A 59,488-nucleotide genomic window follows, 5' to 3' on the forward strand; every position below is an offset into this window, starting at 1 on the left:
TAGAAAGTGCATATACAGATCCCCTCCCCCTACACGCACACACACACAACTGATCTATGTCTGTGTTAGAAAGTGCATATACAGATCCCCTCCCCCTACACACACACACACACACACACACACACAACTGATCTATGTCTGTGTTAGAAAGTGCATATACAGATCCCCTCCCCCTACACACACACACACACAACTGATCTATGTCTGTTAGAAAGTGCATATACAGATCCCCCCCCCCCCCCACCTGATCTATGTCTGTTAGAAAGTGCATACATCCCCCCCCCCATACACACACACAACTGATCTATGTCTGTGTTAGAAAGTGCATATACAGATCCCCCCCCCACACACACACACAACTGATCTATGTCTGTGTTAGAAAGTGCATATACAGATCCCCCCCCCCCACACACACACACACAACTGATCTATGTCTGTTAGAAAGTGCATATACAGATCCCCCCCCCCCCATACACACACACAACTGATCTATGTCTGTGTTAGAAAGTGCATATACAGATCCCCCCCCCCCCACACACACACAACTGATCTATGTCTGTGTTAGAAAGTGCATATACAGATCCCCTCCCCCTACACACACACACACACACAACTGATCTATGTCTGTGTTAGAAAGTGCATATACAGATCCCCTCCCCCTACACACACACAACTGATCTATGTCTGTGTTAGAAAGTGCATATACAGATCCCCTCCCCCTACACACACACACACACAACTGATCTATGTCTGTGTTAGAAAGTGCATATACAGATCCCCTCCCCCTACACACACACACACACACACACACAACTGATCTATGTCTGTGTTAGAAAGTGCATATACAGATCCCCTCCCCCTACACACACACACACACACACACACAACTGATCTATGTCTGTGTTAGAAAGTGCATATACAGATCCCCTCCCCCTACACACACACACACACACACACACACAACTGATCTATGTCTGTGTTAGAAAGTGCATATACAGATCCCCTCCCCCTACACACACACACACACACAACTGATCTATGTCTGTGTTAGAAAGTGCATATACAGATCCCCTGCCCCTACACGCACACACACACAACTGATCTATGTCTGTGTTAGAAAGTGCATATACAGATCTCTTCCTCCTTTTTGGTAAGAGTAGCTCTTATGGTAGCAGCAATAAATTTGGGGTTGGATCATCATGACTGAGATAACGTCACTGCACATTATCCATGAGCGGGGCACGGGACATTGCAATCGACAACATACAACTAATCGTCCAGCCGTTTGCACGTCGTATTGGTCGACGACTTTTCCTCGCCATTGTCAGGTGGTTTCTGCCTACTTACAAATAGCAGAACTTGTCCACACTGCCATGGCCAGCAATAAACCCTGCTCTTTTCCACCACTGAGCAGGTCTGAGAAATCTTCGGAAAATGTGGATGTCATAGTTTAAAGTCATCATCAGCATTGGCTATTTCTCGTTCCAGCCAGTGCAGCACGATTGGTATATCAAAGGCCGTGGTATGTACTACCCTGTCTGTGAGATGGTGCATATTAAATTCCCTTGCTACTAATAGAAAAATGTAGCGGGTTTCCTCTTTATGACTGTGTCAAAATTACTATATTTTTGACATCCAATAGCCGATTATTAATAAATCAGTGTGCTCTAGTGGTGTCGTTAAACAAAACAAACTATTTCATCAGCATTAGACAAACTGCACACAACGCTGCTGGAGGAATGGAACAGATAGATCAAGTAATTACTGGATGTTTAACTTGGAGCGAAAAAAAGGCTTGTTTTGTTTAACGATACCACTAGAGCACATTGGTTAATTAGTCATCGGCTACTGGATGTCAAACATTTGGTAATTCTGACACGTAGTCATCAGAGCAAACCTGCTACATTCTTCCTAATGCAGCAAGGGATCTGTTATATGCACTTTCCCACAAACAGGAAAGCACATACCAGTTGTGGTGCACTGGTTGGAACAAGAAAAAAAAAACCCAATCAGTTGAATGGATCCACCGAGATGGTTCGATTCTGCGAGGCAAGCACCTTATTTAATCCGCAACGTGTATTTCTGCAAATGCAACCTTGTTGACTAGTTTAAAAATGACAATATAGTCCAGTAAAAATATGACTGAACCTAGAACAAATTGCAATAGAAGTTTTTTTTGGGTTTTTTTTTTATTATTATTTAGATGACCCCACTGAACATTATATCCAAAATCTACCCAAATCTGACACCGGAAAAGGTACTAATTAGCATAAATCCAATATGGCCGCCAACACAAACTTTGAAGTCGTATATCTCCTAAATGGTTGATTTTAGACCTCATAAATGTATTATAAGTTGATAGAAATATGATACCAAAGAATCAAAATATCTTGTTAAAAATATAGTGCGACGCACCTATGACGTCATGACGCAAATATGACGTCATATGGCGTCATCAAGACTCAAAATGGTTCATATTTAAGATAAAAACGTAAAATGTACCCATGTATTTACTAATGCTTAATCCTTAATGATGTAACATCACAAATGATAGGCAGGAAGATAACATGTTCAGACATAATGTCTCGGAGGAGAAACAAATGTCTAAAATAATGCCACAAATTTCATATATTCCCTGATGTGCTACCTACAATAATATCAGACAATTTGTGTTGTATTCGATCAACAAAGCAATTCAAATCATTATAATTACACAACTGGTTCCAGGTGATCTAGTTTTCTAGCATCTACCAAAATAGTTTGGCTACTGATACGTTTGGAATCAAGGGACGGGGCGTAGCCCAGTGGTAAAGCGTTCGCTCAACGCGCGGTCGGTATGGGATCAATTCCAGTCGGTGGGCCCATTGGGCTATTTCTCGTTCCAGCCAGTGCACTACGACTGGTATATCAAAGGCCGTGGTATGTACTACCCTGTCTGTGGGATGGTGTATATAAAAGATCCCTTGCTGCTAATCGAAAAGAGTCGACCATGAAGTGGTGACAGCGGGTTTCCTCTCTCAGTATCTGTGTGGTACTTAACCATATGTCTGACGCCATATAATCGTAAATAAAATGCGTTGAGTGCGTCGTTAAATAAAACATTTCTTTCTTTCATTTGGAATCACCACATACATACCTCTGCAATTGACCTTCTTCACTCACATCTCATACCTATAGCTTGTGAAGACTTCATTGTTTATCTTCAAAATTCTATTTTATTTTTGTTCAAGTTCAAGTTCTTTATTGCGTTAAGTTTTCCAACTTATCAGCATTATAACAATGAAATACAATATTATGTACAATAGTGCGGAACAATGGTGGAGAATGACTTACAGAAATACATACACATATACCGATAAAACAATCCATCTATATCTATATACAAACAATCGGCAATATGGGTTACACAAATATAGATATATTAAGTTGTTTGTAGTAATAGCATATCCCTCATTTTGTTCGCCTGTAGTAAGTATTTGCCAAGGTTATTTATCTCCTTATTGTTTGTAGTTGACAATAGCTGTATTAGTTTAAAAGCACTGGGGTTCTTGGAGTAGTATTTCTTAATAAATCTATTTCTTAAAGTTTCGTATCGTGGACACTGAAGAATAAAATGAAACTCATCCTCAATCTCATTAATATTACATAATGTACATACTCTTTGTGTTCTCTCGATATTTTAGTACCTACCAGCTTCAATATTTAGCCTGTGTGCACAAATTCTCATTTTCGTTATTTCTATTATATTACGTGAATCAATTGGCTTCGTCAGATATGTTTGTAATTGATATTCCTTTATTAAGTGTTTATATAGTGATCCTTTTGGCGACGCTGTTATTAAACTGTAGGATTTTTGTTTAAATAGATCAAATATTCTTTCTTTAATTATGTAATAAAAGCTGATATAGGTATGGGTCGATTTCCACATATAACTTAGCCCAAGCGTATCCAATTCCTGCTTAATATTCGTTAGCCAAATATCTCCATACTCATACATTTCCTCGTACACAGCTTTTAGAATGCAATTACTGGTACTACCAAGTTTATCCAATATTTAAACATTCTCAGCTTTCTTATATTAACTAGTGGAAATCGTCCCATTTCTCTATAAACAAAGTACATGTAATTACAAGTTCTATTATGTACACCCAATGAACGTTTACAAAATTGTATATGCACTTTCTCAATGTCGTGTGCTGAGTGAAAACCCCAGACTTCTGATCCATAATTAAGAACACTATTTACATAGGTATCAAATACCGCTAACTTCGTTTCAATATTAAAATAGTTCTTATTACAAATATTCATGATCCAGTATTGTGCTTTACGTCCTTGTTCTGCCAGTCTTTTCTGTGCCCGATTAAATTTACCATTATAACTTAGTAACAGTCCAAGATAGTTAAATTCGTCTACTACCTCCAACATGTGACCCTCATAATCCCATTTCTCGTTATCTTTAAGTGTACCCCCATTTCTAAAGAATACTATTTTCGTTTTATTTGTATTAACGGTTAGATCCCATTTTATGGTGTAATAGTTGCTAGTCATCTCCAGTTTCTAGCTTCAGACCATTATCTTTTCACACCCAGACTAGCACCTGATAGTATAGCTGATAATTATGACACCTGCGTGGCTGCTTCACACAAAAAAAAAACCCTCTTAAGTATTGCACTTTTCATATTGCAGACAGACAGACAAATTGTTTATTAAAGTCTCACCTCAGTTTTAAAAAGCATACATCAATAAAACAATAATATATATAATAGCACTGAGCCACTCCATATGGAGTTACGAGAGACTATAAAGAATCGACATATAAAATATACAAATATTACATTAAAAACATATTAAAAACATCTAACACGAACATAAAACATGCTATTATATTCAGTCCAATTATAAACAGTCTATATTTTAAAAAACATACATCAATAAAACAATAATATATATAATAGCACTGAGCCACTCCATATGGAGTTACGAGAGACTATAAAGAATCGACATATAAAATATACAAATATTACATTAAAAACATATTAAAAACATCTAACACGAACATAAAACATGCTATTATATTCAGTCCAATTATAAACAGTCTATATTTTAAAATAATATAAAACTAAAACACATTTAAGACATTTAATAAAATATTATCATCCCCTGTTAATATTCAATCAAGTAACAGATATAATTATAGTATCTTATTTAAAACGCTTTCGGTTGTACTAATAAAATATCTACACCCATTCAATTAACGTATAAAGCATGCCTCCTTTTTTCTAAAATTAATTTGCAGGTTTTGGCACTTAATCTACATACGGTATGGTTGGATAAAATCTATGATAACTTTTCAACATCTGTAGCAGTTATAAAACCATCCCATAATTCCAAGCACTTATTAAATAAAATATCTCTCAGCTCTTTATACACGGGGCAATAAAGTAGAACATGTTGCTGATCTTCTACACAATTGCGACAATTAAAACAAACTCGTTCATCCACTGGGGTGTTATTAAAACGACCGGTTTCTATATGTATAGGATTAACTCCACATCGAAACATAGCTAACGCTCTTCAGTAAGATCTAATCATACCTTCTTGTATAAATAGTTCAACTCCAAACTCCTTTTTGAACATGTTGTATACACGGAGCTTGTTACCACCTGTTCCTCTAACACTTTGCGTCCGTGATATTGAAACTTTCCAGTTTTTTATGAAGCTTTCGAACACTGTTTTTCTGACTGTTTAATCAAATGCCCATTTGTGATAATAATAAAGTGATCTAAACCAAGACTACGCAACTTAAACCGTACTCTTATGTGCCGTGCCAGTTGTTTTGCCCACCGATAAATTTGATAGGTTATTCTGTTGTTATTTAGGCAGTTAAGTTTCGTGTACACTCTAACAACACTCCCCCACTGCTTCACAACAGGTGGGGTCCAACCCATATCACCAATTATAGCACTATTGGGAGCAAACTTCCTAAGGCCCATATAGAATCTCATAGCTCTGTTCTGAACAGTGTTTATAGCTGATTTGGTATATGTTCCCCATATTGCTGAACCATACTCTATTGTGGACCACACCATCGTATCAAAAAGTTTCGTATAGGTTTTGTAGTTCATCCCACCTATGACTTTAAACTTTGAAATCAACAGTCCTAGGGCTCTACTAGCCGAACTAGCAACGGCATTTCCCATACGTGTGTAATCAAAGTGTTCTGTCAAAAGTAGATCTAGATATTTATAACTGTTTACCACTTCTAGAAGTTTATCACCACAAATGAACTGGGTCTTTGTCACAGGCATACATATATTTCTAAAATGGACTACTTTTGTTTTGTCTGTGTTTACCTTCATCTTATTCCTGAGACACCACATATGTAAATATTCAAGCATACAGTTCAAATCAGCTTCGTTTTCTGAGATAAGTACTATGTCGTCGGCATAGGCTAAAATACACACTTTTTCGTCATTAACTTCCACTCCTAAACCAAGTTCCTTGATGGTATTAAACAGATCATTAATGTACATATTAAACAACAGAGGGGACAATAAACAACCCTGTTTTAAACCGCCGTATACACTGAACCACTGTGTGATGTTTCCGTTTAATCTAACATAACATTTAACATTCTTGTACAGAGACGTTAATGCGTTAAACATTCGTCCACATATGCCACAATCTAAACGTTTATTGCAAATAATATTGAGGATATATGGCAATTACAAATTTCCTGTATTGTTTAATTTCAGTGAAATAGCAGCTCCAGCCATTACTAACAGAAAGTTAGTGCCTTAATCTGCATTACCCTTCGTGTTCCATTTGCTGCCACGAAGCACTGTCAGGTGTTTTGTTCATAGGTTTACTGCGACTTCCTAGAACAACACACGTACCTTCCTGAACTGTCTTGAAGGAGGACTGCCCCTCTCAAGACTGGTACGAGAAATTAAAATTTGCACAAAACAGAACTCCCTGGATTTATTTACATACAGCTCTGATGGTATGTACTCTTCATGTACTGTTATACACTAGCCCGAGTACTCTGACCGTAAGAGAGCTAGACGGACATTTGGACATAAATACGCTCTCATTACAGTCAGAGACCAACCTATGTATATTTTTGGCAATTCCTGACTACCAAACGGTAGGCAAAGATTCCCGCTCTAATACCACAACAATCCTATGTTTGACGTCAAATACCTTTACATCGATCATTTTCGAGTTAACTGATACAAAAAAATCCACATATTAATCACTAATACACATACTACAGAAAGAAATCCGACAGCACCCATATTCAGCTACGCTTCGTGACAATCCGTCGCCATAATTACAAAGCTCGACCATCTATTTCGAGACGTAGAATCACGTGATCGCACACTGGGCGATTCTGCCTTGTGCAGCAGTTACAGGGGCCGTCTCATACCAAGCGACGTTACAACATGGAAGATTTGGATAATGCCGTGTACAAATTCCTGTTCTACGCAGCCGTCCACTTTTATCCTCGAAACGTTCTTTACAGCATGCACATTCCATCGCAGAAACACAAAAAGAAACTAATCCATGTTGTAACGTCGCTTGGTATGAGACGGCCCCTGTATCTGCTGCACAAGGCGGAATCGCCCAGTGGCGATCACGTGATCTACGTCTCGAAATAGATCGCCGAGCTTTGTAATTGTTGCGACGGAGTGTCACTAAGCGTAGCTGAATGTGGGTGCTGTCGGGTTTCTTTCTGTAGTATGTGTATTAGTGATTAATATGTGGATATCCTCCCACAACTGTGACACCCAGCATAATAAGCATATCCTTCAGTTGTCACATCTATTGTTTTCATCTTAATAATAACAACGTACAAGAAATCGTATAGAGATCTTTAATTTTTCTCTCCGTCTCTCTTAACGATGAAATGATGCAGATGTAACAAAACGTTAGAAACTATACATAGAATGCATAGAATATTTAACAATAATATATAATAAATGTTTATTGCAATTACATGACATTAACAGTCGGCAAAGTAGGCCTAATCAAGATATAAAATATGATTACAACTGATGTCCGTGTTATATTGATATATTGTGAAGTCTAGTTCTATTGATACAGTATGTATACTAAATATCTAGATATAACATTTTCTAAGGCGCGGATCTAAAGGCTAGTTCTAGAAGTGTGCATCCCTCTCCGAACCTCGATGTGCCCAAAAAAATCCTGTTTTTAACAGATGCATATTGTCTTTATTAGCGTGGGAGATTAGTATTATAATCAGCTGGGTGTAAAGATTACCTATATATAATCAAGCACACGTAGGCGTGGGTTTTGGGAGTTGAACTCCCTCCTTCGCGCTAAAGCAGATTTTCTTCTTTTTGTTTTGTTTCAGTATATTTTCCGGGGGAACATGACTCGACCCCCCCCCCCCCCCCCCCCCCCCCCCCCCCCCCGCTAAAATTTCTGTACACGCGTCTGATAATGCACTTTAGTGTACATAGGATTTTTTTATTTTAATTTCGCCTTCTCTCTAGAAAAACACTTGTTCTGGGACCGTGCTTATAAAAGTTCAGTGTTATGATTTATGGTGAATTAGTTAGATACTCACTGTCTATTAGTGTTAAAGTTAGAATGATTACATACTGGGCAAATGTTGTTAATAGTAGAAAATCTAAATTGTCTGGTATATTATACATGTTGGTATCATATAACCATAACATTAATGCTATACCATGTACTTGGTTATCCTTTATAAAAGGTATATTAGATGAATGTGGTTTAGTAATATATATTCATGTACACAGGTGGATATTTTGTGGTTAAAACATGCAGTTAAACGAATACTATGTAACCAGTACTTACAAAAATGGAATAGTGATAAATTTGACTCATCAAAATGTATTAACTACAGAATGTTCAAGCATGAATTTAACTTTGAAAATTATTTGTTGAAACTATCAAAAACAAAATGCTAGAATTCTTTGTAAATTTAGAACTGGTAATGTCAGACTTCCTATTGAAACCGGTAGATGGTTTAATATTGAGAGAGAAAACAGAATATGTCACTTGTGCAACACTGATGTTGGTGATGAGTTTCACTATATTTTTAAATGTACGTCTTTATCTTCTGATCGAAATGTGTATAAACCTAGTTACTATACCAATAGAGCAAATGCAATTACCTTTTACCAGTTATTTTCTACAACTAAAAAATCACTTTTGTGTAAACTATGTAAATATTTGCAAATTGTCGTTGAGAGGGTCAGTCTTCCGGGTTAATATTACTTAAATATTATGTCCAATACCACTACAGAAAACACTTTGTAACTTATTTTGTTTATATTTTCTCCATACTGCACTCGGTCTTGTCTTGTTTTGTCTTGTCTTGTCTTGACACAAATCTTTAATGACGTGACACCTGCACTTTGTGTAGCTTTGCCATGACGTTAAAATCTCAGACTGTAAAAGTTTGATTCTATACTCTAAGGATTTTGATGCGCGGTCGATTATTGGGCTATTTCTCGTCCCAGCCGTGGTACTATGTGCTACCTTGTCTGTGGGATAGTGCATATAAAAGACTTCTTTCTACTAATGGAAAAATGTAGCGTGTTTCCGCTTTAAGATTTTGTGTTTAAAATTACCAAATATTTGACATTCAATAGCCGATTATTAATAAATCAATGTACTCTATTGGTGACGTTAAACAAACTAGCTGCTTTATTTCTACTAGCAAAACACAAAAAAATGCAGACGATATGCAATGCTATGTTGTCTGCTAATGCCAGATTACATGACCCGTCAGAGCAGATTTATATGCAAGCAGCGGCATTACCAGAAACGGTTACATACCACTGGAAAATTGCCGAGCACGTCAACGTTCTTGCACAACAGTGATTTTCCCTGGACCAGAATACATCTACTTGTCTTACACGTAAGTGATACCAAGCCCAAATAACAAAGCAAATAAATCTAAGAACATGTAGGCGTCAGGAAATGGAAGTAATACGGAATTTGACACTGCTCCCCCCCCCCCCCCTCTCTCTCTCTCTCTCTCTCTCTCTCTCTCTCTCTCTCTCTCTCTCTCTCTCACACACACTCTCTCTCTCTCTCTCACACACATACACTCACAATCACTCTCTCTCTCTCTCTCTCTCTCTCTCTCTCTCTCTCTCTCTCGTCTGTCCTCTCTCTCTCTCTCTCTCCTCTCTCTCTCTCTCTCTCTCTCTCTCTCTCTCTCTCTCTCTCTCTCTCTCTCTCTCTCTCTCTCTCTGTCTGTCTGTCTCTCTCCCTCTCTCTCTCTCTTCAGAGAAAATGAGAAAGTTTCCGACGCTTAAGGAAATATGATTGTTGGTGAAAGGTCATAAATGCATCTACACACATACTCAAACACAATAATCAGATTGTAAATTGACAGAAAATTTATTATTTTAACTTACTGTGGCACATACTGTACAGCATTTTAAAACTGTAGCGCATGTTTATAATATAATGTGCTCTAAAACATAATCCGTATACGAAAGCCACCATGCATAGAGTGATGGAATACGTACACGCGTACCGGGGAGACATACATGTAATTTACTCAACACGTTTGCCTGGGGCGGGACGTAGACCAGTGATAAAGCGCTCGCTTGATGCGTGGTCGGTCTGGGGTCGATCCCCGTCGGTGGGCCCATTGGGCTATTTCTCGTTCTAGCCAGTGTACCAAGACTGGTATATCAAAGGCCGTGGTATGGTGGGGTGGTGCATATAAAAGATCCCTTGCTACTAATGGAAAACTTTGGCGGGTTTCCTCTCTAAGACTATATGTCGAAATTACCAAATGTTTGACATCCAATAGTCGATTATTAATAAATCAATGTGCTCTAGTGGTGTCGTTAAACAAAACAAATCTTTAACTTTAGAAAGAGATTAATGCGGATTATGCATTACGGAAATATTCATGCGGTTTACGGGAAAATGAATATGAGGATTATATTTAACTACAGCTCAGTGGTACAGTAGTATCGGTCTGTTCAGAACTTTAAAATACACGACCATTTGAAAACGTGTGATACATCTGTTTTGCTTAGAATATTAATTTCTGTACAAGGAAGGAAGGAAATGGATTATTTAACGACGCACTCAACACATTTTATTTACGGTTATATGGCGCCGGACATATGGTTAAGGACCACACCGATAATGAGGGAGGAAACCCGCTGTCGCCACTTCATGGGCTACTCTTTTCGCTTAGTAGCAAGGGTTCTTTTATATGCACCATCCCATATACAGGATAGCACATACCACGGCCTTTGATGTACCAGTCGTGGTCAAGCGAGTGCTTTACCACTGGGTCCAAAAGTTGGATGATGCAGGATGTTTGTCAATTCTGAACACTACGAGTGATTGTGAACACGTGTCTAAATAAGATTTTTAAAATTATAGTTGTTCAAACGTTAGGTATGTTAACCCGTGGTTAACTGAAAATTTTAAACCCATGGATTGAATCAATACAAATAAATAATTAAAAGCATAATGTTAAAAATGGATTTAGAATAACTAAAGGTATCCATACACAGTCAGATCTAAAGTTTATTTTGTATCTGTGCAAAACTAATTTAAAGGAAAATAATAAACTAACCCAGGGTTAATTTAACTATGCCTTGAACAACTATTGCCGGACGAATTTATACACTTGGTAATAAATTCCACATGACTAAATATGTAAAATTATTATTTCTTGAAAGTTAAAAAAAATAAAATAATAATAATAATTAAGAAATATCAAAGAATGTTGTAAGAGTACCTTTAAATGAAAATGTTTCGCGTGCGTTCAGGGAAATGCCAGTCCAAGCCTAGTTGATTGAATTACGCTCGCCGAGTGCAAATAGAGGGTAAGTACAGAAGAGTAACATTAGCGGTTCCGATAACCGCCAGCTAACAGCCTGCAAGGCAAACTTAGCCATGATGATACTTTGACTCTATGCTTCATTACACCAAGGGGCGGGGCGTAGCCCAGTGGTAAACAGCGCTTACTTGATGCGCGGTCGGTTTGGGATTGATCCCCGTCGGTGAGCCCACTGGGCTATTTTTATGTTCCAGCCAGTACACCTCTCTCTCTCTCTCTCTCTCTCTCTCTCTCTCTCTCTCTCTCTCTCTCTCTCTCACATACACACACGCGCGCGCGCGCATAAAGGAGATGTCATTTGATTTTGTTGCACAATAACCCTCGCCTCCCTCCCTCGCCCCCCCCCCCCCCCTCCGCTACCTACACACACTTTGGCTTTTGTGGTTTTGCCCGACAGCAGGAGACATTTAATTTATCCCTAGTACATATAATAAATAATAAACACAACCACGTATATAACGTTTGTGAACAAGAAGTAACGTTGAGCAAACCGAAAGGCAAGGTGTCAATTAAAAGGATAGCGAGTAAACGACGTTTTCATATTGCTCAGATCAACCTAATGTAAATGTGACCGAACTCCTCGTAAAATGTCACCAAGCTTATCTGAACACAAGTAAACTAATTTTTCTCTTATTACAAATACTGCTTAATAATCTTTCAAACGTTTTTCATCGATACTATACATTCTTTAAATCCACATGGGCAACGCTGAGCACTGCCATTACGCAAGCCAGATAATTTCAAAGAAGTGAGACAAAATCTAATTGTGAACTTGTAGCGATTATTAGTCTTTTAAAGTTGATACTGTCAAAAGAAACCTTTAAAGTGACAGAGTGTTCGAAACCCTAGTGGTATATGAGCATGTTAAACCTGTAGTTACCTACCTACCTTAAAGTGACAGACCCTAATTTCTAAAAACGCACGTTTGTCTTAGAACTAATGGTTATAAAGACAAGCTCAAGTTATTTTGAAACGGAATTTCCCTGTTTAAGTATTACAGACTTTAGTTTCTCTCCATTATTAAGTTACCCAAATGTGTGTTGCAGGTTTGTAGATCAACTAAACTTAGTGTCCATTTTCATGGGATGAAACTAGGGTATGCGCCTTTAAGAAAACTCGAACTAAACTACTTGCTTATTAAATAGAAAAGTGGACTTGTGCAGTATCAAGTGTATATATGCTGATTTCTATGGGTGTCATTGCATTCACGGAATAAATTGCGTGAAAATTTTAAAAATTAATATTTTTATTTTATAAAGTTTTTATTAGAAATGCGCTTCAAAAATTTAATTATAATTTTCCCCATATATCTTTTGGACTTAAATTTCAAAACTGTCCTGGTAATTATTCTGTCCCGGGTCAAGTCCCTGGCTATCCAGAGACAGGTTCCGGGATAGACATGCTCGAAACCTTAGTGGTATATGAGCATGTTAAAATTATCCGCTCCGCTTCGCATTCACAGAAATTTGGGTATCTCTCCATTTTTAAAGATTAAAGGTTTTCTTTCGATATATCTGTTTTTCAAATATATAAACGTATGAATAAAGTAACACGTTTTAATGCACAGTAGATATATTAGAAATTTTAATATATACAGCTAATCACTAAATAATATTAGTATGTCTGACATTTAGGCTATTGTTTTGTATTTCAATTTCAATTTCAAAAAATAAAATTATCATGCTACAATAAAACACTTCTTTTGTTCCTTTTGATAACACATACTAGTAACACATACACGTGTAATAACAATTTAGACATACGACTGGCTGCTCCTAGGTGACTTAGCGATCTTAGCCCAGTGGTGGAGTAAATTTTCAAATTCGGGCAAGAACGATACAGTAGAGATATTCGATCAAAACGAGCAGGTTTCAAAAACAAATTCAGCATGTATTGACATAATTCTGTACACACAATATTAGTTGTAATCCTTGTAAAAATGCGTGGTGTTTTGTTTGCCAACCATACATAGCTGTTTGATAGCAATGTTAATATGAATAAATGATGTAATCCAGATTCGGCGGGGTTTTCTTCAATTCGGGCAAAAATCGGCCTCCTCCCCTACAAAAATGGGAGCCCGTACGCCTATAGATGGGTGACTTTAGCACTAAGTTCGCTTCGTGAAACAGGTCTAAGACCCCGTTTTATGAAGAAATCTTAGCGCTAGGATAACCTTAAGTATAACTACTTTATGCACTTAAAGTGATATTAGCGCTAAGATCACTTCGTAAAACGGAGCTCACGCAGAGCCGATTTATCATAGTAGCACATGAAGCACGTGCTACGGCCCCCCCGCGTTTCAGTGGGCACCGCGGTGATGTATACACTTATTTTGCCCAGGTCATTTTTTCCCCCTCTCCCGTGGATCCTTAAACCGGCTCTGGGCTCACGTCGCCAATGCCATACCATCTAATGAAAAAAAAAGCATGATCAAAATCGAGGAACAAGTTAACCTGAAATTAACTTGTCTGTTAACTACAAGCGTTAGGGCTGTAAATAGGTCTAAGTTGGAATAGGTGTTTAAATATATTTTAAAACTGTCTGTTTAAGATTATGTAAGAAACAGAATACTACATTCGTGTCCGTTACGCTAGGTTCAGACTACCAACTGTCACGACAAAGTTGGACAACTCGACGTTTACGTTGTAATTTCCCAACTCCCGACTTACGACGGGTGCGCTCAGATTAACAACTGATCGGTCGTAGGATTTGCATACGACGAGAATCCAGTTGTAAGAGCGCTCAGACTAGCAACTGGACAGTCGTAGAAGTCGTGAGATAGAAGAGTTGGTCAACTTCGTTGTAACAGTTGGTAGTCTGAACCTAGCAAACGGACACGAATATAGTATTCTCTATTTATATATATATATATGTTTTAAATATTGTCAACATTCTTTTTGGATTAGTATCCACATTATATACACTGTTAGGCCGCTGGTTATTATAAATCCTCAGGAACACCACAGAATAAGTCGTTGCATTAATTAATACATAGAAAAGTCATGTATCTTCTATACATTTCCATGCAGCATGTTTCGCTTAAAACAAACTGTATCAGAAATCAAGTATAGTTTAACTCCCTCAGAATTAATTGAATCCTGATTGAAAGTTTGTTAAGAGACAAACAATCCATACTGGCGGTCCATTGGCCATAATGGATTTTGTATGGTAATGACCAGCGAATGGGGTGTGTTATGGTTGAGAATCTGTCCGCAGCTGCACTGAACGACTGCGATATGTGTGGGTTTGTCAGCCTCTTCCGGCATCGCACAGTGTCAACGCTTGGATTATAGTCGGATCCTCTTTAGATCCTTCGAGAAATTCGTCAAACGTCAGTTTGTCATCTCGATTCTAAAACAAAAGATTAAAAACTCTTAGGTCTTCAGTTAACAGCTATTTCGTTCCAAAACAACCACCTGAAACCTGTGTCACGTTATTCATTAACCAGAGATGGCACTATGCCATGACTACAAAATCTAATAAAAATAGTTGCATACACTTTAAAACAGTGATTACTCATGGTGGTATAAGAGGGATGAAACATCCTGATTTCGACACTTATATTTTGCATTTACCATAGTTTGACACCCAATAGCCGATGTATTTTTCCTGCTGGGGTGTCGTTAAACATCTATTCTATTCTATTCTATTCTATTCTGGTCTATTCTATTCTGGTCTATTCTATTCTATTCCTGTTACGTATTTCCTAGGGGAGTGGCGGTCCTCCTAAGGACGAGCACCTGATAGTGGATCATGAAGCAATAACGTCGTCCTTTCGACTCAGAAAACAGTTTTGTCGTTCAGTAAACTGAAAATGGTAAAGGTGTCTACCTACCTTGTCCATCACTTCGAATATTCTGTTTACTCTTTTCTCTGGAGTATTTTCCTCCTCTGGTAGTTTCACCATACCACCCTAAAATAATTTGAATTTTACTTTATTCATTTACATCCTGTGCATTTAAATCTGGCAAAACAACACTTAATTAATTAATTAAAATATTTAAAATCAAGATGAAAGTTAATAGTGGTTGGCTGGACAATGTGGTTTAATACTGTTGTGAAACAAACCTTATCATTTTGACTTGACCCGTGAAATTGAGAACCTACGAAGCAGTCTTCCCAAATCCAAGGGTCCTCCCAAATCCCAGAGTTCAGGGTCCTCACAATCCCAGAGTCCAGGGTCCTCACAAATCTTAGGATCCAGGGTCCTCCCAAATTCCAGAATCCAGTGTCCTTCTAAATCTCAGGGTCCAGGGTCCTCCCAAAGTCCAGGGTCCATGGCCTTCCCAAATACCAAGGTCCTCCCAAATACCAAGGTTGTCCCAACTTCCAGGGCCCTCTCAACTCTAGCAGAGTTCAGAGTCCTCCCAAAGTCCAGGGTCCATGGCCTTCCCAAATACTAAGGTCCTCCCAAATACCAAGGTTGTCCCAACTTCCAGGGCCCTCTCAACTCTAGCAGAGTTCAGAGTCCTCCCAAATCCCAGGGTCCATGGCCTTCTCAAATACTAAGGTCCTCCCAAATACCAGGGTTGACCAAACTTCCTGGGTCCTCCCAAACTCCAAGAGTTCAGGGTCCCAAATCCCAGGGTCCATGGCCTTCTCAAATACTAAGGTCCTCCCAAATACCAGGGTTGACCAAACTTCCTGGGTCCTCCCAAACTCCAAGAGTTCAGGGTCCTCCCAACTCCAAGAGTTCAGGGTCCTCTCAAATCCCAGGTTCCACGGCCTTCCCAAATACCAAGATCCTCCCAAATTCCAGGGTTCTTCCAAATCCCAGGGTTGTCCCAAATTCCTGGGTCCTCCCAACTCCAAGAGCTCAGTGTCCTCCCAAATCCCAGGGTTCAAGAACCTCATTGCCAGCCTACTGATACTTACCACCATCTTGTATATCGCGTCCACTATATCCAGTAACTCGGTTCTTGTGATGAAACCATCACTGTCTAGATCATACAGTTTAAACGCCCCTGAAACAATATGACATTGTCATAATATCATTTCACGCTTTATATTTAGAAAAATCAAACACATGCAAGTTGAGCATATTGCCCTACGGCTATCCCACAAAAACATAACTAGGATGAGGATGTAGTATAAACAATAAGTAGGACACGATAATATAGGATATTCTCTCTGGCTAGACAAAAAGCAAACTTCGAAACTTAAAAAAAGCCTCGCTCCTTTCTAATTACGGCCATGCTATGTCATAAGTAAAAGGTTGAGAGGGGGAATATTCCACAATATCAGACGTTTTGACAACCACTTTCAAAGTCATAGAGTTATTGGGAAGTTTCATGTTACACACCTCTCTAGTTCCTCAACACCAGACCATCCATTTTTCAACTATGGAGAAAATACATTCTTGTAACATTCGTTGAACATAGCTGACAACACTTGTCTCAAAAAAAAAAAAAAAGTAAAAAAAAAAAAAGTGAAGAAAACTAAAATATGTATTCGACAAAACCCCCAATCCAACCCCGATAAACATCAACACGAACTAGTCCCAAGCAAACCAAACATCGGCATACATGGACGTAGACTACCTCCGCTTTCGATCTTTTTGCCGTGTCTGTGCTTATGGATATTAAAGGAGAAATCTTACACTTTAATTTCTCTTCCACATTGCCTCGAGACGTCACAGATAAAGCTTGCAAGAATTCGTGAAATTCAATAAACCCATCCTGCAAAATAATGATACGATATCATAAATTAAGACATTTCTAATGCAATAACTCTCCTGTGAAGTATTATCGTAGTATATGATAGGTGCGTAAATAAAAACAGTAAAAACACGTAGGCCTACCTACTGTAGTAGCCTTTTTTGGTTGTTTTGTAAAATTTGTTATTACCCCCAAAATATATTGGTAACGTTAGGATTGGGGACTCCTAATTCACCACCTTACAAAATAAGTGATCGAAAACCATATTTATATATTTAACTAATAAAGACATGTTGAAAACAATATTCTGTACAAGAATTTGAAAACAATATTTGTTACTATAAAAACACGCACTCATGTACGATTACGTCATTAGATGTTAAGCTTAATTTGTGTAAATATATTGTGAGATGTATATTGGGAGCAAGTAATACAGTAGGATTTATAATATACTATTGGAATTCCAGAAACCCCCCTTCCCCCCCCCCCCAAAAAAAAAAAAAAACCCAAACAAAACAACAGCATATTGGTTCTGTTGAACGTATTTAGAAGCCATTAAGCATTGATGTACTGAAAGAAGCGCCAGCCATCACAGCTGATAAACGATTTCAAGCACTGTTACATCATCACAAGTAAACTCGAGAATGTGTAAATGGCCATAGCAGAACCGTAGGTGTTACAGAGAAGTTAAAAGAAAAGAAAATAAACCCACTCCATCGACATATATACACAAGAGGTTATTGAAGGATAAACGGAGAGATAAACAAACAACTGAGACTGCACCCAAATCATAACTACACAATTTCCTTGGCTGGGGACAATTCTATTTTTAGACAGATTTGTGTGGAAGAACAGGACAGGTGGTTGTAATACCACCCGAGGATGATGGTGAGTGAAATCTCTCCAGCCCCACCCTATCAATAAAGCAGTAACCACATTTGCGGTAACTAAAGAGCAGTGGCGTAAAGAGGGGGTGGCACGGGAGCCATGCCCCCCCCCCCCCCCCCCATCATTTTTTTTTTTTTACTGTATTAAAGCTTATAAAATCATAAATACATACATAGTATGGGTTGGATCCCCAACCCAATAGGAGGTTGCCCCCCACCCCACCCCCCTCCATCTCAAATCTCAGTGCTAAAGATGTACCCAAATTAAGTAGAAAATTTATTTTAGTAACTTGTAGCAAACTAAAAGCAGTTTATTTCCCAAGCTCTAAGTGGTTCCAACTTTAAAATTTCAATATCAAAGTTGAAATAATGGCGGTTCCAGCCAAAAATAATTTTTGCTTCGAATCATAAAGTGTATACCTTCATCTATATGCCTATAACTAAACTGCAACAAAATAATTCCATTTACTAGTAGAGATTTTGTTATTTTGGGGGTGAATCTTGAGAGCGTGTCATACGCGTTAATTCAATTATATTGTGATACACACTACAATACAGGTTTGCTGTCTTACAATATATCGAAATACAGTTTTAATCGTATTGTTTCAGCCTTATAGTAACGATAGTAGCAGTAATATTATCTGTAGTAGTATGTAGTGGTAGTAGTAGTAGTAGTAGTAGTAGTAGTAGTAGTAGTAGTAGTAGTAGTAGTAGTAGTAGTAGTAGTAGTTGTTGTTGTAGTAGTAGTAGTAGTTGTAGTAGTAGTAGTAGTAGTGGTAGTCGTAGTCGTAGTGGTGGTAGTAGTAGTTCACTAGCCATGGGATCAGTTATTAAAAAAAATTACTAGCCATGATAAAAAATTCACTAACCCTACTTTACTCTAAGTTAATACACTTTTACTAAATAACAGTAATAATCAGATGTGTCACCAAAAGAGGGAGATAGAGCTTAAAAACACTAACACTGTGGCGTTGGGGTGGGAGCAGGATATTCATATCTACAAAGCAGACTTAACTGCAACATTTTACCCAAAACATTTCACTAGCCGTCGGGCATGGTAATAGTAGTTATTTTCTAGCCCAACACTGAATATCACTAGCCATGGGAGTGGGGCTACCATAATCTAGAAGCCCTGACTAGTAGTAGTAGTAGTGGTAGTAGTAGTAGTCGTAGTCGTAGTAGTAATCGTAGTAGTAGTAGTAGTAGTAGTAGTAGTAGTAGTAGTAGTAGTAGTAGTAGTAGTAGTAGTAGTAGTAGTAGTAGTAGTAGTCGTAGTAGTAGTAGTAGTATATGCCTTTCACCCTTGCAGTTCAAGCAGACTAATAATAAACGGCTTGGTGCGGGTGTGTAGTAATCCAATATACAGCAAAAAGGTATGGCCATTTGCAGCAATTTGCTTTCCATTAATCTTGCTTCTTTGCAATGGAGAATTAATGTTCTCAATTAAGTCGTCTCAGGAGAGTCTAACACTAGTCATTCTAAATTGTCTCGACCAGCGAGAAGCAGTCTTCAAATGAAAGCAATCTAGCTGTGGCTGTTGGGTTTGGGAGAACGGAATTAGGTAGCCATTAATGTGGAAAGGAATATAACATCTCAGCATATTTTGAACTACAACTATATCATAATTTGGTGTCTAACAATATATGGTTATTACGACATTTTGGTCTATTTCTCGTTCTAGCCAGTGCATCACGACACGACTGGTATATCAAAGGCCGTGGTATGTGCTATTCTGACTGTGGGGTGGTGTATATAAAAGATCCCTTGCTACTAATGGAAAAATGTAGCGGGTTTCCTCTCTAAGACTGTAATATATGTCAAAATTACCAAATGTTTGACATCCAACTGAACATATAAAAGTTCTTGTACTGGCTTTTAACGGCGCAGACCCTAGTTTTAACCCGTAAAAAATGGACACTAAATTTAGTTAATTTACAAACCTGTAACTCATTTGGATAAAGTTACAATAGAGTGAAAGAAGAGACTGTAACGTTAAAATAGGAAATATCTTAAAAAATAGACTAGAACTCGAATCAACAAACCGCTGATTCTCAGACGCACGTGCGTTTATAAAAATATGAATAATACAAATTTTGGTACTACAAACACCAGGATTACCAGAAACACTTCGGTTCTACGGAAATAGATAATCTAAAGAATAAAATATAAGTAATGTTTGATTTCAGTGATCATAAACGGCTCTAACAGTAAAAAAAAAAAAATCTGTACTGTTTAAAAACTAGGGTCTGTCCCTTTAAAACGTCACGCCTTTGTATTAATTTTTCGAACCACCTCGGTGGATCCATTCAGCCGATTGGGTTTTTTTCATTCCAACTAGTGCACCACAACTGGACAAAGGCCGTGGTATGTGTTTTCCTGTCTGTGAAAAAGATCCCTTGCTGCATTGGGGAATTTTTTTAGCGGGTTTCCTCTGATGACTACGAGTTATAATTACCAAATGTTTGACATCCAATAGCTGATGATTAATTAATCAATGTGCTCTAGTGATGTCGTTAAATAAAACAAACTTTAAAACAAAACAAACTTTATGTACATTTTATCTGGACTCTACACTGAACAGAAATACTATTTTAACTACTTTATCTTTATTCTTTTCCGATTGACCAGATACTTAGCAAAAACACCCCACAAACTCTTTATGGCGGATAACTGCCGCTTTCCTCACCTACCTCAAATAATGTTTATGGAACTTTTCAAAGTTTAGAAGTTTGCTTCAAGCCGTATCGTGAATGTATGAATGAATGTTTAACGACACCCCAGCACGAAAAATACATCGGCTATTGGGTGTCAAACTATGATAATGCAAACAAACAAGGTGATGATCAACATCAATATAAAAATTCAAGATTTAAATAAAAACAGTGTAAAGAACTGTGCAAAAATACAAATATCACAGATAGATACTGACGTTTACTCAAAATTTCAATTTGTGCTGTATTGGCCATTCTCAAAGAGAATGTTACACCCCTGCACCACGGTGAGGTTACAGCACGCGTATCGTTGATAAGAAGAGTAGTTGTATTATTTGTTCACCGTATCTATCTCAAATCTCATGTTAGATCAACTCTAAGAAATTGCTGGAAGAGAAATATTTGCCAAACATTCCTGCGATTAGGCGGGGAGGTGATATTTTATGTTTGCTGTTTGTTGTTGTTTGGGGTTTTTTTGCACATGCATGAACGTCTGCCTTTCAAAAACTCCGCCCAGTACGTAATAACTTTGCAGTATAACCCTGCTAGTTAAAATCACCTACTCTTGTTCCTTGGGTATTCTAGATTTTCCGTTTGACATAAAACACGTTTTTATCAACTGCAAACACTAAGACATCGGATTTGCCAAAAGTGATAATTTAAAGGGACTATCCCGAGTTTTCGGCGATTGTTAAAATGATGTCGACCAAATAGAGACTTTTTAATGACTGTAATTACATATTAAATATGTGTTTTAAAATAAAAGATCAGTGGCTGTATATTAAATGTGTTTCTGATCATCCTAGGTCCAACTTCATTTTATTTCCTTTTTTTTTTTTTTTTTTCATACATGCGAAATTATTGGGATACCAAATCCAGTTTGCGCTACTTGCAAATATTAGAACGGTGAAAAACGCCTTGAATATACAGACACTGGTATTCTAAACAAGAAAATATATTTAATAAGTAACACTAATTGTTAAAAAAAGAAGAAGAAGTCGAAAACAGCTTACAATGCAGTAAACTCGAGAGAGTCTCTTTATGCAAATAATTGTTAGTAATATGTGATTTACAAGTTTTAATATTTGCCTGGGGAGTAGTCAGAGAGGTAAAAACGCCGAGAAAAACTTATACCTGTAAAATAAATATCAGTGCCATGGAAAAAATAAAATAAATCTGGGGAAATTCTAGATGAGACAAGCGCCTCGTCTGCCTCATGCTGGCTACGCCATTGTTTGTAATAGCCGAAATTATTATTATTATTTTACACTATTCTATAACTAGAGTTAGTATCTTTAATTGCAGTCTCTGCAAGTATTGTTCTGTTGACAGATAAATCCGTGTTTCTTACCTTGTTTTCGTCAAACACGTTGAAGACGAAAGAGGCAAATTTGCTGGGGTCGCCGCATGGAAAGAACTGTTGGTAGATTTTCGTAAAACCCTAAACATAAAAATAAAATCGATAATAAATTGATTATAGTTGCTGTTGTATTGGCTCATCCCATTCGACTTGCGTGTGAAATTCCCTTTTGCCTTTCACAGTAATGATTTTAACAGTCGAATTTTGGAAAAACCTAAATCAGCAGTCGGCAACACATACTCGATTTCATACATATAGCGTCGGTGGGCCCACTGGGCTATTCCTCGCTCCATCCAGTGCACCACGACTGGTATATCAAAGGCATTGGTATGTGTTATCCTTATGTCTGTGGGATGGTGCATATAAAATACCCCTTGCTGCTAATCGAAAAGAGTAGCCCATGAAGTGGCGACAGCGGGTTTCCTCTCAATATCTGTGTGGTCCTTAACCATATGTCTGACGCCATATAACCGTAAATAAAATGAGTTGAGTGCGTCGTTAAATAAAACATTTCTTTCTTTTTTCAAAGATCCCTTATTGTAACATGGATTTCTGTTATGGTATGCCAGTGCGTCGAGGAGTCATCGATATTGCTATCATGTCCCTAAACGGCAATGCGTGAATTTTCTATTAGCCGACTACTCAAGTCTGCAGCAGAAGGTGTTATAACTAAGTACAATAGACCATCGACACGGGTCCACTTTAAAATGGAATTTAAGAATGGAAGATACATGGTTCGCATCCTGTTACTGGAATCCGGAGTGGGTTTTTTAAATGGATTCAACGGTGGGGTAAAAGCCGATTACTGACTTGTCGCTCGGTAACCATTAACCCACGGCCATATATTGGACAAACATTTCAGATAGCTGAGATATGTACCCAAAGATATCATGTTTGAACCTTAATTGGATATAAACATGAAAATAAATTAAAATGGAATGAATGAATGCATGAATGAATGAATGAATGAAAGAGTGAATGAATGAATGAATGAATGAATGAATGAATGCATGAATGCATGAATGAATGAAAGAGTGAATGAATGAATGAATGAATGAATGAAAGAGTGAATGAATGAAAGAGTGAACGAATAAATGAATCCAACATCGATCTGAGGGAAAGAAAAGTTAAATGTGGTCAAAAAATAACGTAAACAGATTTAAAATAAATTTTAACTTTATTACAAAAAAAATAAAATAAAAATAAAAATAAAATAAAAAATAAAAAATAAAAAACTGAGTGTTTTGGGGAAAATGTGTCTTAACATTCATCGTACCGAGTGTTCTTGCTCCCCTGTAACAAAAGTAGTTTGTGTCCTATGAATCACTGTGGGAAACTCAGATGAAATCATAGACTTGGCACAAAGACAAATATCATTTATCATCAAGTGCGTTTGGTGAAAGTGAGGGAATTCCAACGAGAAAACTGTGTCTAGAACGCGATTCTGTCTGGCACGAGTGTTTATCGATGTACAGAATATGAAACACAATTACAGAAAAACGTTTATGAAAACACAACCAATCTTCCGAGTGTTGCGACTAAACGACGTTATGTACGGCTGCGATATCCCCTTCTCTTGGACTTGCACTCGCCAAAATAAAATGAAAGAGATGTTGACATCTTTTTGAACACAAAAGAAACAGCAATATTTTCAACTTTAACTCTTTTTTATTATCCTACCATCATTGTATTTATTGGCAGAATATGCTGAATAAATCAAATGTATCTTTTGTTAAATATTACAGTATAAAATCCGCCAAACGCATGTCCAGCGATTTATGCAGAAGGGTTCTAGACTGTGGCGAGGGAAGTTTCTAGGGTATCGAGTCATGCTCCCCCGGAATATAATTTTAAGTTGCTATGAACAGGGGGAGGGGGTCGACTGTCTACACACACACACACACACACACACACACACACACACACACACACACTCTCTCTCTCTCTCTCTCTCTCTCTCTCTCTCTCTCTCTCTCTCTCTCTCACACACACACACACACACGCAATCACACACACAGTCTTACACACACACACACACACAGTCAACACTCTCTCTCACACACACACACACACACACACACACACACACACTAACACACACACACACACACACACACATCATCATCATCATCATCATCATCATCATCATCATCACCATCACCACCACCACCACCACCACCCTGCATAAGCGCCTCTAGCAATATCACTGCGTGTCTACAACAGGTGGGGTTTTTTTTTTTACAGTGTTGTGATGCCAACAATGATCCACACCCTCGCATGACTGGCCTCGACGGCGCCATGGTGATGTCATCCGATTAGGACTGGTGTCTATATAGCTATTATAGCTACTGCGTCGGCGCCATAATGATGTCATCCGATCAGGACTGGTGTCTATATAGCTATTATAGCTACTGCGTCGGCGCCATGGTGATGTCACCCGATCAGGACTGGTGTCTATATAGCTATTATAGCTACTGCGTCGTATGAGACCACCACTAATGAATGAGACCACCACTAGAGTTAGTCATGAGGTAGGTATCGACCACATACACACCAACAACTGCTTTACGACTAGTCTAGCAAAGACCTCATCTTGGTATTAATTGGGGTGGGACGTAGCCCGGTGGTAAAGCGCTCGATTGATGCGCGGTCGGTCTAGGATCGATCCCCGTCGGTGGGCCCATTGGGCTATTTCTCGTTCCAGCCAGTGCACCACGACTGGTATATCAAAGTCCTGTCTATGGGATGGCGCATATAAAAGATCCCTTGCTACTAAGGTTTCCTCTCTTAGATTATATGTCAAAATTACATAAATGATTGATATCCAATAGCCGATGATTAAACATCAATGTGCTCTAGTAGTGTCGTTAAACAAAACAAACGTTTGGTATTAATCTGTAAACAGAATTTCATATACACCCGTGTAAGAGATGACCCGTTGTAGATAAATATCGTCTCCAACATATATTGGAAATAGGTTTCGGGACTTGTGACCGATTGTTCCACGGTGATTACTCAGCCCTAAGTTCAGCCAGAAAACGTTTCGCTGACGTTCGCGAACTATTTGATTGATTCCTGACGTGGTCATTTGGTTTAACATGAGGCGCCTAAACCAGTCTAGCGGACGTTTTTCCGCTTGGTCTGTTTGAACGCAGATCCGGTCACCAGAGCCATAATATCCACTGAACTAAGGACGTCCAAAATTGATTGTTCTGTGACGTGTAAGGTAACGTGAAACTGATTACTGTGTGACGCGTAAATTAACTACTGCGCGAGTGGTGTAAATACGTTTTAGTTATAGAAAGACGTTTAAATCTATTTTAAACCTGCTTTTTGAAGATGTGTAAGAAATAGAATACTAAATTCGTGTCAGTTAGATATCATTTATCTTACAACACGTTGTTTAAAAACATATTATCCAACCAGCTTTCGCTCGTTGGATACGTTTTTAAAAAACACGTTATAAGATAAATGATATCTAACGGCCACTCTTGTACTATTCTCCACCTATGTGTCATCAGCAAGTCTCTCTTTGTCTCTCTCTCTCTCTCTCTCTCTCTCTCTCTCTCTCTCTCTCTCTCTCTCTCTCTCTCTTTCTGACTATCTTTCTTTTTATCGGTCTTTCTTTTTCTTAATGTTAGTGCTTTTTTTAATTAGGTATTGGAATCAAATAGAAGGCTATACGAAAAGTTATTTCCACTTTTTAGAATGACACTTTTACGGACGGTTGTATGCAGAATAATTTTTATTTCATTTCAAAATTTGGTCATGAAGTAACAGTCGTGAAACACGTTTCATTTATTATCTACATGGTTTTAAAATAAAATAACCCATGTCGCTAAAAAAAAAAAAAAAGAAGATAAAAATACAACACCCATAAATCATATTGCTTCCAATGAATTTTCAGTTAATTATTTAGACTATATGTCACAAGTATTAATTTATAACCAAAAGTTTAAATGATGTCGCAATCATCATGTTTGTAGCTGAATTGCCAAAATTTACTCGTGCCAGCCAGTGCTTCACAACTGGTGTAACATAGGCAGTAGTATGCATGTATTATCCTGACTATGGGATGATCCATATACAAGTTCCCTTGCTGTTAATCGAACATAATAGCCCATGGAGAGGCGACAGCGGGTTTCCTCTCTCGTTATCAGTGTGATCCTTAACCATATATTACCATATGTAGTTCGTCATATAGCCTAACCGAATATAAAACATGTTGAATGCATGCGTCATTAAATAAAACATTTCTTTCTTTCTTTCTTTCTTTGCCCCAATTTAAACAATATGATGTAACCTCTTTTTCCTTTCTTTTTATTATTATTATTATTATTTTTTTTTTTTTTTTTTTTTTTTTTTTTGCGTGCTCGGCGATTTTTTTTCACTGACAATGTCAGACTGACTGAATCCGTTTTGGGACGATTTCGATGGGTTTATGTTTGGCACATTCTATTATTCCGGACGGCACGCTATCGCAATATCGACGTTTTCGTTCTCCATGTTTATAACCTAATGATCTACATGCAAGACACTCTGGAGCATGCACATGTCAGAGAAGGCCATTGTCGGTGATCTAGAGATAACTCAAATAACTTGTGCTTCTAGTGTGTAGTAGGAAAAATAATGCAAGCCTAAGGTAATTATAGCAGTCAGAGGCGAATCTAAGGGGGGGGGGGCAGGGGCCCGGGCCCCCCTAATTTTAACACACAACAAATTGACATTGATTTTCAAAGTTTAATAAAAAAAATAAAAAATAATGGCAGACATGAGAAGGGGATTACTCTGTACATGTCCGAAACAGTATCTCTGGGAATCCACCTGAAACATGTACATAGAGGTTGGCAAAATGTCAGTATCGGTTATGACCACCACGAGCCCTGATGACAACTTGACAACGGCGACGCATGGAAGCAATCAAACGTTGCACAACACGTTGTGGAATGTTATGCCACTCATGCTACAGTGCCGTAAGAAGTGGTGGAAGTGTCTGGGGTGGTGTATTCCTCCGGCGCACACGCTGATTAAGTGCATCTGATAGATGTTCTTTTGGGTTTAAATCTGGCGAACGGGAAGGGCAAGGTATGTCTGGACGTTGTGGCGCTGCAGAAACACCTGACTAACACGTGCAACATGTGGTCTGGCATTGTCATGCGGATACATTCCACCGTTGACGTTCATGTGCGGAATGACGTGATGCTGCAGGATCTCGTCTCGATATCTGATGCCCCTCAGTGCACCTGCCACATACACAAGAGCCTTCCTACCATCATGATGGATTCCTGCTCACACCATGACACTGCCACCACCAAAACGGTAGACTTGTTGCACGCAGGTTGGAGCATAATGTTCCCCTCGACGTCTATGGACACGTGTGCGTTCATCAGCACGTGACAGGAGAAAACGAGACTCATCTGAGAACAAAACATTCCTCCACCTGGCACGTGTCCATCTCACCCTCTGCTGGCACTACTGCAGATGCTCTGCTAAGTGACGTGGGGTCAAAACGTTACGTCGCACTGGTCTTCTGGGGAAAATTCCTGCCTCCCTCAGCCGATTTCGAACTGTCTGGTCAGAAATTCTACGTAGTCTAGGGATTTATGTCGCTGTGGTTGTTGCTGTTGTGGTTTGATTTTGAAAATGACGCAACAGGATGTATCGATCTTGAGCGGCATTGGTTACTCTGCGGACGACCATTAACACTTTGAGTGGTGTTGTACCGTGCCCATAAAATAGAGATGGTATATCTGGGGACGCCAAAGTGCCACAGCTTGTTGAGTTGTCCCTGCTTGCAATCTCCCAATGGCATTATTGCGTTGAGCTGACGTCAATCTTGGCATTATTGCGTTACCTACAGCGTCGTTATGGGTCTGTTTGAATCACTGTTGATGTGACTTTTTATGCCCCACCAACGGAAGGTTCGGCATACAGAGTTACAGAACTTCACGATGCACGTGCTTCTCTGAGGATTGCGTTTTTGCGTTTTAGTACAAACATTCACTATGGTTACGTTTATGCGAATCGAACGTGTTATATAGTCTTTTTGCATCACCATTCGCTCACTGACTTGATTGTCTTTACGATGTCTTTGGTTCTGTAAAAATAATCTCATACTGTTATTTTTACCAATGCCAATTTTTTTTTTTGTAAGAGAAATTTCCAAAACATTGATTTCAGTTTGGTTTGACGTAACGTCAAACCAAACTGAAATCATTTACAAAAAAAAAAACCCATCTTTATAGGAGGATGGGACGGACTATAAGTTATTTGAAGCAGTAAAACAAGCATAAGTTACACGAAGGAGACATACTTATTACAAGCCTAAGTCATTTGTAGAAGGAATACAAACCTATGTTACTTGTAATAGTCGTAATGCAAGCCTATGTTACTTGTAATAGTCGTAATGCAAGCCTATGTTACTTGTAATAGTCGTAATGCAAGCCTATGTTACTTGCTTTAGTAATGCATTAGTAAATTGCATAAAGCATAGTGACAAGTCGCTTGTAGCAGTTAACGCGAGCTTAAATTACTTGTAGAAGTAATGCAAGTCTATGTTACCAGTATAGCAGTATAGCAGTAACACAAGCCAGTTAAACATCTAATATGTGCCTATCTGATTAGTAACGCTAACACGCACGTGCACGAGTTTATATATATACGTAAACGTACACATCTCTCTCTCTCTCTCTCTCTCTCTCTCTCTCTCTCTCTCTCTCTCTCTCTCTCCCCACACACAACCACACACACAGTACAACAGAACACAACACAACACAACACACCACAACACAAATTGAAAACAAATTGTAGCATAAACTAATCTAATTAAAATTAGCTCCACTATTACATGTGGATCTAACAGCAGCCAGTTGGAGCTCATGTCCACCAATCAAAACCTTACTTGCAGAATCATGCCAGTGATTTAAAAATAATTTGAAAACATTCCGAATTATCCTGAGGGTATACGACATGTTTCGTGTGAATTACGAATGCCTTAAAACATGTTTTATTTTATAAAATAAATAATTTGTAATGTAAAACTGAAGACTGATTTAGTTAGTTTTTTTAAAATAAATAAATAATTTTTAATGTAAAATTGAAGACTGATAACCCATCCCGTACGTATTGGTATGTTTCGCTGTACTGCGGCCACTAAAATAGACTCGCCCGATATTTTTAGAATTTGTATGCTCCCAAATAACGTTATAAAAGGCGAAGTGTGATTGGTCAATATTTAAATTATTATTTACAGACGAAATGTTACCTCTACATTGGAGACTACGCAGTGTTGTTAGCAATCTGATTAAAATTAGTTCTACTGGTCTAAATAAGGCATTCGTAATTCACATGAAACATATCGTATACCCTCAGAATAATTCGGAATGTTTTCAAATTATTTTTAAATCACTGGCATGATTCTGCAAGTAAGGTTTTGATTGGTGGACATGAGCTCCAACTGGCTGCTGTTAGATCCACATGTAATAGTGGAGCTAATTTTAATTAGATTGTCCATAAACGAGGCTTTTTGGCGAGCTAAAAGGGTCAACTTACTTATATAGTGGCACTAAAGGCTAAATATTCTCAGCTGTGGCAAATTAGTTTTATAGGGCTAGATTTTCACAGCTGGTGCAAATTAATTTTATAGACTATCAGATGACTGGAGAAGAAAGCACCAACTGTTAGTTCCAGACAGATCAGCCAAAGGCATGTTGAGTACTTTTTCAAATACTCTTCCCGAAGCCAACGCGATCACTTGTTTTTATCAGCCTCCTTTTAGTTTGTTGTCTTTGGTTATTTACATAGCAATGTTTTCGCTGGGTCTACTATATATAAACCTGTCGAAACTGTAATGGTTTGGAAAAAAATCACCCTAGAAGCATGCAGTTCAGGTTCAGGTTAACAACAGGTTGTGTTGTGTTGATCCACGTGTACGTAAACAATATATTAAGGCGTGTTTACATGTTTAATTAGCATTATCTGTAATTATATTATTTATATAAAGGTCAACAGGTCAGGTCAGGTCATAGGGTTTTACGTGCACATTCAGAACAAGCTGTTGTAGCGCACGCCTGTCGTGGGCACAGGAGCCGGCCTTGACAGGAAAGGTGGGGGGGGGGGGCAAGGAGGGACCGCCTGCGCTGGCAGGTGCAAGGGAGCACCAGCGGGAGGGGTGGTGGTGGTGCTATGGAATTTCAATCTAATTAAAATTAGCTCCACTATTACATGTGGATCTAAAGACAGCCAGTTGGAGCTCATGTCCACCAATCAAAACCTTACTTGCAGAATCCTGCCAGTGATTTAAAAATAATTTGAAAACATTCCGAATTATCCTGAGGGTATACGACATGTTTCGTGTGAATTACAAATGCCTTAAAACATGTTTTATTTTATAAAATAAATAATTTGTAATGTAAAACTGAAGACTGATTTAGTTTTTTTTAATTTTATAAATAAATTAATACTTTTTAATGTAAAATTGAAGACTGATAACCCACCCCATACGTATTGGTATGGTTCGCTGTACTGCGGTCACTAAAATAGACTCGCCCGATATTTTTAGAATTTGTATGCTCCCAAATAACGTTATAAAAGGCGAAGTGTGATTGGTCAATATTTAAATTATTATTTACAGACGAAATGTTACCTGGACATTGGGGACTACGCAGTGTTGTTAGTTTTAAATCACTGGCAGGATTCTGCAAGTAAGGTTTTGATTGGTGGACATGAGCTCCAACTGGCTGTCTTTAGATCCACATGTAATAGTGGAGCTAATTTTAATTAGATTGATGGAATTTGAATGGAGCTGTTAATGCCAAAGAGAAAGTGGTGCGCATTTTGCTGAGGAAATTTGGCGCAATTTTGAACGGTCGGTCGAAAGGTAAATATGCGAGCTAGTGTAGGTTTTGAATCGAGAATAGCTCGTTAGTGGGTCGAGAGTAGCTCGTTAATTATAGACCTTCGTGTTGCTGGTTATCTCCCTAGGTTGTCCGTAGGGTCCTTATAAGGACCTGACCTCTTCTGGTCGTGGCATGACAACCAGGTCAACAGTGGATCCAGGTTGTCTTAAACAAGCGCGTAGGGGTGGAATAGTGGGGGTGGGGTGGGAGGGGGGTGCTCAAGTTCAGCAAAAACAGGCGGCAATGAAGATTTCTTGAATTTCTGAAATCATATAACCCTAAAATTAATCAATAATTTTAATTGTATAAAAAACAGATGAGAATTTGTCTCTACAGAATCTGCCATAGAAACTTCGAGCAGATATAACGATCTATAATACTTTTCTTTCTTCTTTTTTTTTTTTTTTTTTTTTTTTTTTTTTTTTTTTTCTGAGTGACAAGCAGACTGTACCATGTCAAACAGAATCCCATAGGCAACAATGTTAACGCATGTGTCTAAAATATATGAACGGTATATATGGAAGCATGTATTAAGTACAACACTTTTTTCAAGTGAAAGAATGTGGAACCTTTCATGGCACATTTTGGATATAACAGGATATTATTAAACCACCCTTAGTTCTGCAGTGTTTAGCTTCACAGTTGTCTCAAACATGTTACGAGGGCACTTGGCAGAGTGGAACTGGATGAAATAAAATTCAATTATTGCATGGATTTATTGGTCAGATGAAACGTTTCTGTTCCATCCAATGCGTCAGAACTAATGTATTATACAGGTTTCAATGCACCAAATCAATTCCTATTGCCGATAATGTTAACGTTACTGATAAAACTGATATAAACAGGCGGTACACCAATTTTAAAAAAAGAAAAGACGTAAAACCTCACATTTAATCTACCTGTAAGCAAATACAGGGTCACATTCCTTTTAAGAGCTTTTTGGTACCATGCAACCTGATGACACACTATGTTTAACCTCTTGGATGACCTTGACCGTCTTACTCTGTGATCGAATTTAAATAATACATGTATCTGCCTGTACAACTTTTGTTGTTGTTTGTTTGGGTGTGTGGGGGGGGGGGGGGGGGGAGGAGAGAGACTGAGTGTGTGTGTGTGTGTGTGCGTGCGTGCGTGTGTGTTGTTATTGTTGTTGTTTGCACATTAGACAAGGTTACGTATTAGTTAATCCATGTTTGTTATGTTTAAGTATAGAAAAGCATGAAACCTTTTCAACAAAAAACAAATAAAAGAAAAACAACATTGTAAAAGAAGAGGTAGAAGAAGGAGAAGACGGGAGGAAGGAAGGAAGTTTTTATTTTACATTTTAATTTTGGTTATATGGCCTCGGACCACACAGATAATGAGAGGGGAAACCCCTACCGCCACGCAAAGGGTTACTGTTTTCGATTAGCAACAAGGGATTTTTTTTATATGCAGCAAGGAATCTTTTTATATGCAACATCCCACAGACAGGATAGTACATATCACGGCCTTTGTTACACCAGCTGTGTGGAATGAGAAAGTAGAAGAAGAAGAAGGAGAGGAAGAAGAAGAAGACGAAGAAGATTAAGACGAAGAAGATTCTTGTTGATAACCAAGTTGATAAGATCATCGATTGCTCCACGACTTATATATCACATGTTGTGGTATGTGCTATCTTACCCGTGGTAAAACACACACACATGGTCCTACACTGCTCGCTAGTAACAACAGTAGTCTACATAGGCGGCAGTGAGCTGCCTCTTTCACACTAACCCATTGACCTCTGACCTGGGCAGGAGAGATGCTGGGCCAGGACAGCGTGCTTGGACTCTCTTCTATTTACGCATACGTGTAAATAAGTTACCCTTATAATTATCGTTGAAATGCTATATGGCAAGTTTACCAGAGCAATCCATGAAGGTTTTTTTTTAGTTTGATTTACATTTACGGAGAGTAATACAGCAAAAATCGGAACGTATGGTGCGAGTAGGTAAATCTAAACGCATTCTTCCCAGCACTCCACTGACGTTTAGGAGAGTGAAATATCGCACACCTGCAATTTATATCAGCGTGGCGAATACACCACATTCTACACTATATATCGTAAAAATGTTTAAATGGGTCCTATACTTAGGCCTATCAGTGATAACGGTTTCAAATATGTTTTTCGTTTCGTGTTAATAGTTCACAGAAATAGTTTGCTTACCGCAACTCCATAGGGGCCGGTTAACAAATACGTTTCGCAAAACTTAAAAAATTTTTTACACTCCCATTTAACGCCAAGACCAATCCATCGTTTTAAATTACGTTTAAGGCTTGTTAACCCCCTCCCTACGATTACAAATAGGAAACTTCTTGAGGGTTGCATATCCCAGAATCTCTACCTAAGCTAAACTAAACATGTTTGTCATGCCCACGTGAAAATCTCCATCTCTGGGCCCGTCCCTTATATATAAAACACCTGAGTAACCTAAGCCGGATGTTTACTTTGATTATTTATTCATATGGAGAGTGTAGGTTTTCACAACAACACATATCTAATACATCATGCTGGCATATTCAGCGAATAAGTGCACTTATAAACTGCCGATGCTGCGAAGCTCCCCTACGTTCGTTTAAAAAAAAGAAAAAAAAAAGAAAAAGCTTGCGTACATCTACGTAAACGGTCTGTGCTCGTTACTAACCGATATCGCATCGCAGTGATAACGCACGCTTATCTCTATTCATTCGTGTTCTAATTCGGGCTAAATGGGTTCCTTGTCATCGCTGAGGAAACTAGCTGAACTCTTCAGTGGATTTATAACGCCTGCACGTGAAGATAGGACACCTTCCTTTCTTTTATGTAATCTAATTAGCACCTAATTACTGTTAAAAAAAGAAGAAGATAATCAGGCGTGTGTGAAAGGGGAAGGTTTTGTGGGTCGAAACCTCTACCTGCCCAAGCAACTTTTTTCTTTTCTTTTTTTTTTCAATATATTTTCAGAAAAAAAGAAGAAGAAAGAAATGTTTTATTTAACGACGCACTCAACACATTTTATTTATTGTTATATGGCGTCAGACATATGGTTAAGGACCACACAGATTTTGAGAGGAAACCCGCTGTCGCCACTACATGGGCTACTCTTCCGATTAGCAGCAAGGGATCTTTTATTTGCACTTTCCACAGGCAGGATAGCACAAACCATGGCCTTTGTTGAACCAGTTATGGATCACTGGTCGGTGCAAGTGGTTTACACCTACCCACTGAGCCTTGCGGAGCACTCACTCGGGGTTTGGAGTCGGTATCTGGATTAAAAATCCCATGCCTCGACAGGGATCCGAACCCAGTACCTACCAGCCTGTAGACCGATGGCCTACCACGACACCACCGAGGCCGGTATATTTTCAGAAGGAACACGATTCGACCCCCTCTCCCCCTCCCCTTATAAACTTCGCTTGCCACATAAATTACTCATACGTGTCTGTTCAAACACACACAAAAAAAAAAAAAAAAAAAACCCATTACATTTTTATTGCATTGTTAGTGGTTTTGAGATACAATTATAGATATAACGGACTAGGTCAAAATGGGTAAACTAATTCAACTGCGTATCCAATAGGTTTTCATTAAAGAATGCCAAATTAACATTCTTATCCGAAGTCTTCAATAACATTCCTCTCTGAAATCTTCAATAAAGAAAACAGAAAAGCGATATTAAAAAAGTAGGTCAGAGACGTCAAATGAACATTCTTGTAATTGAAAAGCAACTCAGAACTAGGCCCTGTTCGAGGTTCATACAGATTCGGTCGAGGACCAGCCTTTGAGGTTATTGTCCATAATAGTAATAATAATAATAATAATACAAAATTAATAACACTTCTGTCTACAATTTGATGATACAAATTGTTCTCTTGAATACCCACCCTCTTGTTTTCACAATAGCCAGGCTTAAAATAAAAACATTTACCAGTGCAGCTGAACTAGTTGAAGTTACCTGAAAGAAAAATTACAATGGCGCACCCTTCTACAAGCGAATTTTCTTCTCTTTATTATAAAAAAAAAAAAAAAAAAAAAAAACCCAAACAATTCCGGGGAGCGTAGCTCGACCCCCACCCCACCGTACAAACTACGCTCGCCACAGTCTAGATCCCCCATTGATAAATTCCTGCACAAGTGCCTGTTCTAAAATCTAGCAGAAACATCTTGCAACCGTTACAGCTGGATAGATTCCATAGCTTATAGCTTATAAACCATCAACATTTAAATTAACGCAACTGCTGTCCAGCGACAATTCAAAACAGCTAATTAAATTGTGTAAGTATTTGAACACTGCTACCACGCATAGAACAGACGACATTGATACACGACATATGTTATTATATTGTATATTATTGCTATGCATGTATTACCCATTTACTATAGAATTTTATCGATTGTACATACCATTCCCCGCAATGTGCACATCATATTATTTTATACATAAATATGTTGTATGCCTACAAAATGTATATTTTTTGGCAAAAATAAAATGTGTGTTTATTATCCTACACCACAACCTTATAGTTCATCTTTTTAATTTACACTAAGAAACACACCAGAAGTGGATTCAAATGGCGTGAAAGTGTGCCATTCTTCTTAGAAAACATTTAAACGTGAAATGTAGATGCATGTGTTTGCCATACTTAAAAATAAATCATGTCGGTGCTTGTTGTTATTTTGTTATAAACAGATCAGGAATTAGTTTTGTTATACAAGTCAACGTGGTATCATAAATAAACACTGCTTCGCAAAACCTGTATCGTCTTCATTTTCAATAAACAAACAAGCAGAGAAAACACACACAACAAAAAATGGCTCAACGTAACTGAACAATTAAAAACAGATTATTCTTTTAGAAAAGGTTTTCAAGTGAAATTCCTCAGAGGGGTAAGTGCGTCCTCTGCCCCATTCCATGGAGAACCGTGAACACAAAGTCGTGTACTTAAATATGTTACTGCAATCAGGCATGTTTTCGTGATCTCGAGTTTCGGCTCATGCTCGTACTGGAACACCAGAATCGGAAGTCAAGGAACGTACGGTTGAAACATAAAAAAACACCAGTGAAATAAATGTCTGTACCAGACCGATGGCCCACACACGACTGAAACATTAAAGTTAAAGTGTGTTTTATTTAACGACACCACTAGAACACATTGATTTATTAATCATCGGCTATTGGATGTTTAACCTTTGGTAAATTTTTAACAAATAGTCTTAAGAGAAAAACCTGGCTACATTTGTTTTCCATTAGTAGCTAGAGATCTTTTATATGCACCATTTCACAGACAGAATAACACATACAACAGCCTTTGATATAATAGCCGTGGTGCAATACTGGAACCGTAAAAATAGCCTAATGGGACAACCTACGGGCATCGATCCTGGGGGCGAGACGTAGCCCAGTGGTACAGCGCTCGCTCGATGCGCGATCGGTGTGGGATCGATCCCCGTCGGTGGGCCCATTGGGCTATTTCTTGTTCCAGCCAGTGCGCCACAACTGGTATATCAAAGGCCGTGGTATGTACTACCCTGTCTGTGGGATGGTGCATATAAAAGATCCCTTGCTGCTAATCGAAAAGAGTAGCCCATGAAATGGGGACAGCGGGTTTCCTTTCTCAATATCTGTGTGGTCCTTAACCATATGTCTGACGCCATATAACCGTAAATACAATGTGCTGAGTGCGTCGTTAAATAAAACATTTCTTTCGTTCTTTCTTTCTTTCTTTCGACTAACTGCGCATCATGCAAGCGCTTTGTCACTGGGCTACGTCCTATCTGACGTAAAAATTAATGTAAACTTTTTTAAAAACCGTCTCAGCTTTCATCACGTGCTTTCAACACATATTTAAATTGTGTTTAAATAAACATTGTTAGGACCTACACGTGTACATGTCAGATGAGATTAACTATTTGTATCTGCAATAACTAGCACATCTTTGATGAATTATCTGTATTAATTGGGTCACAGATCATATCTACCACACCGGAATACTAAACAACCATGTGTTGTAGGCCTATATTATTTTTAAATGAACAACATAATAGTATGCAATGTCAGAGGCGGATCCAGGATTTTGTAAAGGGGGGGATCACAAAATTATATTTTAAAAAGGCAATTTGAGTTTGTTGAAGGAAATGAGCCGATCTCCCAAGGAGAGTTTTGGGGCATGCTGTTAAGAAAAGTTCAAAATAAAGGTGCTCAAAGACGCGTTTTCATGGCAAGTTAGTGTTGTATATTATGGATGATGAATTAAAAAAAAAAGTCATTTAAAAGGGCACTGCAAATAAGCAGGGTTTGAGTCACGACATCCATGTGACCCCCTCTGGATCCGCCAAATGCAGTATGAATATTTCTGGATTTAAATAATAAACAGTCTGTCACCAGATGTTCTATATACGGTAAGTTAAAAAGGCTTGGGAATAAACTTAAAAAGCAGCTATAGATAAAAGACCAGATAGATAAACGTGCAGGTAAAAATCTCTTGTTTTGCAATATTAAAATAAACCGTAAACACTGCTTTACGAAAAGACCATGCGAAAGTGCGAAAGGACAGAGACAGTGTGTGTGAGAGAGAGAGAGAGAGAGAGAGAGAGAGAGAGAGAGAGAGAGAGAGAGAGAGAGAGAGAGACTAAGAGAGAGGGTGAATGGGGGAAAGAAAAAGACGGAGAGGGAAAGAGACAGACGACAGAGAGATAGACAAAGAGAGAGGGTAAATGGAGAGAGAGAGAGAGAGAGAGAGAGAGAGAGAGAGAGAGAGAGAGAGAGAGAGAGAGAGAGAGAGAGAGAGAGAGAGAGAGAGGAGGGAGTATGCAGGAGGGAAGATAGACAAGACTAAATGTGAAGAAGAGACAGAAAGTGAAAGAGAGAACCAAACTTAGATAAAAAGCACCCCAGTAAAAAATATTAAAAACCGTGGGTAAAAAATAAAGCAAATCTTATTTTGTAGTCATGACTTGACGCACGGAAGATGTGTGTTTTCTAACATCACTGAGTTTTGTATATACAACACTGGTCAGGTGTACGTATCACGAACGTTATTTTTACTCCATCGCTGTAACACTGCAAGTCAGAGGTTTACGTTCAGAATGTTAACAGGAGCGCTGTGCAAGAGATAAGTCAGTTCATAGAAACTTCGCCTCTAGCCAGGTTTGTGTTTGCAAATGTAGCATAAAATCGCAGATCACTAATACGACAGTATTCCAGGCTTCACGTGGCCACTTGACACCCATAAGCTGTACTTCACAAAAGCATCAACTCTGCTCTTCAGTTCTCGGTAATTGGTGATTGTTTGCAGTTTAGTACAACCCGGCTCTTCGCAGTTCTCGGTAATTTGGTGATTGTTTACAGTTTAGTATCGTAATCTGCTAAAATAACGAGTTTTCTTAATGAACCGTTTGTGAAAACATCATGCCTGATATGATATCATACGGAAATAACACACGAATGTATGTTATCGATTTAACAACATACGATTGACTGCTTCTGAGTAATGACCCGCAACCATATACCATCCAATGAAATAAGCACGATTAAAATGGACTCTTCTATAGCGTAAAGAGCGGGACGTAGCCCAGTGGTAAAGCGCTCGCTCGATGCGCGGTCGGTCTGGGATCGATCCCCGTCGGTGGGCCCATTGGGCTATTTCTCGTTCCAGTCAGTGCACCACGACTGGCATATCAAAGGCAGTGGTATGTAATACCCTGTCTGTGGGATGGTGTATATAAAAGATCCTTAGCTGCTAATCGAAAAGAGTACCCCATGAAGTGGCGACAGCGGGTTTTCTGTCTAAATATCTGTGTGGTCCTTAACCATATGTCTGACGCCATATATCCGTAAATAAAATGTGTTGAGTGCGTCGTTAAATAAAACATTTCCTTCCTTCCTTCTATAGCGTATAAGTGAACCTGAAACTGATTAGGCCTACTTTGTGACGCATAAGTAAGCGCCGTAAGTAAGTTTTAGTTGAAAAAGAAGTACCCGTATATATATTTTTTAAACCTGGTGGGGGTTTTTCGAATATGTAAGAAATATGATAAACTACATCATTTGTCCTATTGGACTGTATTAAACGGGCACTCTACCACTCAACCGAGCTGTCTTGGACACAACTCTCCGGCCAAGTCGGAGGTTGTGTCTATGACAGGTGTGCATCAACGGACCTTCTATGGTGAAAGCATGCCAAACATTAGGCCTTCCCACACCCACACTAAACCAAAGCCTGCTTTCAGGTAGTACTAAACTAAATAACATCCGGCTGGGTCAAAGTTCGAGATGTACCAAACAATTGATAGAGCAGTTAATACCACAAGTCCTGCCATTGGTCATAACTGTGACAGTGTTTGTTGTAAAAAAAAACACCCAAAAAAACAAAACAACAACGTTTCATCAGGGCAATAAATGTATGCAATTTAAGTACCACCGTGTCAGTCTTGTGCTTTTAAACATATCTGGGGTACCTGTAAAACTAAGTACTACAATTTTGTGCGAAACTAGGGATGTTGTAAAAACACCTAGCTTTCACTTTCTTTTAGTCAGGTCCCATTTTCAAGAAAAGCGCTCATTTATTAATGTATGAGCATTTCTTTAGGATTATATCATACATACTTTTGTAACCTAATTCGAGGGTGCTGAATCCTAAAAAAAAACATGTTGGCCATCTGAGAAATTTCGTTTAGTGTTTCAAAATAATACTGTGAAGTAGGGGTTGTAGTACTGATATTTGTGGGTCACAGTTTGGTTGATATATTGCATATAGTGTTTTTAACCACATACGTTAACATTGTCGCCTACGTGATTTGTTTGGTATCGCACAACCTTCAGACACTTGCTTCAAGTCTTACATACGATCATTGGTTCTTTAAAACGAACTACGTCATGGTGGCACCTCTGCAACACGAAATCCCGTACATTCCGAGAATGACTGCGGCAAAAGTATGAAGATGTCTGTGAAGCGATTTCCCTGGAGACAAATTAGACACCGAAAGCTCATTAAATAATAAAGCTGTCAATGAATACTCATACAACTGCTGCCAATTGATCAACACAGAATTTATTTTTTTAATATACTTTTTTTTTTTGTATGTATGTATTTATTTATTTTATTATTTTCAAAAATTATTATTTATTTTTGGTTTTCATTTTTTTAATGATTAAATTTCTTTCTGGAGTTGCATAAGTTATTTTTCTTTGACTAATTGACGAGTTACCATGCACATAGAATGGTATCAGACAACCAATATCCGTTTTGTTCTATTTCTGTCACAAATGTGACATTTTACAAGATGCATTCGTAAATTATGTATACACGAATACATCTGAGAGTTTTGGTAGGTTCAAATCCATACTCACCGACTTGTAACCGAAGTTGAAATTTTGAATGATAGAAAATAATTCGTTGAGATCTTGTCAAACAATATGTTTAGGCATAAATTAATATTTAATCATGCTCATAATATTAATTAGTTTTAAATTTCAAAAATTTGGAGGAGTAAATATAGGCAAAAATACTTTTCAGTTTAAATCTGTTTTACAAACCAATATACCTAGTATAATGCATGTATATAAAACAATTAATTAAATAACCGTCACGTAACGATCACATAACTGTCCAGAACACTGAGTTAATTGTTAGTAGTTGGTGAGAGAGAAGTCTGTATCATGGGTCATACACGTCCCTATTGAGCCGTTTGTAAAACACAGGTAAGGACCGTCGCCGGGATGTGAATCCAGTACCTACCAGCCTTAACTCCAATTACTTGATCACTACACCATCCAGGTCGGTGTAAAATACTATAAACTAGTTAAAACCTAAATTGAAGAAAGAAAACATTGTCCATACCAAATGACAAAAAAAAAAAAAACAATAATAACGAAAAAAGTTGTTTTTTGGTGGGTCTGGGGGCAAAAACCAGCCTGCCTGTCCCCCCCCCCCCCCCACACACACACACCTACAAAAAATGGGAGTCCGTACCCCCTATGCGGTTATATTACATTTTGTCTACCTCTTTCAATACTGTGTAGTAATTAAAGGTTTTAACATAATAATAATAATAATAATATATTTAAAGAATAATAATAATACCGTAACACCTCCAATGCATTTAGCATAAATAGCAAGCATTGAAATTCGCCAAAGCACAATGTATACGTGTATGTATGTATGTATGTATGTATGTATGTGTGTGTATGTATGTATGTATGTGTGTGTATGTATGTGTGTGTGTGTATGTATGTATGTGTGTGTGTATGTATGTATGTTTGTGTGTGTGTGTGTATGTGCGTATGTACGTGTGTATGTATGTATGTGTGTGTGTGTGTGTGTGTGTGTGTGTGTATATATATGTATGTATGTATATTTAATTGATTGTTAAATGATTTAATCGGTTTGTGCAAACTGAGAACTGATAACAAAACAGTTATCTATTTTCCACGATACTTGTGGTCCGGTGAATGCTCAGTGAGTGTTTACGGTTTTTAGACCCGTCCGGTCTGTCCCGGCATAATAAATATGGACGTATTTGCGTTTAGCATGCAAGACAGGCGACTAGTAACACAGCATGTGGCAGTTATTCGAGGAATTACCAAACTACTAATCCCATTAAATGACCGAATAACCAGCTCTCTATAAGAGACGCAGCCTGTTTAAGCATAACAGTCATACTGACTTTCCTCTACTGATAGTGTCGTGCTTATCTATGGACATATTATTTCTACAGACATGTCTGTGAAATGACGCATAGTCAGGATATTCCCCTAAGACTGCAGTTACCGCCCCAAGTTCAGCCAGCAAACGTTTCGCTAACGTTCGCGAACTATTTCATTGCTTCCCAACGTGGCCATTTGGTTTACCGTGCAGCGCACAAACGATTCTAGCGGTCGTTTTTCTGCTCGGTCTGGCTGAACGCAGCCCTGATGCACGGAACAAAATATGATAGATGGTTAAAGAGACTGTCACGAGGTTACTGCTTATGGTTTCGACCAACAGGAAAGTTTGTTTTGTTTAACGATACCACTTGGGCACATTGATATATTAATCATCGGCTATTGGATGTCAAACATTTGGTAATTTTGACGTATAGTCTTAGAAAGAAAACCCGCTACATTTTTCCATTAGCAGCAACGAATCTTTAATATGCACCATTCCACAAACAGGATAGCACATACCTTTGATATACCAGTCGTGGTTCACTGGCTGGAACGTTAAATAGCCCAATGGACCCACCGACGGGAATCGATCGCGCATCAAGCGAACGTTTTACCACTGGGCTACATCCCGTCCCTCGACCAACTGAGACTTTTCGACGTTTAAAATTACATATTAAAGTTAAAGTTTATTTTAGTTTAACGACACCACTAGAGCGAATTGATTAATTAATCATTGGCTATTGGATATTAAGACATTTGGTAATTATGACTGGTAGTCATCAGAGGAAACACACTACATTTTTCCATTTCCAGCAAGGGATCTTTTATATGTACTTTCCCACAGACATGAAAACACATACTACGGCCTTTGACCAGTTGTAGTGAACTTGTTGGAACGTTTTTGTGTAACGACATCACTAGAGCACATTGATTAATCATTGGTTATTGGATGTCAAACATTTGTTAATTATGACTGGTAGTCATCAGAGGAAACCCGCTACATTTTTTCATTTCCAGCAAGGGATCTTTTATATGCACTTTCCCACAGACATGAAAACACATACTACGGCCTTTGACCAGTTGTGGGAACGAGAAAAACCCCAAACAATCAGTAGAGTGGATTCACTGAGGTGGTTCGATCCTGCGACGCAAGTACTTCAGACGAGCGCTCAAACGACTCAGCTAAATCCCGCCCACAAGATGACATATTAGATGCATTTTCTTGTAGAGAATATCGGTGATTGTATACCCGAGGTATTTCTGGTTGTTCTAATGTGTTTAGAAGTAGTTCAAATTTCCATTATATTTTGTATAGCCCCTATGCATTTCTCGTCGTTATAATGTTTATAGAAGTCGTTCAAATTTTATTTAATTCCGTACTTACGAAATTATTTGGAGGTAGAATTCATTTTGGCACACTACAAACAGGACGACCAGAAACACAGACACTGATAATGAATTAAAAACATTTATTTATTATGTCATTTTAGGAATAACAAATACTCTATTATCTTGATGTTACATCTGCAGTAAACTCCTGTTTAAAAGAAGGAAACGGTTTATTTAACGACGCACTCCACACATTTTATTTACGGTTATATGGCGTAGGACATATGGTTAAAGAACACACAGATGTTGAGGGAGGAAACCCGCTGTCGTCACTTTATGGGCTACTCTTTTCGATTATCATCAAGGGATCTTTTATATGCACCATCCCATAGCCTTTGATGTACCAGTCGTGGTACACTGGCTGGAGCGAGAAATAGCCCAATGGGCCCACTAACGGGGATCGATCCCAAACCGACCGCACATCAAGCGAGCGCTTTACCATTGTGCTACGTCTACCCCCCCCCCCCCCCCCCCCCCCCCCCCCCCCAATTTTAAAAATACAATGGTGAGTAAAGTGGGGCTAATGTAAATATAAGTATCAAGGTGTTATTTTTAAGGTCTGTTAATATTTTTAACTGATAATCTTTAAGAATACAAATTGCGTAAACCTAACTAAATATTAATATATTATAGTCGTTGGTGATTGTTACAAAAACGTACAAACGGGTCACGTGAAGATAATTTTTACTTTCTTGAATACAAAGTTAACATTTATATTTATTGTCGTTTCATTATACATGCATACTGACGACTAAAAGAAAGTATATCGATCAGTGTTTAAAAATTGTACACATAGTTTTTAGAAATACACACAAAACACACAAAAGTTGATGCAAGTGTTGTATTTCGAAGGTTTAATCATTTGGCGAAATATGAACACTGTATAGGCCTACACATCAAGTATGTACATTACAATTCACACATAGCACTAGGAGTCAAACATGCGATTTCATCAAAATGTTTTGGTACACTTTCTTTTGATTGTCAGTATATACTATTTTGCATATTCTTGGTGGGGAATAAAAAAAAACCCAAACAAACAAACAAACCAAAACATGAATACATAATATAATGCAGTAATCATTAATCTTATATAATGGCCTGTCTTACAATCATAACATTATTAAGGTGTATGTTTGTTTGGGTGATGCCCTAATATAAAATCCTGGCTATGATAGTAATTATACAACTAAGTGGATTATAATTGTAGATAAGTATTTTATTAATAATGAAAAGGAAAACTAACTCACAGGGATCATCACCCCGACCGTGCAAAGAACACATGCATCGGGAGGGCAATGGATGTCTATAATTATTACATTCTTACTATTTCTGTTACCTTCTGTAACGTCATTATTAATTTATGATAGCATAAACAGCGTGGTTATCAGTTGGCGTGACGGCATCAGTATATTTATGCTGAACCATCACAGCAGGTATTGGCGTGATGGCATCAGTATATGTATGCTGACCTATCCCAGCAGATATTAGCGTGATGGTATCAGTATATTTATGCTGACCCAACACTGCAGGTATTGGCGTGATGTCATCAGGATATTTATGCTGACTCATCACTGCAGGTATTAGGGTGATGGCATCAGGATATTTATGCCGACCCATCACAGCAATATATTTAAACGGACCTATCACAGCAGATATTGGTGTGATGGTATCAATATATTTAAAAAGATCTATCACAGCAGATATTGGCGTGATGGTATCCATATATTTAAATAGATCTATCACAGCAGATATTGGCGTGGTGGTATCGATATATTTAAAAAGACCTATCACAGCAGATATTGGCGTGATGGTATCGATATATTTAAACAGATCTATCACAGCAGATATTGGCGTGATGGTATCGATATATTTAAACAAACCTATCACAGATATTGGCGTGATGGTAACGATACATTTAAACAAACCTATCACAACAGATATTGGCATGATGGTATTATCTTAAACATATATATTACAGCAGATATTGGCGTGATGGCATCAATATATTTAAACAGATCTATCACAGCAGATATTGGCGTGATGGAATCTATATATTTAAACAGATCTATCACAGCAGATATTGGCGTGATGGCATCAATATATTTAAACAGATCTATCACAGCAGATATTGGCGTGATGGCATCATTATATTTAAACAGATCTATCACAGCAGATATTGGCGTGATGGCATCAATATATTTAAATCGATCTATCACAGCAGATATTGGCGTGATGGAATCAATATATTTAAACGGACCTATCACAGCAGATATTGGCGTGATGGAATCAATATATTTAAACAGATCTATCACAGCAGATATTGGCGTGATGGCATCAATATATTTAAACAGATCTATCACAGCAGATATTGACGTGTTTAATTAGATCTATCATAGCAGATATCGCAGTCGAAGGACTCAAACCAGTGGTGCGTTCAAGAAGCCTAGCGCTCGCGATCAATTTAACTAGCACTGTCGTGTTCTATCTATAACTTTAGATGTACAAATCGGGCTCGCCCTCCTGAACACGATCCGAACGATAAAGCCATTAGCATTTTCTAAATCGTATTTCTGCATAAAAACCTTTTGACAGTATTATAACTGTTCCACTAAGTCACTGTCAATAGTAAATATGACCATTACTACAACAGCCACATTCCTAGGACGATGCATTATTTCTACTTCGTCTGTAGGAGGACTGCCACTCCCAGGACTGGTCTGATAAATCCAGGCTTACATAAGACAGAGCTCACTGGAAATGTTAACGGTAGCACTCATAAATCACTGTCCAGACAGTTTGACAGTCAGAACGATAGATCTGAAAACAAGTTTGGCGTTAGTTCACATGGTTGTCGTTGTCTTAAAATCCCCATCCACTGTACTGGTGCAGTACTGCATCTCCCCCCCCCCCCCCCCACCCACCCACATTCCCCAACCAACATTTAATGGGGATATCACTGCAATTTCAAGTCACAATAATAGAGGAATAATTAGATATCATATATTGTGAAAGTGTTAGGCCTACTATCGAGTTTTTGTGACACCTTGCGTGGTTTAGTAACATGTCTGTGTAATAATAATAATAATAATAATAATAAAATATTTATCAGTCAGTGATGTACAACGGGGAGCTTGAAGTATCAGGTAAACATATTTGTATTCAGAATCTCGGAATACATGTGTATTCAATATCCATAGATTATACATTTATGTTTGTTGTTTTTGATTGTTTGTTTGTTTGTTTGTTTGTTGTTGTTTTTTGATATTATTGTTGTTGTTTTATTTCTTGCTTTGGTTTGTTTTGGTTTGTTTTGTTTTAGTTTTGTTTTGTTTTGTTTTGTTTTGTTTTGTCTGGTCTGGTATGGTCTGGTTTGTTGTTGTTGTTGTTGTTGTTGTTGTTCAGATGCAGGTTCTGTTAAAGGCTCGGCTGTTTATTCCAAACACTGACATAAATCGGTACATTAAATCGGTATACATGTATTCAAACAATACATTACATTCTAACTACTTCAAGTGCTTTCTTGATACAGGTTACTACCAATAATTTTTTTTTATTATTCTTTTCGAGAATAACGTAGAGGCCTTTGAAGATAGATCACTGGAAAATTGGGGTAGCAGACACTCCAGTAGTATAAACTGTGCACGATTTATTTTATCACTGACTCGTGTAGGATTTATTTAATAATGTTCAAATATGAGATATTATGAAATAATCTGCTTTGCGTCTTTGTAGTGTATCTGGTAAAGCACAAACCACTTAACAAAGACAGATACGGCGCAATGACTATACTCTCGTGGGACCTACAGAATGTCTACTGGGACTTAATGTTACTTAAGGAGAATCTAAACCCAGCCCCTCGATAGTTCGCTTGATTGATTGCACAACAATTTGTTTTAGACTGTGTTGCAATTACGGATAATGGACCGGGTAATCATTGTCGAGTCTTTTTCCAGCCGCATGCTAAATCTATACAGAGAGAATTATTGGCAAGTTATTGTAATGGATGGAGTTGACGACTTTGATGCTTTTAGCTTCCTTTAATAAAGGAAGGGGCGGATCTAGTTAATACATAGTGGCATTCATAATAACCATTGTATCTCGAAAGGTGTACCCACAGCAGACGTAAGTGGAAAGTGGCCAGTGTTTTAAGTCTCTCTCTCTCTCTCTCTCTCTCTCTCTCTCTCTCTCTCTCTCTCTCTCTCTCTCTCTCTCTTACTTCTGTCTCTGTATGTATGTCTGTCTCTGTCTGTCTGTCTCTCTGTCTCTCTCTCTCTGTGTGTGTGTGTGTGTGTGTGTGTGTGTGTGTGTGACTTCTCTCTCATACTCTGTCTGTCTGTCTGTCTGTGTGTCTCTCTCTCTCTCTCTCTCTCTCTCTCTCTCTCTCTCTCTCTCTCTCTCTCTCTCTCTCTCTCTCTCCTAAATTAAAAATTATCTCAAATAATCATGTTTTTTTGAAGAACAAACAGATAATCTTACCTCAAGGGTTAATTTACCGTCAGGACAATCTTTCATGAACCCTTTGTACCTATGGGGAAAAAACGAAATATTTATTACATGTTAACCTCACCCTAGCAATAATCGATAAGTGAAATTATAATATAATTATATCGTTTAGTTTCAAAGCGGAATAGCTAATACAAGTATGAAACCAAAGCATTGAAAGTTTGAACAATACCAGTTCATTATGTTGTCCGTAGATGACAAAAACAAAATCCAGTCCAATAAATAATTTAATTTTAAAATGGTACAAAATTCAAAAGTTAATATATAAAAAGCTGTATCATTAAGAAGCTGATTAACAATTACTATAGGTACATTGTACATAAAATATGGTCGATTGTCCCACTGTCTTCTTCTACGAATGCCCTTGGTACTAACAGAAAAATGTGGCGGCAGTTTTTCGACGACCTTCACCACGGGTCTGAAGATTTTGTGTTTGCCTGTCGTCCCATCGGACAGACAATTATTTTACATTGAAAGAAAGAATTGTTTTATTTAACGACGCACTCTACACATTTTATTTACGGTTATATGGCGTCAGACATATGGTTAAGGACCACACAGATTTTGAGAGGAAACCCGCTGTCGCCACTACATGGGCTACTCTTCCGATTAGCAGCAAGGGATCTTTTATTTGCGCTTCCCACAGACAGGATAGCACAAACCATGGCCTTTGTTGAACCAGTTTACACCTACCCATTGAGCCTTGCGGAGTTATTTTACATTGAGTCAATAATGTCTTTGTCAACTTGTAGCTTGACGGACCGAATATCCGGCAGGAATTTCAGTGAATTTCGACCACTAAGCGGGTTTCCTCTCAAAACTGCGTGTCAGAATTACCAAATGTATCACATTCATTAGCCAATGGCGAATTAATCAATTTGCTCTAGTGGTGTCGTTAAAAAAACAACTTAGTAACATATCTTAATTGGATGTAATTTTTGTGTGTGTCAGATTGTTGACTGATTAACCAACGTCGGAGACTCAGAGGTGAGAAATTAATATAAAAAAAGTTTGTTTTGTTTAACGACACCACTAGAGCACATTGATTTATTAATCATCAGCTATTGGATGTCAAACATTTGGTAACTTTGACATATAGTCTTAGAAAGGAAACCCGCTATATTTTTCCATTAGTAGAAAGGGATCTTTTATATGCACCATCCCACAGACAGGATAGCACATACCACGGCCTTTGATATACCAGTCGTGGTGCACTGGCTGGAACGAGAAATATAATATAAAAAGGATACTCATTTAGAAAGAAGAATTAGGAGTCAGGACAGGCAATATTAGAAGTTAGAGTTTATAGTTCGTTTTGTTTAACGACACTACTAGAGCACATTAATTAATCATCAAGCACGTGGTAATTGCGACACGTAGTCTTCAGAGGAAACTTGTTACATGTATGTTTTTCCTTTAGAAGCAACGGCTATTTCATATGCACTTTTCCACAGACAGAACAGCACATACCATGGTGTTTTATATACCAGTTAGAGAGGAAATAAAATCGTGAAATACAAAGTTAATAAGTGTATATCCATGTCTCGCCTTTACATAGAACTAGACAGGAAGGAAGGAAGGAAATGTTTTATTTAACGACGCACTCAACATATTTTAATTACGGTTATATGGCATCAGACATATGGTTAGGGACCACACAGATATAGAGAGAGGAAACCCGCTGTCGCCACTTCATGAGCTACTCTTTTCGATTAGCAGCAAGGGATCTTTTATATGCACCATCCCACAGACAGGATAACACATACCACGGCCTTTGATATACCAGTCGTGGTGAACTGGCTGGAGCGAGAAATAACCCAATGGGCCCACTGACGGGGATCGACCCCAAACCGACCGCACATCAAGCGAACACTTTACCACTAGGCTATGTCCCGCCCCTAGAACTAGACAGAAAGAAATGTTTTATTTAACGACGCACTCAGCACATTCTATTTACGGTTATATGGCGTCAAACATATGGTTAAGGACCACACAGATTTTGAGAGGAAACCCGCTGTCGCCACTACATGGGCTATTCTTTCCGATTAGCAGCAAGGGTTTGGAGTCAGTATCTGGATTAAAAATCCCATGCCTCGACTGGCATCCGAACCCAGTACCTACCAGCCTGTAGACCGATGGCCTACCACGACGCCACCGAGGCCGGTAGAAGAACTAGACGGAGTCACATACAAACGGACAAGTGGAATCACAAAACGGGCTTTACGCTACGTGGTTCCTGCACCGCGAATCTAGCCCTAAATTCAGCCAGCAAACGTTTCGCTAATGTTCGCGAACTAACCCAAAGTGGTCATTTTGGTTTAACATGAAGCGCACAAACCAGTTTAGCGGACGTTTTTCTGCTCGGTCTGGCTGAACTCAGCCCTAATGTGGTGGGTGTATAAAAACCATTAAGACCAGTGTTGATGAGGAATTACAGGAAATAGGAAAAAAAAGTTGTTTTCTCGATCACTGCCTGCCCTGTCCCATTAGGTTAGTTATCAAGTCATTGTAACAGGACCTGGACTAATCGCGAAAAATCTATAAGCCAACAATGAATGTCAATATCACTAGAAGTGACACGATCAAATCTGACGGCCGCTAATTATACTGTTTTCCTACACGATTCTATAGATATGAATATTCAGACAGTAACGATTTGAGCTGAGTATCGTTAAATCAACTCAGTATAATGATGTAGTTACCTTTCAAAGTTAACAACATCTTTTTTTGCGTATTGAAATTGTTGTTATTTAATATTGGTGTCCGCCCAAAATGACACGCATTTAAAACATACACACCCTAAAAAAAAAAGAAAAAAAAATCATACCCCCCCCCAAAAAAAAACCCCAACAACAACAAAAAAACAACACCCAACAACCTCCCCCCCCCAAACAAAAAAACAACAACAAAACACAAACAAACAAAAAAACAAACAAAAAACAACAACCCCAAAACAAAACAAAAAACAAACAACAAAAAACCACAAACAAAACAAACAACAACTTTCAACAACAACAAGCAACAGTTTGGATAAATGGTCAGCTCCAAATGAAAGTTGGTGGCAAGACTAGTCGCTAGTGGTAAATCATACATTTATCTTAATAACGCCAAAGATGACCACGCGTGTTATCAGTGTTTCTCTTTTAAATTCCAATCAATTCTTTACCAGTGTCCCTTGGTTTACTTAAAACCAAAGAATATACAGGATCATTTAAGCCAGGGCTCCTGAGGACCAAGGTAAATAATCCACTTGATCTGTTATGAACTCTACAATTCTAGACAGGACGATTTAAAATAGCCCAGTATGCAAATAAGATCATTAAACAGTTTAAAAACAATATTTTGTCAGGTCTAAACTACCACCGGCCCCACCCCTCCCACCGTGTGCCGGGTAGTCTTTTATTAATAATATTAATCATGATTTATATTTATCCTTCCCGCCTCCATTTAAAAGAAAACAAGAAACAAATAAAAAGAGTACTGCTAGGTTAAACTACCAACTGCCAGCAGAAACTTGGTCAACTTTCTGCTGTCATGACTTCTACGACTGTCCAGCAATCTGATTAAAATTAGCTCTACTGGTTTACCAGTAGATCTAACAGCATTGCGTGAACTCCCATGTTCAGGTGACATTTCATCTATAAATAACAATTTAAATATCTACCAATTACACTTCGCTTTTTATAGTTTTATTCGGGAGCATACAAATTCTAAAAATATCGGGCGAGACTATTTATGCAATAGGCGAACTTGTTGGTCTATTTCAACATTAAAAAAAGGGGGAAAGTGCAGTAATAAACTCTGAATTGTATACTAGTATAAACAGATTTTATGGCTATACCATCACGGGTTGGGGTTTTTTCGTCTTGAAACGAATTTTATATAAAATGTTATATTGAAATTAGTTTCCGGCATTCACCCGAATCATTTCGTATACCCTCGGCATAATCCCGAATGTTTTCAAATTCTTTTCAAATCACTGGCATGGTTTTTGCAAGTAAGGTTTTGATTGGTCGAATGAAAGGTCAACTGGACATGAGCTCCAACGGTGTACTGTTAGATCCACAGGTAATTAACCAGTGGAGCTAATTTTAATTAGATTGGACTGTCCAGTTACTAGTCTGAGCACTCTTAGAACTAAATTCTCGTCATATAACCATTTGATATTAATCTGAGCACACCCGTTGTAAGTCGAGAGTTGGGGAAATTGCAACGCAACCGTAGAGTTGGCCAACTTTTTGCAGGCAGTTGACAGTTTGACCTTAGCATTATGTTGTCTTCTTTTGCACAGAAGTGTTTCCGAACGATTGTAAGAACTAATCTAGAGAGGTATGTTTCTTCTGGGGTTTTTTCCTTCGGACAGTTTAAAGTTTGTTTTCTTTAACGACACCACTAGAGCACATTGATTAATTAATCATCGGCTATTGGATGTCAAACAGTTGGTAATTCTGACTTATAGTCATCAGAGGAAACCCGCTGCATTTTTCCTAATGCAGCAAGGGATCTTTTATATGTACTTCCCCACAGACATGAAAGCAGATACCACAGCCTTTGTCCAGTTGTGGTGCACTAGTTGGAACGAGAAAAACCCAATCAGCTGAATGGATCCACCAAGGTGGTTCGATCCTGCGACGCAAGCACCTCAAGCGAGCACTCAACCGACTGAGCTAAATCCCGCCTTTCTTCGAACACAAGCGATTCGCACATATTACTGTTACAATATGCTAGTCCACACCTTTAAAAAAAAAAAAACCCCAAAAACTCCAACACGTTTCAAGAGTCTGGCCCGCGCTTGTGACTGCTCGCACTTCGTGCACTTGACATTGTAATTAACGTATGTCAGTACTAAAACTATCAATACTGGATTTCAAAGAATGCTACTTACCATTGCCTTATTTCTCCCTCAGCAACTGAAAAACAATTAACAAAAACAATTATGAGTTATAAGAATTGTGGTTATAACAGTAACGCGAAAACACAAAACACTGTATCGATTTACAGTTCACAGTGAAGACATTTCGTTTTGAAAAACTTCCCTCGTACAACTTTTTTTTTCTGTCCAACCTGATTGAGTGGGTTATGCCTGATCTGCTTACTAAATAAAACCTGGTAATTCACACCAAATACCCATGCCAAGTTCCACACAACCTTTTAACATTCATTCCTATCAAGTCATACGCAACAAAGTGATTAATGATAAAACAACCAAATGGAATCGAGCGTTTCATTCAAACCCAGTGCAATCATGTTCATATTTTGTTAAATCTTGTAACTATGTAATTTAACCCTTCCTGTCTTTCTTGTGTTTTGTTGTTGTTTAGTGGTGTTTATTATGTTTAGGGGGGTTAGTGGGGGGGGGGGGGGGGAAGCCGGATCTAGCTCAGTTGGTAGAGCACTCGCCTGAGGCGATTGCGTCATAGGATCGAATCACATCAGTGGACTCATTCTCCGACTGGGTTTTTTCCCCCGTCCCAGCCAGTGTCCCACGACTGGTGTATCAAAGGTCGTGTTATGTGATGTCCTGTCTGTACGATTGTACATATAAAAGACTGCTGCTAATAAAAAACAAAATGAAGCGGATTTTCTTTACGACTACGAGTCACAAATTTCCAATGTTTGACATCCAATAGTCGATGTCTAATAAATAATGTGCTCCAGTGGAAAACTTTTTTTCCAGTTTTTTCTTTTATTTTAAAAACTTTTAATTTACCAAATCGTGACAAAATTGTGATATATATGACATCCCTAGCTAATATATATATATATATGTATATATTGTGAGGGTGGGGGTGGGAATAAACGTGATTACAAACGATCTACATTAAATTATAAAAATATAGTGATAAATGGTAACATGTAAACATTTTATAACAACACACCGGACGTTTTTGTGTTGAGTCCAGTGTTTGCGCTTAACTTTTTTTTTTGAGATGGCATCCGGGCAAGTGGTGACAGCACTTTCACTTGCCCGGATCTATTTTCACTTGCCCCAATAATACTTTTATTTATTTATTAATTATTGATTTAAAAAAAAAAAAAAAAATCGGTCGCCAGGCGGGCAACCTTACTGTGGGTTTTCAGTCGCCCGTTGTCGTTTTCAGTCGCCAGGGGCGATCGGGCGACCGTTAAGTTCGAACTCTGGTTGAGTCAGTATGCTAAATTCAGATTAATTCATGAATTGTTATCGATCCTTTGAGTGTTTCAAGTAAAATGTCCTAATAATATTATGTGACTTGTGAAGAATTAATAATTGATGACATCGTAGGGCGGCTATTTTTAATCCCATGGGCAAGTGTGAATTTAAAGATAACAGCCGCCAGGAAGACTGTATGACATCATCAAAGTGCCAAGAAACCTATCGTCGCATCGAGACAGGAAATTGGGGGTGGGAATCGATGTACCGTTATATTTATAATTCCATGTCAGCGGCTATTCACCGCAGCCTACTAATCCAGTATTCCACGAACTACATTATAAATGTAATACATTCTTTTACAAACAACGCACAGTGGCTTGGGATGTATTGCGCAAACATTAAAAACAAAACCGAAAAACAAAACAAAACAAAAACACACACACACACACACACACACACACACACAACACACACACACACACACACACACACACACACACACACACACACACAAAACCTGCGATATGCTAACTTTGCCATTTCGTCCGCTTCGCAAAAAACACTTTGAGGAAATGGCTCATGTTCTAAAAATATTCTCTCATTTCCTAGACATCCTTCTACTCGGCATCACTCACTACACTCGACTAATACTCACAGTACGTAGATCTCTTAAGTTCTTCGATTTCTTCTGGCTTTAATTTACTATTCTTTTTTCCCATTGTTTTCAACCGGGCCCATGGTATATGTATATATATACTGAATGAAGTAGTAATCCAAGAAAACAGTGTTTGAGAGCGGAGTTCCCGAGATGAAAGCACTCCAAGAGAGGTGTTTGATGGTAACACGATCCTTCTACGCTGGTTTTGCCGCCGCACTTAGTCCTTGCAGGCGATTCACTGGAAACAAGCGTTCACGCTGGGAGACACGACCGGTATCAGTTCTTCCAACTAGTTACAAGCGTGTAGTGACATGGTACAGGCGGCCGCTGCTACCGTGCTAGCGATCTTTATGGAATTGTCAGAATTTGTTTAATTTCTAAGTTACAAACGAAAGGGAGGTAACAACAACACAGAGAAAAGGAAACACACAGAGATACGCATTCAGGCGCGCACGTACACACAATATAAACATTAATTTATTGTGTCGCTTACACGCACTGTCAAATACTGTCAGTAACATACACATGTACGCACACAAACACACAAGCCAAAAAACCTAAAACCAAATGATTGCATTGTACAATGTGAGAAATGTAAGTACCAACGGTCAAAGTTATTTCATTTTATCTCCAAGTACAACCCTTCATTTTTAAATATGACACCCAAAGAGCAGTTTATTTTTATTATGAAAAATCAGGTCCCAGCCAACATAGGTGTTATTTGCAAGTTGGTTTTCCAATATAATGAATAGATTGTAGTAGAGATATACATGTATATGTATATATGTATATAAAACTTTAATTGTTCATTGATATTGCAACTTTTTGATGTTATATTGTGCACTCTGTTGCCATGTGAAATGTTTAAATCCAATACATTTTATCTTTATCTTTAATTTTAGAAAGTTTGTTTTGTTTAACGATACCACTAGAACACATTGATTTATTAATCTTCGGCTATTGGATGTCAAACATTTGGTGATTTTGACATATAACCTTAGAGAGGAAACTCGCTACATTTTTTCATTAGTAGCAAGGGGATCTTTTATATGCATCATCCCACAGACAGGATAACACATACCACGGCATTTGATATAGGTCTACTGGTCATGGTGCACTGGCTGGATTGTTTACTTTTAAGAGATTTTTCGTTTCTTTTTAATGAAAAATGTATGCAGGTTAATATATGAAATTTGTGTGACTGCGAACTGAGCGACAAATCAACTGGTTTTACACATATTATTTGCAACACTAATCATATTATGAGGGACGATAAATATGGGATGTTGGTGACGATAAATCGAAAGCCATCGGGGCAGTTCTCTTTTACGACGAGTGTTGATAGTTCTGCGATATTAGCGCACAAACCTACTTTTCCACCTACAGCCAATATTTTGGTGTTTGGCACAATTGTTTGTTTTTTAAAATTAATTTCCATGCATTAAAATCGTCGGTCTGTAAAGTCAACAAGAAAAAATGTCGTTTCCGGTAAAGCAGTTTCTAACGTGAGTGCTCATATCTCAGCGAGAGTTGTGCGCAAATATTTTTTACCGCCCATGGCCGACATTTTGGTTTTCTCGGCAAAATATTAATTTTCCTGGAGTAAAATCGTCATAGGTCAGCAAAGTCGGTCCGACAAATGTTCCCAGTATCATTTCTCCATCACGCCGATTTCATTGTGCGACGGGGTCGTCGGGTGGGAGTTGCCAGAAGAAAAGTCCGTCTGCAAAACAAAATCGGATCGTAAGGTATATCACGCAATTGCGACATCGGCTGTTTTACTCCGATTTAATCACACGACATTTATCGCAGATATACGAGTCCGACTTTAGAAAATAAATGTCTCATGAAATGTCAGAAAGCGTCCAATTTCGTTTACAGCTCAGGTGATGATCGATCTCAGGGTGGTGTGGTCAAATGTAACGTTGGCCATCTTCAAAGCCAAAGTTCTGTTGAACGTACAGATGGTAATATTAATGATGTCCTGACTGACAAACAACAACAACAACAACAACAGTTGTGCAGTTCACCAACAACAGAAACCACACACCCTTCGTCCACATTCAAGAATAAAATGTTCTTATTCAGCAATGTTCGAACCATCTTCGCAAGTCAGGTACCATTCCGTTTAGCATTATAGTACTACAATTCGTAATGCAGTGTAGGCCTCCTATACGCAATGGTATCTTGACTTGCCAGCTCGGTACCGGCTCCAACCCAGAGTGAGTTAAGGGCTCAATGGGTAGGTGTAAGGCCACTAACCCTTTTCTCTCTCACTAACCACTAACCAGCTAACAATTAACCCATTGTCAGACAGACAGCCCATATAGTTGAGGTGTGTGTGCGTAGGACAGCGTGATTGAACCGTTATTGGATACAAGCACGAAAATAAGTTGAAATGAATGAATAAACAATAAAAATTGTAATTCCGACGCCATATAACCGTAAATAAAATGTGTTGAGTTCGTTGTTAAATAAAACATTTCCTTTCATGTCCTTGACTTGCGAAGATGTGCTCGGGTGGGAGACTCGCATTGGACTCATTTCCTCATCACAACTAATAGAAGTAATTGTCACCCTTCAAACTAAAAGAGGATCTCATGGCATCTCTTACAAGCTTTCAATGTACAATGACAAACTGATGATCCCATGGCCACTATCAACATCGAGACTGATGTCTCAAATACTGATAACTCTACACCAGTTGATCAAGCTATAAGTTTCACATCAAAATGCCGCAGATCCCCCCCGAGTTACTTCCTATTACCCACAAACTGAATGACCACAAAGTTCGAGATTAGAAAATGTAGGCTACAGCCCTGGCCACGTTATACGTAGCGATCTTAGCGCTAAGATCACCTTAAATGCATAAGTTGGCCGTGCATTTAAAATGATCTTAGCAGCTAGGCCCATGCAGCACAAGTATCACAGACAGTTTGTTTTGACGTATGAAGAAAAGTGTTTTGAAAATAACACGAAAGTACAATTTTTGTGTACAATTTACAAATCAATCGGCACAGAAATAAATAACTTCTAAAAAAATTCATAGTATGACAAAAAAGGCGTTTCCTTAAGCTTTGGGACGGACTATAGTGACAATGCTGTTGTTCCCATTCACATTGTGAATCATGCTAGGGAAGATCTGCGAAGCAGTAGTGGTGTCATCCTCAACAGAGATGTGAATAAAGATCAGTATAAAAATGCAATAAAAGCCGCAATACTGAAAGAACACTATTCCACAAATCAGTTCGACTGAAAGTTATAAACCAAGATAAGTTGGATTCCCTACGTACAGCTGCGATAACTCAAACTGATGAAAGTGTTTTAAAGCAAAAGCTAAATGCGTATTTCTTAGTGTTACAATAGCTCAGGTTGAACCAATAACTGAGCAATAAGTTCAATATGTTTCAGTCCTGTCCTGGACGGAGGGACCAGCTGAGGCTGGTACTTGTGCCCAGGACAGGCTACGGCTTGCTTACAACAGCTTGCTTCTGAATGTGCACGTTAAACAATTTCCCAACATGTTTCAGGTATTGAGGAGCAAATACATAAAGTTACTGATTTTTTTTTAGGGATTTCAAGTAACCTCTGGTCTGGAGATTTACCGTAACACACACACACAAACACACACACACAAAACTGATTAACATCCAAAATACACCAAACACATGCGTACTTCTTAAGTGCAAGTTGACTAACGTCTGTAGTATACTACTCAAAAGAATTTAAGGGTCAAAAATTTATAACCAAATAAGTTTCAGAGTGTATTAGATTGATGATGTAAACTACACCAAAAATTTAATTTATTGTTCCATATTTACAAAAACCCATAAATAAACGTCACTGTATACAAGAAAGTCACATGAGATGCTGTCAAAGTTGAAGGTTGTCAAACATGGATTTTACACATTAGAACATTCGTTTAATAGTGTGTGAATCCACTCGACACATCGTTGCCTCATGCTGTTGATCAGACGTCTGAAGAACTCTTGGGGAATGGCCTGCCACTCTGCCATAAGAAGTTGACCCAGATCATGAAGGTTGGCCGGAGGGGCATGGTTATCCCGTACTCTCCTGCCTAATTCGTCCCAGGCGTTCTCTATTGGGGCCAAGTCAGGCGAATATGCTGGCCAATCCATCCTGGCGATACCTTGTTGTCTGAGAAAGTCCGTTACCACCCTGGCGCGGTGGGGTCTGGCATTGTCATCCTGCAGAACTGCCCCGCCGCCAATCTGCTGAAGGCCTGGGAGAACCAACGGCCGGATAATCTCATTCAGATAGCGGATTCCATTCACATTGCCATCCACCACATAGAGGGGGATCCTGTGGTGGATAGAGATGCCACCCCACACCATGACGCTGCCACCACCGAACCGGTGACGTTGTCTAACGTTAACGTCAGCGAAGCGCTCCCCAGGACGTCTGTAGACACGAACCCGACCGTCGTTGAACTGGAGACTAAACCTGGACTCATCAGTGAACATTACTCGACCCCACTGAACACATTGCCACCGCAGATGAAGTGTGCCCAGTGACGTCTGGCCGTTCTGTGACGTGGTAGGAGTGGTGGTCGAACAGCCTGGCGACGGCAGCGTAGATTATTGGCTCTCAGACGATTGCGTATGGTTTGATCAGACACTCGAGTTCCAGTCGCAGTCCGCAGATTGTCACGTAATCGGCGTGCAGTGGTTGTGCGTTGACGTAGAGCCATATTGGTGATGTAGCGGTCCTCTCTATTTGTAGTGCTTCGGGGTCTTCCCGAA

General features: G+C 38.5%; 1 protein-coding gene across 1 annotated transcript; it reads right to left on the minus strand.

The window, feature by feature from the left end:
* Positions 1-11,199: 11,199 nt before the first annotated feature.
* On the minus strand, positions 11,200-54,968 carry LOC121384529 (neuronal calcium sensor 1). The gene is made up of 8 exons (XM_041514959.1): positions 54,723-54,968; positions 52,817-52,841; positions 47,905-47,953; positions 22,485-22,574; positions 17,478-17,556; positions 16,754-16,842; positions 15,714-15,791; positions 11,200-15,229 (listed from the first exon to the last, which is right to left on the minus strand). Exons 1-8 carry the CDS (start codon positions 54,784-54,786, stop codon positions 15,128-15,130), a joined length of 576 nt encoding a protein of 191 aa, XP_041370893.1. The 5' UTR covers positions 54,787-54,968; the 3' UTR covers positions 11,200-15,127.
* Between the last annotated feature and the right edge of the window lie 4,520 nt (positions 54,969-59,488).

Source organism: Gigantopelta aegis, chromosome 10, assembly GCF_016097555.1.
Source record: "Gigantopelta aegis isolate Gae_Host chromosome 10, Gae_host_genome, whole genome shotgun sequence".
In the NCBI taxonomy this organism is placed as follows: Eukaryota; Metazoa; Mollusca; class Gastropoda; order Neomphalida; family Peltospiridae; genus Gigantopelta; species Gigantopelta aegis.

Excerpts from the sequence above, each read along its gene's own strand:
- LOC121384529 (XM_041514959.1), bottom strand. The coding sequence starts at position 54,786 with ATGGGAAAAAAGAATAGTAAATTAAAGCCAGAAGAAATCGAAGAACTT. Across the intron at positions 15,792-16,753 it reads ACGCGATATACAAGATGGTG|GGTGGTATGGTGAAACTACC; the intron begins GTAAGTATCAGT and ends AAATTATTTTAG. Across the intron at positions 15,230-15,713 it reads TATTCGAAGTGATGGACAAG|AATCGAGATGACAAACTGAC; the intron begins GTAGGTAGACAC and ends CTTTTGTTTTAG.